The sequence below is a fragment of the Panicum virgatum genome, chromosome 1K, assembly GCF_016808335.1.
Source record: "Panicum virgatum strain AP13 chromosome 1K, P.virgatum_v5, whole genome shotgun sequence".
Lineage (NCBI taxonomy): Eukaryota > Viridiplantae > Streptophyta > Magnoliopsida > Poales > Poaceae > Panicum > Panicum virgatum.
The window spans coordinates 46,643,528-46,713,820 of NC_053136.1; the positions used below are offsets into that span (position 1 = coordinate 46,643,528).

At 44.5% G+C, this 70,293-nt stretch overlaps 5 protein-coding genes, 1 non-coding gene and 1 pseudogene across 16 annotated transcripts in view; 4 read left to right on the forward strand and 3 right to left on the reverse strand.

The window, feature by feature from the left end:
• Positions 1-25,331: 25,331 nt before the first annotated feature.
• Positions 25,332-33,464, forward strand: LOC120655938 (annotated as a pseudogene).
• A 524-nt stretch (positions 33,465-33,988) lies between these two features.
• LOC120712908 (probable dolichyl pyrophosphate Glc1Man9GlcNAc2 alpha-1,3-glucosyltransferase) lies at positions 33,989-37,382 on the forward strand. The gene is made up of 4 exons (XM_039998839.1): positions 33,989-35,003; positions 36,106-36,312; positions 36,410-36,647; positions 36,901-37,382. The coding sequence occupies exons 1-4, from the start codon at positions 34,008-34,010 to the stop codon at positions 37,269-37,271; spliced, it is 1,812 nt and encodes a 603-aa protein (XP_039854773.1). The 5' UTR covers positions 33,989-34,007; the 3' UTR covers positions 37,272-37,382.
• A 1,423-nt stretch (positions 37,383-38,805) lies between these two features.
• On the forward strand, positions 38,806-41,482 carry LOC120712934 (DNA-directed RNA polymerase III subunit RPC4-like). 10 transcript variants are annotated; one of them, XM_039998893.1, is made up of 10 exons: positions 38,807-38,972; positions 39,508-39,571; positions 39,676-39,734; positions 39,832-39,886; positions 40,005-40,044; positions 40,223-40,320; positions 40,449-40,494; positions 40,579-40,700; positions 40,775-40,999; positions 41,083-41,482. In XM_039998893.1, the coding sequence occupies exons 2-10, from the start codon at positions 39,518-39,520 to the stop codon at positions 41,224-41,226; spliced, it is 843 nt and encodes a 280-aa protein (XP_039854827.1). In that variant the 5' UTR covers positions 38,807-38,972; positions 39,508-39,517; the 3' UTR covers positions 41,227-41,482. The 10 variants fall into 10 exon arrangements, with proteins under 10 accessions (XP_039854835.1, XP_039854818.1, XP_039854827.1 ...); XM_039998925.1 differs by having other exon boundaries at positions 40,268-40,320; XM_039998931.1 differs by having other exon boundaries at positions 40,268-40,320; positions 40,778-40,999.
• LOC120712919 lies at positions 41,459-43,290 on the reverse strand. 2 transcript variants are annotated; one of them, XM_039998851.1, is made up of 4 exons: positions 43,119-43,290; positions 42,931-43,034; positions 42,160-42,546; positions 41,459-42,000 (listed from the first exon to the last, which is right to left on the reverse strand). In XM_039998851.1, the coding sequence occupies exons 1-4, from the start codon at positions 43,204-43,206 to the stop codon at positions 41,578-41,580; spliced, it is 1,002 nt and encodes a 333-aa protein (XP_039854785.1). In that variant the 5' UTR covers positions 43,207-43,290; the 3' UTR covers positions 41,459-41,577. The 2 variants fall into 2 exon arrangements, with proteins under 2 accessions (XP_039854785.1, XP_039854794.1); XM_039998860.1 differs by having other exon boundaries at positions 42,160-42,543; positions 43,119-43,289.
• Positions 43,291-47,075: 3,785 nt separating this feature from the next.
• LOC120712984 (signal recognition particle subunit SRP72-like) lies at positions 47,076-51,663 on the reverse strand. Its single transcript, XM_039998943.1, has 6 exons — positions 51,429-51,663; positions 51,209-51,345; positions 49,931-50,310; positions 49,505-49,601; positions 49,131-49,427; positions 47,076-48,264 (listed from the first exon to the last, which is right to left on the reverse strand). Exons 1-6 carry the CDS (start codon positions 51,553-51,555, stop codon positions 47,296-47,298), a joined length of 2,007 nt encoding a protein of 668 aa, XP_039854877.1. The 5' UTR covers positions 51,556-51,663; the 3' UTR covers positions 47,076-47,295.
• A 7,375-nt stretch (positions 51,664-59,038) lies between these two features.
• TRNAM-CAU lies at positions 59,039-59,110 on the reverse strand. The gene has a single exon. It is a non-coding gene; the product is annotated as a tRNA-Met (tRNA).
• Positions 59,111-69,724: 10,614 nt separating this feature from the next.
• LOC120712992 (E3 ubiquitin-protein ligase ATL4-like) overlaps positions 69,725-70,293 on the forward strand; it is a 1,700-nt gene continuing 1,131 nt past the window's right edge. The window contains exon 1 of the mRNA XM_039998948.1: positions 69,725-70,293. This exon is cut by the window's right edge and continues 1,131 nt beyond it. Coding sequence (XP_039854882.1) covers positions 70,026-70,293 — 268 coding nt within the window. The 5' untranslated portion in view covers positions 69,725-70,025.

A 70,293-nucleotide genomic window follows, 5' to 3' on the forward strand; every position in this document is an offset into this window, starting at 1 on the left:
AGCCCATTGTTGCATACGCCGGTCTCGGGCTTGCCTGAGGCTCTCCTGAGCAACTGCTTCACTGCTGACCGCTGCTGCGGCTCTTGCCTCGGCTTGGACTGCTCGGATCTGCTGCAATCTTAGCGCGAGCTCTGCTTGCTCGGCTCGATGGGTCTGTTCCCTCAGCAAGTTGGCTTGCTCGTCAAAGAGCTGATCCAAGGAGGCTAGGTAGGTAGCTGCTTGGTACAGGAGGACTTCTTCATGGCGGCGCCGTTCCAGGCTTCTCATTCGAGCTTCCCAAACTGGTGTCCTGATGGCTGGTGGAAAGAACCTCATTGGTGTGGGGGTGAGGTGTCCTTCGAAAATCTGGCACAGATAACGAAGTGCTTTCCTGACGGCTAGGGGATAGGTGTCCTGGTGCCTAAACCCTGTAGCAGTCACTCGCCATGACAGGATGTTGGGGTAACGGTCACTTCTGGCGACGACTAAGATCACCCTGCAGCGGAGAGTGCCATGATGCTCGTACTCTCTGCTGTAGTACCTTGGGCGTTCCGTGACGCCAAGGCTCTCCAGGGCGTTGATCAAGAGGCTGGGGAAGCCAGGCACAGCTTGGCAATCGCCCTGGGTCCATCCCTCCTCAGCCATCTGAAAACAAAGATAGGGTGAAAAACTTGCACGATTATTTGAGGTACACAAAAGGGGAGATTATTTTTATTTATGGCATCACGGTGGGGGTACAACTTCATGGGTACATGATTATTAGAGCAAAGGTTCAAGCTTAGAGACTACTCCTATCATGGGGACCCTTCCTCGATCCTAAGAGAGCGCTTCTTCAGTGGGAGATATTGATCCGTGGTGTCATCGGTCTGAGTACCCTTATCCCAATGGGTTTCCTCGGGCTCTTCTTCTTCGGTTTGAGTTCCAACATCCCAATGGGTTTCCATGGGCTCTTCCTCTTCGGCCTGAATGCCTACATCCCATTGAGCCTCTTCGGGTTCTTCTTCTGCGTCTTCTTCTATCCATCCGCCTATTCCCCAGCGAGCCTCGTACCTCCGCATACGAGCTTGGAGAGCGGCTAGCGAGTCCTCGGCGCGTGTGGCTCTTGCCCGCTGTTCTTCCAGTTCTTCCTCTTTTTCATCCATTTGGACTTGGAGGGCGGCTAGGGAATACTCGGCATGGAAAGTCCTCGACCGTTGTTCCTCCATCTCCTGGGTTGTTTTTTCTGCTCTGTGGACCTGCTGTTTCAGTTGTGCTTCTTGCTCGCGATAGAGCTCATCCAGGCCGGTGAGATAGATGGATAGGTGAGAGACCGTGTCTTCTAGGTCTTCTTCTTCTCTTCCAAGTCCTCTCATCCTGGCAATCCATGTGCGTCCTCTTCCTTCAGTCGGCGGGAAAAATCCCATAGGAGTCCGCTGGAGGTGATGCCTGTAGATCACACGCAGACGTCGTAGGGCTTTGCGGGCGGCTTTCCGATAGGTATCCGGGAAACGGAATCCAGTGGTGGAGATGAACCAAGGGTCCACATCAGGATAGCAGGTGCTCCTTGCTATGAAGATCATCAGGTCGCACCGAAGAGTGCCCTTGGAGTCATACTCCCGGTAAAGAAACTCTGGCGGATCCACGACTCCAATGCGTTCCAGGCTGAGTATCAACAACTTAGGAAGGCCGGGCTCTGCGAAACAGATTCCGTCGATCCATCCATTGTCAGCCATCTGGAACAGGGCAAGAACCAAGGGTAAGTATTTGTGTGAGGAAAAGATTAAGGATAGAAAAGTCCTAAGGTGAAAGGTCCTGAAAATGGGTTTCGCTCCTAGGGTCACGTCTTACGGCCAACCTACGGCTCTGATACCACCTGAAGCGTCCCCTCATAAGAGAAGACTTAAATGTGATACAAAGCACCAGTCCCAGGAGGCTGATGCCACATTTATTACATCAGATGGTTCAAAACCGTACAAACCTTGGAGGACACTCGATACAGATAATGATAATTATTAACCAAGCTACAACGTAACACCAGACCGCGAACCACATAGGGTCTATCACGGGCTCAGAGTACTGCGTCAGCGGAGGCATCTTGACAGGGCCGGTACCACAGGCAAGGTTGGGTGTAGAACGGTAACCCTACTCGGCGTCGTCTGGAACGAAGTCTGGGTCTTCTTCTGTAAAAAGTAAGAGTGGGGTGAGTACAAACGTACTCAGCAAGTTCAACCACACCCACGGAGGGGGTTATAACAGAATAATATGCATAGGTAAATCAAGGTTAAGGTTACGGTTTAATTTGCAGAAAAACGACATTTTAAGCAGGGGTTTATTTTACGGGAAACCTTTTAGAAATCAGTTTTTGCAGTAACACAGAATTCAGGTTTTAAAACTGCTACCGGACTCCCCGTCCGTCGTAGCACACGGCACAACTGCCGGATACAATTCCAAAACAACTCACACCAGCCCATCCCAATGAAACACTAGTTATGTGACCACACCGTAACTCGCCCAATACCGTGGGCACAGGACTATTCGAATAGATTCTTAACTCTGCAGAGGTGTGCAACTTTACCCACAAGTAGGATACCACAACTCGAACACCGTCGTGTCGGTGTAGATCCCAACATAGCCATTACCCACCATAGCTAAGCCTGACTAGCCATCACGGGATGCACCAAGGGGTCATTGACCGTTCACTTAGGTATAACCGGGCATAAGTCACTCGGGGCTTATCCCTTTTCCTTAGTCACCCGTTGCTCTCAGCTCTTCTGATGGCTATCACACCAACTAGTGGGATTTATGCTACGCCGTTGCCCATTCAACGGTCGAGTAGTTTGCACGATAAAGGAGTTAGGTGAGATGACACACCAACTCGGTCCTTAGACACGACAAGATGGATATCTCCCTTCTTTGCCCAGCCACACAGGCATAAGCACACCAATCGGCAAATCACACAGAAATGCCGTCCATCTCGCCCATACTCATCTTTCGAAAATCCACATTTTACCCCTTCCCACACGCACACATTTTCTTTATAAATCAAATAGTATTATGAGTAAAGTCCTAAGCATTCTAATATCGATTAACGTCCAAACAAAATCAGACATTAATCTAGGTGGTCAAGGAATGGTCATCACAAATCAAGGGATGGCTATCCAACCATGTTTTCATGCAAGTAAAACATATGCAATTTATAAAACAGGCCATTGGGTTGTGTTTATAAAAACTAGGACAGAAACATGCATCAAAGGATGGGATTGAACTTGCCGTCTTCGTAGCCTTCGGGGAGGTCCTGTCCTTCGGGCTCGGGGTCGCGGAACTGGTCTTCGTTCTCCTGCTCACAGTACGGCTCGTTGACGGGCTCTCCTTCGGTCACTCCGTGGTCTACAGCGCACACAAACAAGCACACAATCAAAACAAAGATTTGTCATCGAGCTCGAAATGGGAACACATAAAATATAGGGTATGGGGTGATATTTTTGGGTGTGCTTCTGATGGCATGGTCAAAACTATATTAAGAGAGACGTGGCACAGTTTTGGGTAGATCCGAGGTTGTTAGACGCATAAAATGATAGGTCAAAGGAGTGTTTAGGGCCTAAACAGGCGGTCCAGGGACCTAATTGTAATTAAGATTAAGTAGGCAGGGGCTTGGTTTATATTTTAGAAGTTTCTTGGGTTAATCTAGAAGAGTCAGGGGCTTATTTATAACTAAGTTTATATGGTGAGGGTTTATTTTGAGAATATAGCAGAAGAGGGGGTTCTAATTGCAAAAATATCAAGAGGTGGAAGGGTTCTTAAGGAAATAGGAGAAAGGGAGGGGGTTCTGGGTGAAATCGCCCTTCTTCTTCCCCCTTCTCGCGTCCCGAACAGGGGAGGGTGGAGGCGGCGCTCGGCGCCGGCGATTCGGCGGCTCTGAGCCTCGCCGGCGGCCCGGGGTAGAGGGGAAAGGAGGTGGGGGCCCTGCGGGGTCGATCCCCGGCCTCACCTTGTGCCGGGGTGGGGCGTGGCGGTCCGGCCACGGAGGCCAGCAGCGGCGGGGGTGAGTGAGCGGCGGCGGCGGTGCAGGGTTGCGGAGAGGGGGCTGGGGTGGCGGCGCGGTTCGAGGTGGCGGTGTGGTGCTCGGGGGCTCGGCGGCCTCTTTTATAGGCGGCCAAGGCGGTGGCGGGGGCTGGGCGGCGTTAATGGTGTGGGGGCGGCGAGGCGACGCGACGGCACGGCGCGGGAGCACTGGTGGGGCGTCAATGGCGTGCGAAAACCGAGCGGCGAGGCGACGTGACGGCACGGGCAGGCGGCGACCGCCGCAGGCGGCGCTGTGCCACGGTCGACGCCGCTGTGCAGCGTCAACGGCGGTCGGCCGTGGCGTGACGCGCGCGGGCCAGGGTGAAGCACGGGGCGCAGGTGAGCGGGGCTGGGCAGGGTGGTGCTGCGCGCGACGGGCTGCGCACGGGCCGGACGGCGGGGCGCTGCGCGCGCAGGTGCGGCCAGGCGGCCGTGGCGCGGCGGCGCGGCGCTCAGGCTGAGGCGCCGAGCAGCTGCTGCGGCCGAGCGCGTGTGCGCGCGCGAGGGGGGGGGGGAGGCAGCAGCAGCGCGCGCGCGGGGAGGAGGACCTGGGCCGGCCAGGCGCGCTGCGTGACCGGAATGGGGTCCAAGGGCGGCTCGTCCGGGGAGACGTGCTCGATTGGGCACGGTCGGGCGGAGCAGAGGGCGAGGGGAAGGGCGCGGGCCAGGCGCGCGCGGCAGAGAAGAAAGGAAGGAGAGAGAGGGAGAGGGAAGGAGAGAGAAAGAAAAGAAAAGAGAAAGAAAATGGGAAAAAGAAAAAGAAAAAGAAAAACAGGGGAGAGAGAAGGGAAAAAGGGGAGAGGGAGGGAGGGATCCGCGCCGGGATCACGGCGCTGATCGCGGAGCCGGTCGGCCACGCTCGGCGTCCGGGCGCGCGAGAGCGCGACGCGCAGGTCGAGGGGAAACAGGGTGCTGGATACGGGTGTCGGGTCTTTGGGGAATCGGGAGATCCGGCGGAACAGGGAGGATTCCGGACAACTGGGGTTAGGGTTTCAAGGAGGGATCTCGAGCTCAACGACGAAGCAAAATTTTAGCGCACGATTTATTTTAGGTAATTTTTGGGATGTTACAGTTGGAAACCGAGAGTGAGCTGCATCACCTTAGATACTGAGTCTGAGGACGTTGTTAATTTCGGTAGTAATCTTTTGCGCGAAGCGAGGACGAAAATGTAAGAGAGATAATTAGCAGAAAACGTGGGGTGTGAATCTTAGCTGTTCTTCTAGACTAGATTGTTACACTATTCCCACATTTTTAATCATGCGTTTCGAAGAGGACCTAAAATATGTTATTACATTTCTTTCAAATACCATATTTTATAGAAATTATCTTTCAAAGTTTCACTTTATAAACCATATCAATGTCTTAAATATGTTTTAGCTCCACATGCTATCTTTTAGTATACTTCCATGAACGTTTCATGTTGATTCACATACTGCTCTTAGTTTGTATTCCTTCCTTTATTTAGATTATTATCACAAATAGAAGGAATGCAGACATCAATATATTAATTGCACTTCTAAAACTACAATAAAAGATGATTAGATGTTTAACATGTTTCACTTGTATAATTTCTAATAAATTACTAATTTCGAAATTAGAACAAAAAATATGTATTCTGATTTCTATTGAGACTGTGACACAAATTACGTAGGTAAAGATCCCATATAGAATATAATTAGTTAATGACTAATTTATGAAATTAAGGCTGCACATTGCCATGTTAATCAAATGATACCCCGTCCCTGCGTGCGTGCGTCCGTCAGCGCGGTCCGGTCGGAAATCGAGCGCCCGGATCCCAGCCAACGCTCGCGCGTATGATTGGATTTGCGATACTGCCTTGGTTTCATTTCCTTTCTCCGCGTGAACCAAGGCACCAAATAAAAGCAGCAGCAGCCGGCGCAAGTGGTGCTCTCGTACTGACATTGGCAACCAGGCTGTGGATCCGAGCATCTCTTTTCTTTTCTTTTTATTAGATTTTTTGTTCCTTAATATATTTACTTCATAACATTTTGTAAATATTTTTACACAACTTATGAACATAAATTTTGTTTTCAAATAATGTGTGGATACAACTTATGCTTTTTTGCATAACTTATGAACAGGAGTCTATGTACATAATTTTTGCAGTACAATTTATGCACATAATTTTGGTGTCAAGCAATATATGCAAATATTTTTTATGCTTTTATGCATAACTTGTGAATATATTTTTTATGTGTAAATTTATGTTTTTACAATTTTTTAAAAATAGTTATTCATTTTTTCATTTTGTAGTTGTTTTGAATGATTCATCTTCACATATATTTTCGTATAATTTATGTTGACAAATTTTGGTTTTATATTTTTGTTCATTTATATTTTTGTTTGGAATGATAAAAGAGAACGGAGGGCGGAATGATAAAAGAGAACGGAGGGCCACGGCGTGCATGGACGTTCACCTAGGCGGATACTGTGCTTTTGGCCCTTTGGGACTCGGGCCTTGTTTAGTTGCGTAAAGATTTGGGTGTAAAACACTGTAGCACTTTCGTTTGTATTTGATAATTATTGTCCCGTCATGGGTTAACTAGGCTCAAAAGATTCGTCTCGCAAATTACAATCTAACTGTGTAATTAGTTATTTTATTTAGCTACATTTAATACTTCATGCATGCGTTAAAACATTCGATGTGATGGGGAATCTTGTAAAATTTTGGAATTTTGAAGGGAACTAAACAGGGCCTCGGACACTTGGACGGGGTCTGCAGTGCAATGGGCAGTGGCTAGTTATGTGTGCGGACTGGGCAGTGGGAAGCCGGTAATGATGGAACCTGTCGGATCGATCGCCAGGACCGCTCCCGGCGCGCGCGTGAATTAGAAATGCCCAGGCAGTATGCATCACATGTGTGGCTTGCAGGGTTCACCTTACCGTTTGCACTGTAGATTTTACCGTTTTTACTGTAGCGGTAACCGTTTTTTTTACTTTTGTATTTTTAAATTTTGAATCGGAAAACACCGGTTACCGCTACCGGTAAGTGTTGCCGCCAAGTAGCGGTAACGGTAAAAATCACCGGTAACCGGCGATTTACCGCCGGTAAGGTGAACACTGGTGGCTTGTGCGTGCGTCCGTCGGCGCGGTCCGGTCGGAAATCGAGCGCCCGGATCCCAGCCAGCGCTCGCGCGTATGATTGGATTTGCGCTTGTTCGGTTTGGAGTGGATTTGAGAGGGTTGGGAGGGATCAAATCCCTGAAGTCCCCAACAAGTCAAATCCCTCCGATCCCCTTATAGAGAGAATTAACCTAACAAGTCCTAACAGGAGACGCTCTCTTACTTTGTTATCATATTCAGATTTACTAAGTCTACACCAATTTTTTTTCGAAAGATTCTGAACCTTGCGGTTCGGCGTATATTAATAAGAAGAAGAGAATTGATCTTGTTTATAGGTAAATCGGGCCCAAAAACCGCACAAATGAATTACAAAACCTACAACTACAACACCTACAACTAGCAACACCGATCGGTTGGATTGGGACATCAATCGGGACTCACTCGACTTTGGCTCGTCGGATTGGGACATCGATATGAGCCACAACAAGGTCGGTTTGGGACATCGATCCGAGCTACCACAACCTACATTCTGCCCGGTCGGATTGAGACATCGACACGAGCCACCACAACCTACACTCCACCCAGTCGGATTGGGACATCAACCCGAGCCACCACAGCCCTAAAGAAAAGAGAAAGGAAGGAAAAAGAGAAGAAAGCCCTTTCAGAAGCCACCAACGCCGAGGCACCTCCATGTCGGAAAAACCTGACATCGCCTTCAAGAAGGTCAGGACAGCGAAGACGTCGTCGATGCCAGCCCAAGAAGGGTTGGGCTTTCACCCGCCACATTCGACATGGAAAACTGACGCCCATAACATTGACCACAGACGAGAGCAAGGTCCGAGCCAGAGATGCTCGACGTCGCCTTCAGGAAGGAAATGACGCTAATGGCGCCATCGACGCCGTCCCAAAAAGGGATGGGTTTTCACCCATATCGTCACCACGATGAAAAAGACGGTCGGCGTCACCAACCCACCACCATGGTGTTACTAGCGAGCCTCCGCACAGTTACAGCCAACATTGCCACCACGGCGACACTAGCAAACACCCGAGCAAAACCGTTGTCAGGCAGACCATACACCGCCGAGAGCGGGGCGCCGAGCGCAGCCGTCGCTCGCCCCGGGCCCCGGCAGCCAAGGCCGCAGACGTCGTCGTCCACACCCACGCCAGCAACGCAGCGCCGAGGGAGCGCCCCTGCCGCGCGCCAGCTGTTGGTGATATGCCCAAGAGCCCATCATCACAATACGGTTTAAAGGCCCAAGTGGATATTGATCTAAGAGGGATTAGGGTTACTAATGGGCCTATGAGATAGAAGCCCATTAGTACGCCCTATATATATGAGGGAGGGGCTAGGGGGGCGAAGACCTGAGCCGCGCCACCTCCCTAGCCGCCGCCCCTCCCTTTCTCTCGGCCGCCGCCCTTGCCGTGCGTGCGGTGCTAGCACACCGACGCCCGGCGTTTCATCCCCGTACGTGTGGACTCCGTGGAGGCGCTGCTACGACTGCTGCAGCTGATCGGCTGCTGGGATCAAGTACGAGGAGCTCGGTTCGTGGGACGTGATCGACTACTTCCTCTACATCGACGCGCGACTTCTTCCGCTGCGCTGCGCGTCTAGTGGTAACGATCTATGATCTTCTACTCGCAAGTATCTTGGGTTTATGCGGTAGTGATGATAGCGTAGCCTACCCGTTTACCTACAGTGGTATTAGAGCCATCTTGCGTAGTTTTTGGTCTGGATCTTTTGCATATAGGTGATATGTTGTTGTAGTAGATTGGATCTATTACTTTTGCACGGTTTGATTAGATCAATTGGTCATAAGGGGTTAAAACTGGAGCGAGTTGATTGCGCGGCATATGACAAAAGATTAGTTTGTGTTCTTTCTCTGTTATGCATACGACATGTCCCTACCGGCTGGAATCACCATCGGGACTAACTGTGTGCATAGTCAGCAGATTGAACCAACAGATCAAGGTCATGTGTAGATGCAGTCTTCTCAAGTGCAAAGTTTGCACGGTCAAGGTGATTGACCTAGTGAAAATTGAGGCATTATGAATGGCTCGGATTTGAGGTGATGCGATCACTCTGATGAGATTTTCATGCGGGACCGCCGTTGCTTTCTCGCTGTAGCGGCTTCTCAAGCGCTACTTTGGTAGAACACGTCATACGCCTAACTTGTTTTTGCAGGGTGTGATGTGAATGGTATGGCCTCAATGTCATGTGATGATGTATGTGATGATTTGTGCGGCCTGCGTGTCGCAAGTTAACACAACCGGGTTGAGGTTGCACCATTATTGTATAACGACCTGCGTGTCGACTTGTGATGTTTGAATCCTCATGTAATTATTTCACTAGCTATTAGATATAGTAGCTTAGTATCTTTTCATGGAGGCTTCAATCATGATGGCGATGATGATCACCACAAGACAGGACGGATGGCAATGGAGGTCACCTTGGAGCCATGGCGATGGTGCCCATTGTGATGCAAGAGGCCATACTATTCACAATATAATATGATTATATGCTTGTGATGTTTATTTTCCTGTCATACTATTCTTTCATGCTTTTACATATGGTGGATGCTTTAATCATGATAGAATAGCTTCCCTTAGAAAAGGTTGAGTTTTTTATGCCTTTTACCAATAGCTGCACCTATAAATTTTGATCGTTGTGTGGTAGGTTTACCAAAGTAGAGTACCCTCAGCTATCACTTTTGTATAGGGTGGATGTCGGACATTCACAAGCATAGTATTGGTTTACTCAGCAAAGCTATCAAAACAGTTTTGGGCTTTAAGGCATAGGGTTGGGGCCGGGGCATTGGATGCCACCCAACAAACAAGAGTCGCATAGAGATGTGATTAGTAATTTGTTACTTACCTGTATCACTACTTTTCTAGCCGTGATGCTAAAGCTCACTAGAATTTTAGAGATTATGGATCTTGAACCACTATATGTCATTAGAGGGAAGATGACTTTGATATAGTAGGTTGTCTTTTGTTAAATCAGTTAATGAAAGTCTTTACATAAACTTAGTGCTGAAATCTTGCTTTACTTTAATGTTGTAGATCATGTCTGCCAGTAACAATTCCGCTTTCAATTTGCGTTCTGTTCTTGAGAAAGAAAAGTTGAATGGAACAAACTTTATTGATTGGTACCGCAACCTGAGAATTGTTCTCAGGCAAGAGAAAAAGGAGTATGTTCTTGAGCAGCCATATCCTGATGATCTCCCTGACAATGCAACTGCTGCTGATCGCAGAGCTTATGAGAAGCACTGCAATGACTCACTTGATGTCAGCTGTCTGATGCTCGCCACCATGTCCCCTGATCTGCAGAAGCAGTATGAGCATGCGGATGCTCATACCATGATCGAGGGGCTGCGTGGGATGTTTCAGAACCAAGCCAGGACTGAGAGGTTCAATATCTCAAAATCCTTGTTTGCGTGCAAGCTGGCAGAAGGTAGCCCAGTCAGTCCTCATGTGATCAAAATGATTGGTTACATTGAGACTTTGGATAGACTTGGTTCTGAACTTCACCAAGACTTGGCTACTGATGTTATTCTCCAGTCGCTCCCGGCGAGCTATGAGCCTTTTATCATGAACTTTCAGATGAATGGCTTGGATAAAACATTGAGTGAGTTGCATGGGATGCTAAAAACAGCAGAGGAGAGCATTAAGAAGAATCCCAATCATGTGATGATGATTCAGAAGGGGAACAAAAAGAGGAAGCGTTGGACGCCTCCTAATCCCAAAGGTAAAGGCAAGGAAAAGAGTTCCGGTGGTGAGTCCTCAGGCTCTAAGCTAAAGCCAGCACCTAAGGCCAAATCTGGCCCTACTTCTGAAGATGAATGCTTCCACTGTCATGAAAAGGGACATTGGTCTAGGAACTGCAAGAAGTACTTGGAAGAAAAGAAGAAGAAGAAGGGAAGTGAGACTTCCACTTCAGGTATAAATGTTATAGAAATAAATGTTGCATTATCTTCTAGTGAATCATGGGTATTTGATACTGGATCGATGATTCACACTTGCAAATCGTTGCAGGGTCTAAGTGAGACTAGAAGATTTGCAAGAGGCGAGTTGGACGTTCGGGTCGGCAATGGCGCAAAGGTTGCGGTGTTGGCGGTCGGCACCTACCACTTGTCTCTACCCTCCGGATTAGTTTTGGAATTAAATAATTGTTATTGCATTTCTGCTTTGAGCAAGAACATTATTTTTTCTTCATGTTTGGAAGAAGTTGGTGATTTTAAGATTGTAATTGAGAACAAACGTTGTTCTATCTTTTGCAATGGTATTTTTTATGCTCATTGTCCATTGGTGAATGGATTATATGTTCTTGATCTTGAGGATAAATCTGTCTGTAACATTAATACTAAGAGGCTTAGACCAAATGATTTGAATCCCACTTGTAGCGAAAATGGCCTCTCATGCCATATTACAATATAATGTTTTGGTGATTGATGACACACACAACACTTGGACTAATGTGATTGTTAAGATTACTATTCTCAGACTTTTAGGTTCAAGTGATGACAAAGAGAAGAGAGGCGTACCTCTTCGGTCCAAAGGACAAGAATCGAAGAGACTGTGAAGAAATTCAATACACCGGTTGAACCGACGTTAAGGAAAAGACACACGCCGGTGTAATTGTCCAGAAGCTGGAAACTGAAGATACACTCACCGGATTAACCGACGTTGAAGAAAATGCATACGTCGGTGCATTGCCAAACGAAGACCGATGAAAATACATACACCGGTTGAACCGACGATGCATCGGTCAATTGCATCGGTTCAGTTGTCCAGAGAGGTGGTTTTTGGAGGAACGTGAAGAAGTTACAATCACCGGTTAAACCGACGCTAATTTTACATACACCGGTTGATTGCATCGGTTAAACCTGACGATACACCGGTTAATTGCTAACGGCTAGTTTTTCACGTAGCAGTTTACATACACCGGTTAAACCGATGATGGCTTTTGGGGTACGTCGGATTAACCGGCGTTACGCAGTTTTCTGGCAGCTTTTCTCCAACGGCTATATTTGCTTGTGCTGCCTATATATACCCCCAAGGCCGGGTCATTTGAGAGTGCTGGAGTTCAAGGAAGTATACAAGAGCTAAAGATCATCTCCAACCACCATAGAGCTTCATTGTACATCATATAGGCTTAAGCACACTTGTGAGAGTGCTTAGTGCTTGTTTAGGCTTAGTTCTTGAGAGAACTAGCTTGAGAGAAAGTCTTGCTTGCGGCAAGCAACTTGTGTACTCGTCGTGTGACCCTCCGACTTGGTGTGGAGTGGCAACGACACTTTGTGCGGGGAAGGAGGCCCCTACTTGGTGTTAAAGCTCCAAGATAGTGAAGACGGTGCCGTGGTGACGCTTCGAGATAGACGGTGGCGGTGACCTCGTCTTTGTGACTTGGCGTCACTTAGCCTTTGCTTGTCGGGAGCCTTGGAGGCGTGGCAAGACGGTGATCAAGCGAAGAGACTCGGCATCCCACTTGTTTTTTGTGAGCAAGTGGCCGTGGACGTAGGGAGGGACTTTGGTGTCCTAACCGAACCACGTTAAATCGTGTGTCTTGGTGTCTTCACGGGAGTTTGCATATCCTCTCCCTTACCGCTTTACTTACCGCATTACTTCCGCATTTACTCTTTCTTGCTTACCTTTACTTTCCTAGTTAGTTTGATTAGGTTTGGCTAGGTTGCAAGTCTTTTGGAGTAAGTAGAGGGTAGCATAGATAAACCTTAGTCATAACTAGCATGTGTAGGACGTGTTAGGTTTATCTTATGCAATTAGATTGAGCCCTAGGATAGAAAAGCGATTAGCGACCCTATTCACCCCCTCCCCCTCTAGGGTCGGACACCCCGGTGATCCTTACACCACTTTTATTTGGCATTGTCGCTTAGGTCATATAAATGAGAAGCGCATTGAACAACTCCATAAAGATGGATTGTTAAGCTCATTTGATTTTGAATCATTTGACACATGTGAGTCTTGTTTGCTTGAAAGATGACCAAAGCGCCTTTCACTGGTCAGAGTGAGAGGGCGAGTGACTTGTTGGGACTTGTACATACCGATGTATGTGGACCAATGAGCTCAATAGCCAGAGGTGGTTTTCAGTACTTCATTACTTTCACTGATGACTTTAGTAGATATGGCTATATCTACTTAATGAGGCACAAGTCTGAATCGTTTGAAAAGTTCAAAGAATTTCAGAATGAAGTACAAAATCAATTAGGCAAGACAATTAAATTTCTGCGATCTGATCGTGGAGGAGAATATTTGAGCCTTGAATTTGGTGATCATTTGAAGCAATGTGGAATTATTCCGCAGCTAACTCCGCCCGGAACGCCTCAATGGAATGGGGTATCCGAACGGAGGAACCGAACCTTGTTGGACATGGTTAGGTCCATGATGAGCCAAGCTGATCTTCCATTGTCATTTTGGGGTTATGCTCTTGAAACTGCTGCGTTCACACTGAATAGGGTTCCAAGTAAGTCTGTTGAGAAGACACCATATGAGATATGGACTGGGAAGCGTCCCGGATTATCTTTTCTCAAAGTTTGGGGATGTGAGGCTTATGTCAAACGTTTGATGTCAGATAAGCTCACTCCAAAGTCAGACAAATGTTTCTTTGTGGGGTATCCTAGGGAAACCAAAGGATATTATTTTTACAATAAGGCGGAAGGCAAAGTGTTTGTCGCTCGCAATGGTGTTTTCTTAGAAAAGGAGTTTCTCTCAAAAGGATTTAGTGGGAGCAAGGTGCAACTTGAAGAAATTCAGGAAACACCCGAAACTGTTTCAGCACCCACTGAAGATCCACGGGATGTGCAAGATGTTGCACAACCCGTAGTTGAGGCACCAGCCCCACGAAGGTCTATAAGGGCACGTCGCGCTACTGACAAGCTCAACCTCCTTATTACGGAGGAGCGTCCATGTATTATTGATGGAAAATGATGAGCCCTTGACCTACAAAGAAGCAATGCTGGGACCCGACTCCGACAAATGGCTTGAAGCCATGGAATCCGAGTTAAAATCCATGCATGATAATCAAGTTTGGAACTTGGTCGATCAGATTGACAGTGTAAGACCTGTCGACTGTAAGTGGATTTTTAAGAAAAAATTAGACATGGATGGAAATGTTCACATCTATAAGGCACGATTGGTGGCGAAAGGTTTCCGACAAATTCAAGGTGTTGACTATGAGGAAACCTTTTCGCCCGTCGCAATGCTAAAGTCTATTCGGATTCTCCTAGCAATTGCCGCATATTATGACTATGAGATATGGCAAATGGATGTCAAAACCGCTTTTCTTAATGGACATCTAAGTGAGGATGTGTATATGACACAGCCTGAAGGTTTTGTCGATCCTAAAAATGCTGGGAAAATATGTAAGCTTCAGAGGTCCATCTATGGATTGAAGCAAGCATCTCGGAGTTGGAATATTCGTTTTGATGAAGTAGTCAAAGGGTTTGGCTTCATCAAGAATGAAGATGAGCCTTGTGTTTACAAAAAGGCTAGTGGGAGCGCACTTGTGTTTCTGGTCCTATATGTGGATGACATATTACTGATCGGAAATGATATTCCAATGCTTGAAGCCGTTAAAACCTCATTGAAAAAGAGTTTTTCGATGAAGGATTTAGGAGAGGCGGCTTATATTCTGGGTATTAGGATCTATAGAGGTAGATCAAAAAGGCTAATTGGATTGAGCCAAGACACGTACATTGACAAGATATTGAATCGGTTCAATATGCAAGATTCCAAGAAAGGTTTCTTGCCAATATCACATGGCATTACTCTAAGCAAGAGTCAGTGTGCTACGACACCTAATGAGCAAAAGAGGATGAGTACGATTCCTTATGCTTCAGCCATAGGGTCGATCATGTATGCTATGCTTTGCACGCGCCCAGATGTTTCCTTTGCTCTAAGTGTTACGAGCAGGTATCAGTCAGATTTCGGTGAACCTCACTGGACAATTGTAAAGAGTATCCTTAAGTACTTGAGAAGAACTAAGGATATGTTCCTAATATTTGGAGGCGAAGATGAGCTCCTTGTAAAGGGTTACACCGATGCTAGTTTTCAAACAGACAAAGATGACTCCAAATCGCAATCCGGTTTTGTTTTCTGCCTCAATGGTGGGGCAGTGAGCTGGAAGAGTTCCAAGCAAGATACGGTGGCTGATTCGACGACAGAGGCCGAGTATATTGCAGCTTCCGAAGCTGCAAAAGAAGCTGTTTGGATCAGAAAGTTTGTTTCTGACTTGGGTGTTGTTCCTAGTGCGTCCAGTCCAGTGGACCTCTATTGTGATAATAGTGGTGCCGTTGCACTAGCAAAGGAGCCTAGAACAACTAAGAAGTCCAGACATATACTGCGAAAGTATCACCTCATCCGTAACTTTGTTGAGAGAGGTGATGTGAAGGTTTGCAAGGTGCACACGGATTCAAACGTTGCTGATCCGTTGACGAAGCCTCTCCCACAACCAAAGCATGAGGCGCACATGAGATCTATGGGTATTAGATACTTACATCAGTGATTCTAGTGTGCGTGGGAGATTTTGTGTCATGAGTATGTTTATGTAATGATAAATAATTGTTATTTGTTCCATGGATGATTATTTTACATTGATTATCAAGTATGTGACTTGTTCGTGAAACTCTTTGTTGAAAATGATATGATTCTAAATTATCCCTAGTTTATGTCGTTGTGTGGGACAACAACGACGTTGAGACTAACATCTCAAAAAACGACGTTGAGACTAGCACATGCATTAATTGATGATCATGTTTCACGGATCATGGATATGGAGATATCGGATTAATGATGTGGACACATGTTGGTGAACATGGTGTTGGATTGACCCACGCCAAGACAATGTTGGGATTGTTATTTTGTATGTGCCATCAGTTGTTCTTGAGTGTTATACCTACTGAATCCTTAGACCTGAGATCGCCATTGTTTCTCACTGTGTGTAGTGGTGCATCTTGGGGCTGCTAAACGCTACTCCGTGACTGGGTAGTTACAAAAGCAGCTTACAGGTATGTCATGAAATATGGAATGGGATGCGAGCGGATCAAGATGGAATTTGCCCCTCCTAGATAACGGGAGAGATATCTCTGGGCCCCTCGAGATAGTTGGATTTGAAAGTGCATGGCCATGCCAAAGTGATTAAAGAGTTAATCATGATGACTAAATGTTAGTTATGAATAGAATCCACTATTAGATCGAGAGAATGGTCGAGCTATCACAAAGTTGGCACGCATCTCGCTTTGAGCTTGACTGGTATCGTGTGGCAAAGGGATCGGTGTATGAGTATATCTATGGTTCGGCCGATATGATCTTTATGTGTATTTGTGAGTCACTATGCCCTGCTAGGTGCCGCTATTGACTTGTGATTCGGAAATGATTTCCGATCACGACCACCTACACATGAACCTAACGGGTCACACACTTAAGGGGTTTGGAATGTTGGAAAGCTTGCATGTATGATTGTCTCTAGTGCAAGTGGGAGATTGTTGGTGATATGCCCAAGAGCCCATCATCACAATACGGTTTAAAGGCCCAAGTGGATATTGATCTAAGATGGATTAGGGTTACTAATGGGCCTATGAGATAGAAGCCCATTAGTACGCCCTATATATATGAGGGAGGGGCTAGGGGGGCGAAGACCTGAGCCGCGCCACCTCCCTAGCCGCTGCCCCTCCCTCTCTCTCGGCCGCCGCCCTTGCCGTGCGTGCGGTGCTAGCACACCGACGCCCGGCGTTTCATCCCCGTACGTGTGGACTCCGTGGAGGCGCTGCTACGACTGCTGCGCTGATCGGCTGCTGGGATCAAGTACGAGGAGCTCGGTTCGTGGGACGTAATTGACTATTTCCTCTACATCGACGCGCGACTTTTTCCGCTGCGCTGCGCGTCTAGTGGTAACGATCTATGATCTTCTACTCGCAAGTATCTTGGGTTTATGCGGTAGTGATGATAGGTAGCCTACCCGTTTACCTACATCAGCTGCAGCAAGCGCCGCCGCGGCCGGCACCGCAGCGCTGTGCCCTGTCGCGCCGGGCCCTGAGCGCCTACACCATTTTCAAACTAAGATTGGACTACTTTACACAGTAACTCCCAGTGTTGTCCCCCTAAAAAAACTCAGTGTTGTCTGGCTGTATGCATAATGCACGTGGAGCTGTTTGTACTACTCCAAGTATGTGATTACTTCTGCATGTATAGGCGTCACGGTAACTCTTATCCATCAGCAACGCAATGAGCACTCAAACAGATTACTCATCCCTCTCTCTAATATCAAAAAATTATTATTTTGGTGATGGAGATGCTCCAACAGATTACCAATCCAATCTCCATTACCTAAAAGAACACACCTTTTTCTTACCTAAATGAAGGAGATTTTCCCTCTACCCTATTATTGGTGATTGGATTTTGGTAATCTACTGGAACAACCATTAACCAAAATATAAAATTAGTTATTGGTAATGGAGAAAGAGTATGTTTTGGGTATCGGGTATGAGTAAATCCATTGGAGATGCTCTAGTTAGTACTGAGGGTGATTTGGTCAGCAAAACTGCCGGATGAACACACCACAAGAATGAAAGCTTACATTCAATTCTTTTTTTTTTAGAATAAGGAAAAGTTTGGACCATGAACATTGGTAAGTGAATGTCTACAACCAAAGATTCAATTATTCAAGAGTCATTTTTTTCTCTTCAATACATTTCAAGCACGATAAAAAAAACATAAACTAGTTTCTTCTACCCGTCAGCAGATTTATAATGGAACTTGCTAGGCGAACCATGAGGTCGTTCTCCGCGTTCTCCTTGAAAACTGGATCCTTATGGGAGTTCCCCTCAAAGCGCAGTATATCACAGGCCTGTGGGTACCCAGTGGCATTGCCCGACATCTCGAACGACGCATTCTCGAATCGCCCAGCGCCAAAGTCTGCGGCGACGATGGCCAATGACTGTAGCATGCAAGTGTAGTACCCGCGGCAGATGCTGAGCTCGTCGACGAGGTAGGAGATGACGCGCAACGTGGACGCGGCCTTGCCGGCGGTGATGTTGATTGCGGCCGCCGCCAACCCGCGGACGTCCGTCGCAGCAGCGGCTGCCGGGTTGGCGGAGAGCACGCCCACGCAGTAGTTGTAGGGCTGCAGTTTGAGCTCCGCACACGTTGCGTTGATGACAGACGAGCCACCGACGGCGAGCCCAGGAGCGACGGCCACGGCGAGGAGTACTATGGCTATGGGCTGAACCATGGATGATGAGCTCATAGTGGCAGGTGTATATGCCAGGTTCTTTGCATACCGTGAGATTATTTATGGAGGAGAACGGGGTCTGAGAAGGAAAGTAGAGATAGATCGAGCGATAATCAATCAGCATTAAATTAGATATACTACATACTATATGAGCAATGCCCTTCCTGATGGGAGAATCGTTTAGGTGCTGATGATAAATGATTTCTATCCGATTCTCCCACATGAAAATCGTCAAATAATGTCACCACTCCCCAATTAGATCCTTTGGAGTCGTGGCAAATCAATTGCTTTTCAGGTACTGTATTTCCATTCTGATATTTTGACAGCAATTGGTAATTTACTTCCTCTAACAAAAGATACATGTCGTTTTTATATCCCTGCCGGTTATATTATTTTAACTTTGACAGCCGACGTATAGAAAAGTATATAGATAATGCAACACACATGTAACCAGATTCACCAAAAATTACTTCTAAAACTTGTTATTACCTTTCTTTCAAATACCATATCTATAGAAATTTCATTCGAAGTTTGACTCTATAAACCATATCAATGTCTTAAACAATGTGTATTTTGAACCGGAGTGGTCACACACTGATCCAGCCAATAAAATTTCCGATCAGATCTTGTTACTAAATTGTTAACAAGGTCTCCAAAGCACAAGACTAACTGATACTACACTCTATCATGAGAAAAACACAGGAAAGAGTATGCAGTTATGAAACTATTTTCTAGCACTAACCTACTTATATTATTTTCAAATATTCAAAGACAAACACACAAAAATACTTTATGACCAAAGTATGTGTCTGTATTCTATTTACAAACAAAAGACTGAGTGGTTGCTAGAGAGTATGTTACAATATATAGTAGTGGGTGGCAATAGATCATGACCCTTATGCGCCGTTGATAATCCAACTCGACTCTTAATGATTCTTAGCTTAAAATAATATAAAACATGAGCCTGATTTTTTTTAGCCCTATCCTTAAATTATTTAGACTAGATTTTTAGATCATGTACCACCCCTCTATACAGCGGACACCGTTTCAAATATAAGACCAACTAGTGTTGGCTACCTTTGTACAATAATTATTGTTCCAATAGAAAAACCTCGAATAACAATTTATTTTGTTGTTAAGACCTCAAAGTAATTTTTGTTCAAATAATATATTTCTATTCTATTTAAAAAATTAGAGTACTATTGGTGTTTGTACACCGGCTAGTGATTATGCGCCGCGCTTCTTCGTAGCTCAATGGCTAATGCTCAAATACTAAGGTTTATATTGGTTCGAGCAGTCTCTCTACGTCCAGTTGGGGGTTCCAGTTCGTGTTCCTTGTGTTTGAGCGCTTGGTGCTTACAACGAGGTGCTGGCAAGCGAGCGTGCAGGAGAGTTGTGTGTCCGTGAGAGTTGAGGGAGCAAAATAGAAAGCCCAGCTCCGATTATATAGGCTCAGGTGCTGGCTGCAGCGAGAAAGAAGGGGCGCTCTGCCCCGAGGTCAACAACCCTTATATGTGGTCAGGAAGACAGGAACTCTGGGCGTATCCTAGCTAAGGGGCTCGTAGGGACGACGTTGCGCTCCGTTGCGTCATCGTCATGTTGCATGTCGCATCATGACGCCTGGTGCCTTCCATTCAGCTAACCATGTCAGCAACCTTTTTGCCGGATCCGATGACCCCCGGTTGATTCGGCAGAAGCCGCGCCCAGTTGCTCCTCCCCTCCCCCTCCCTCTCCGGTGGTGCTGCCGGCGACAGGGCGGCTGCCGGCGAATTTGATATGCCTGTGCTTGGATCCGGCGACAGCCTGTGGGGCTTCTCCCGTGGTACGCTCGGGGGATCTCCGCATCGGCCTGCTGCTGTCCAAGGAGGGACAGCCCGTGGTCGCCCGATGGCAGAGGGCTCAGGCCTCGCCCACCCTCGCCTCCCGACGCTGCTTGCTCTATCTGGGCATGCACCCCGCCATGGGCGTGCCATGGGATTCTTACTGGTGCGCGCATGGAGAAATCCAAGTCCGGCCTCAAGCCGGCCGACATAGGTGACGCTCCTTGTGCCACTTTCCTCGTTGGAGGCTTTGCCGATACGCCACCTTTGCTGCAAGTCCGTGTTGGTGGTACAGCAAACTGTTTGAGGAATCTTATCCGGCATTATGCTGGTGTCGACATTGGTGACATCTCTTGATGCCACTATCTTGCTGGAGACGATGTTGATATCTCCTCACACCTATGAGCTTGGCGGGGATTTGGGGGAAGGATTCTACAAGCAACAGACAATCCGAACATCAAGTTTCTAAGCAGACGAAAGATGTGATGGATTGATCTTGCGTGAATTTATTGCAAGATTGAAGCGAGAATGAAGAAGAAGATTGGAGCTTAATCTTCTAGCTTTCTTTCTTTGTTTTATAGCTTTCTTGTATTTGTGAAATCCCTCATTCGAGGGTTTAGAGTCTAAGAACTCATGTAACTATTTTGGCTGTAGTCATTCACATGTGAATGATCAAGACCGAAACTTTTTCCATAATCTAAAAAAAATGTCATATACAACCCTCTCAAACAAACACCCATATATAGGCTGGCTGTAAGGTTGGCTTCTATCGCACAGTCAAGTATTTAATGCTTCCAAGTACCCAGGATCTACTATAAGATCTAACTCTGTGGCCACAAAAAAAAACTAGCAGATGCACTACAATCTTCAAGTACTTAGAAGGGAACACTGCAAATCAAAAGGTATTATTTTCTATATGGATCAAATAATCTATATATCCTATATAGATGGCATCCACTACTAATTCTCTCTTCATGCAAGGTGTCCACATCATTCCCCACTAAGTGTCCCACTAACTTGCAATCCTTTCATGCAATCTATTCATATTCCATTATTAATTACAAAGCATATCCATATCATCTCTAATATCTGCAATACTTTAATCTTTATTAATCTATTAACGTAAGACGCTATTTTTTCATCACCTATTCTTATATAATGTGGTCAAATATTCTATTTGTGCTTCTTCTGTTAGCTAATTGGCTTTTACTAGATCTGGTAAAAAAATAACATGCAAGTAAAATTTTATCATATATATATATCCTATATAGATGGCACCTACTAAAGTCATTAACTCTATTACTCTCAACATGCAAGCTATTTACATCATACAGGAATCCATTATATCAGACGCCATATCACCATCTACTAGGACCATCTATTTTTATATCTTCCACCAATTTTCTGTGAATGTTGCCATGCAATCACCTTAGTATTTCTACTTTCAAATTTCAGCTTAAAATTTTGTTTAAGAAATCCCGCAGCATCGCGCGGGGTATCACCTAGTTATAAATACAGTTCTGTTCACGTTGATGATGAAAGGAAAAACAGACAGAAAGCAAGTTATGTTACCAAGAAAGTAGCAGAAAAATTCAATGTTACAAGAAAAAATAGCAGAAATTGTATGCATACCTGTAGTAGCACCCACAAAAATCACCATATCATATCGGTAGCGGGACCTCTGGAGGCGCAGGCGTACACGTCCTTTTGAGCTGCCGCCGTGCTGCGCCTTGGGGACAAACTCAGTGCCTAGGGTTTCAAAAGAGTTTAATTTGGGGCCGAAATTGGAGGCTTAGGTCTGGATTTGAGGGTTTCGTAATGTGATTTGGCGCGAGAGGACTCAATTTTGGATGCGGGAGGGCTCGATTTGGCGGGAGGCAAAGGGAATTTGGCACATGGTGGAGGCCATCTGCGAAGGGTGCCGAGAGCGGAGCATGGGATCAAAAGGAGGGACGAACCAGCGGCTTCTCCACCTGCGTCGGGCTAGAAGCGGGTGACGTCCCCTCGTGAACTGTGATTCAGCCGGGCGACTTGTGGGCAGCCCTGTTCTCTCTCTTCTTTTCTCTCCCTCCATCTAGGATTTAGATGACGTGGATCACCTCCCAGTCTGCTGACTAGGCACTATTATACTTACTCTTGTTCCTACCACGGTGACACGCTCTCTCTGGCCCTCTGCGAGGAGGTTAGAGGAGCACCACGTGTCCTTTCCCGGCCCCGGGTCGGGAGCCAGGGTTCACGGTTGTGGCCCTTCGCACAGCCCCAGTTGTTAGCAATTCCTGGGTTTGCCGATGTTGGGCCTTGCCCTGTCAAGCCGCACGACCCGTTTGCGGTTACAGGGAAGGTCTTCGAGCCAATTCCCTCAGTGCCACAAAAATTTGTGTAGCTTCTCTCAGTGCCACAAAATTTTGCAAAATCCCTTCAGTGTCATGGAACCCAAACTTTATCCCTTGAATGCCAATTCCGTGACCTTGCTGTTATGTTGCTGTTACGTTGCTTGTGAAAAGACCCATTTGCCCTTGAGTAGGGTATTTCTGCTACATGCAGTTGTATATGGAATTTCGTGCTCAAGATAAATAGGTTACTGAATGATGATAATCAATATATATTTATGCATTTAGTGCTGATCTCATGCAGATATTCAATATGAGTACCATATAGACAATGCAATAAACAAAATAAAAGAAACAAGCTGATTAATTGGAGACCGGTTTTGCTACCAGAATATATGGAGCAAGCTGAATAACACATGATTTCTCCAGTACCATACATCACATATCCAAAATTTGGTTGCATGTTTGACAACCTTACTTCTTCTTGCACTGGTACATGTATGTGGACTTTTATTCTTCCTCACCTGACAAGTTATTTACTTATCACAATCTGTAGTAAAAAAAATAGAACAAGAACAAAACAAGCGCACGTTATTTACCTGTATTGACATTTTGTCATCCATAGTAGCTGCATATAACCTCCACCTACATCCATATTTCAATTTTCTTGAGCAGTGAAGAATCATTCTTTCTGGATCACTCTTTTCAGTGTCGTACTCAAATTCATGTTTAATTGCGTAGTAAGAAAGCGCCAACTTGAATTCAGCCATGTTGGTGTATGTGCTACCCACAGCCATTGGTGGATTTTCTTTATCATAAGACACAACAAGAGGTGGTACAGGATCATTTCCTACCAAGCCATCCTCTTCCTGAGGATCATATTCAGACTCATGAGGGTCAAGAAACTCATGTTTTGCCTTATTCCTCATGCATGTATTGGTTACATACAGGTTCTCCTCATGCACATCCACAAATTCATTATCTGGTTTAGGATTTACAACATTGATCTCATCATCATTAGCCTGAGGTGTGCTAGGTTGGCTTTCTGTGGACTGACTGGATGCAGGTTCATGAATTAAATGAGTAGGCTGAGGTACAGTAGGCCACTGAGGGATTTCTGTGGGCAGGGTGTATGCGAGGGCCATGCTCACAGCCTTGCTCTTAGTATACTTGGCAAACATTGCAAGTGAAAGGATCTAGGTGCCTGGAGGGGGGGGGGATAAATAGGCGAACCTGCAAATAAACCTAAAAAAATTCTTCACAGCGGATTAGTCTGTCGAAACTTCCGACCCTATGAAGGAACTTTCGATGGACGGAACTTCCGACACTGTGAAGGAACTTCCGACGAGGGTAAGAATTTGAACGAATTACAAGTTTAGAGGAGAACCTGGAAAATGTGTTTGAATCAAAAGTTTACCAATATGTCCTAGAGTAACCTGCAAGTGGTCTTGCACAACGAAACACTCCACAAGAGTAGATCGGGACAAAACGAGCTCAAAGTCAACAAGAACGAGATATGAACAATATGAACAAGAGACACTCGATTTGTTTCTCGAAGTTCACACCCAAAGGTGCTACGTCTCCGTTGAGAAAGGATTCAAGAGACGAAGCTCAAGAACCCCTATGCTCCTCACCCAAGGGCGAGATCACCTCTCAAGCCCAAGGTCACTTACTATGAGATGTTGTACAAACTTCCCAGGGCACACACACGCGAGAGGATGCTCCATGGGCAACGCCTAACCGTCTACAAGCAAGCTTCAAGAGTAACAAACGCGAATCGACAGTTAGAGATGCGCCAAGTGCTCTTGAGATGGGAATGGCTACTTTCACAAGTCAATGGCTCAAGGTCACACTCAAATCTTGCTCTCACCCAAGTCCTAGCTCGAATCCTCACAAAGTTTAGCTCTTGGAAGGATTGGGGAGAAGTTTTGGAAGCTCAAGACTGTGTTTAGTTCGCGGAGGCAGCAGGAAATGAGTGAGGGGGGTGAAGGGGTATTTATACCCGAGCTCCCCAAAACTAGCCATTACAGTGCTGTTATGTACTTGTCGGAACTTCCGACACCAGGTCGGAACTTCCGACGAAATTAAAACCCATTGGCCGAGGACCCTCGGTCGGACAGAACATGAAAATTCCGAGGGGGGTCGAAACTTCCGACCCCAGGTCGGAACTTCCGACGAAATTAAATCAGCAAACCGAGGACCCTCGGATGGAGATAACAGCGAATTTCCGGTGGGGTTCCGACCCCACGAAGGAACTTAATTTTCAGGGTTAAGTGCTCATGTGAGTGCTTTGTGTCTCTCATGGATATGTTAGCATCTCTAGAGCACTTTGGCATCTTCACCTCAACTTTTCGCATCCCTCTTAGTAGTACGGTGTTTCCTATACTCAAATTCAAAATAGAAATTTATAAAAGGTCTTCAACGAAGCTCAAACACTGTCTCAATAGCAAATATAGCGTCGTTCATTGCTCTTTTGCATTTCAATGATTTTTGAACCTGTTCATTGCTCGATAAACGCATTAGCTCCTTAATTGTGCGTGTCATTAACACCAAAATCCCCTTAGGGGGCCAAATGCACTTTCAGCAAGCAACTCTTGATCTGATTTTATCTCTAGGTAGCTTTGGCTTAGCATCATCAAGGTAGGCAACAGTCACAAGTTCATGATATCCGGGAGGATATTTATCCACAATTTCATCCACTAAGTCCTTAAATTTGCAGATGTCTGAGTCTACAACCTTTTCATAAATAAAGCAACTAATCTCCTTCCTACATCTAGGATTCCCGACAATTCTAATTTCCAAAAGGTAGCTTGATTTAGGATCCATCCTGTAAATATGCCATCAAAATGGATAAACTACCTCATGCCTAAGACTAGTATTGCTGTTGAAATATACGTCAAGGAGAAAGAGCAACAATTTGACATTTTGACTCACCCTGCAGGAAGCCATGAAGGATTTGGATTTATCGACTCCATTTATGCAGTGGACGCACGACGGGGACTGACCGGCGGGTGTGAGGATGGGGCGAGGCGAGATCTGCGAATCCACTTCATCGCGAGGCGAGGCACCACACGTGGCCCACAGCTGCTGACGCCGGGCAGTCACCGCGGCCCGAAGCGGGCGGGCGCCGCGCGTGCCCCGCGCCTCCCCGACGTGGGCAGGCGCTGCGCGTGGCCCGCAGCAACCGATGCTAGGCGGCCGCCGTGGCCCGACGAGAGCAGGCGCCGCCGTGCCCCGCGCCTCCCCGACACGGGCGGGCGCCGCGTGTGGCCCACAGCTACCAATGCCGGGCAGCCGCCGCGGCCCGACGCGAGCGGGCGCCGCCGTGCCCTGCGCCTCCCCGATGCGGGCGGGCGCCGCGTGAGCCCCGCGACTCCCCAACTCGGGCGGGCGCCGAGCGTGCCGCCGGCCTCTGCTTCCCGCAGTGGCTGCTGGCCTTGCGAGCGTGGTGCGCTAGGGTTTAGGAAGATGGGGAAAACAGGAGATGGGTTTGGGGAAGGAAGCATGGGTAGAGATAGGTGGAGAAATAGCAAGCTAAAGGGTATTTTGGTAACATCTACACTTGCATTTTGCCGCAACAGGTGACCTTCCGTTCAAAACCCTAACAGAAGCTCACGGAATTGGCATTCGAGGGATAAAGTTTGGGTTCCATGACACTGAAGGGATTTTCCAAAATTTTGTGGCACTGAGAGAACCTACACAAATTTTTGTGACACTGAGAGAATTGGCTCAAGATCTTCTCACGGTACCTATCAAGTAGGTTTCTTTTTTTTAGATTACACATTACAACTCAAACACTCACAATGCAAGTACACTCACGCCCCTATGAACACGCGTACGCAAACCCTACCTCTATGAGCATCTTCGAAGACTGAGCCGGCAAATCCTCGAGATTGACGAAGTCGCCACAGGCACCTCGCTGTCAACGGAAACGTCACCTACCACTTAGAACAACGCCGCTAAATCTCAGAATATTCGCTCCCATAGGGAGTCGAACCCAGGACCTCAGGTGCTACCGAGACTCTTGTAACCACTAGGCTAAATGCCCTTTCGCAAGTTTCATTTCAACAGGGTATGGAGATTAAATATTAACAAATACACATAATTGATTTTTATGTAATCTAACGTTGTACATTAATCTAAAATCTAACAAGTCCATCTCAAATACACTTATTAAATAATAATAATAATAATAATAAATCCATTTGAAAAATAAAGAAATCAACAATTTATTTTTATACGAATTTGGAAGAAAAACTGTTAAATAAAGAGTATTCATATTCATACCGGCCTTTGGAAGTTACTTTTTATTTAGATTAAAACCGTTCCAATCTTTAGAAGTTCAATAGGAAAAGTATACTAGCACTCACCAAATTCTTGCGGTCTTCATGCTGCTAAAAGATAGGCTGCTAAGCATGTGGCTGTTCCGGACTTTGGGCCGCGTCTTCTTGCTTCTCAAAGATTTGTTGCTCTTCTTGCGGTGCTTGAAGGTCCTAAGCCTCGGCAACAGATCATATACTTGCTGTCAATAACAGAGAGTTCTACATGAATATGAAAATGCAATGCAAGATGAGCATGACATAAAAAAAAATTAAATAAGTAACTGTGCAGTCATTCACTGAGTAAATCAACAAACTAACAACATAAAGAAATATGAGTGATGCATTAAGATGGTATTGTTCAGATTCAAACTTAATTTTAACCAGAAGTATCTCCTATATTAACTCCATAAATAAAGTTATCAAGTTTACAAAAGATGTGTTGTTCATCATCATAAAGAAAGAGCATATTAACTAATTAATTTAGTGAATAAAAATATGAAATATGTCAGCTAAATAAGTTCATTTTTTTCAATTGTGCTAACTGGACAAATCATAGTACTCGTTATGCACAGCAAAACTTCAGCGAAATAAATAACAGAAACATATGTATAAAATATATTACAAATTGGGTTACTAAAGCTAAAAGAAAATAAATTTACCAAGCAAAGTTATGAATAAATTCTGGTGACAAACAAAAACTAGCAGTATAGAGATACTAATGAAGTGTTCTACTTGTATTTACCAAGAGTATTCTCAAACAAAAACTATTTAATATCTTAGAAATACACTAAATTAGTTTACTTTAAATTTTACATGATTTTTTAGTGCACAAAAATGTTAAAAATACAATAACCCACATTATTCATGTATTGACTTTTATCAAGGGAAAAATAGGCATATCATCACATCTAGTGTAGATCTATTCTTACTAGAGCCAACAAAGTTGATTTAACATTTTTACCACTTTTTAAAGTTTTTCTATGCATTTTAACATTTGCAGCTGATTAAACAACACAAAAGAAAATCACTAAATACTAGCAGTACTTTTTCTACCGAACAAAAGCCATTTCAAGAACATGTTTAATCATTGACAAACCAGGCCGCGGTCAACGCAACCTGCACTGGTCAAGACCAGCCATGGTCGGACCTTGACCGGCCATTCTCGATGTTGCGAGGTCGACAGGCGACAGGGATCGGCACCTGTGGCGGAACTGTCTAATTTATCCCGGCTTAAGAGCATATGATCACCTTTTTTACAAAGATAATCTAATTAATGCTCCTAAGATGGAACAAATCCGGTAGTCCGTCGGATTTCACCCGAATCATCCACCGTATAACTATGCCTCAGATATGCGTACAAGATCGTTTTACATTGAAACATCAGATATTACAACATCAGATATTACATATAGATGTTGGATGTATATCAGAAAAACAAGATGAGATTTGTTACACAATAAGCACAAACCAGTTCTACAGAGTTTCAAACGCGTAGATCCTACAGTCATAGGGTTGGTTAACATGCAGGCCCTATCACACAAGAGTTTATAAAACATCCAGAGGTGTATGGACTTAGCATACACTTCGGATCTTGAGATCTCGATGTTTTGACTTCGAGGCTCCTCCGGATAAACTGCTAAACACACACATTACACAAACATTGAGTATGAAGGTATTCAGCAAGACTGACCCGAATACACAAATATAAATTTAGGAATCAAGGGCATGCAAAGCTTTTTAAAGTGGATTGGCTTTATTGATATAAAATATTTGGAATCACCGGATACTAATTTTTATTAAGAAAGATTAAGTTATTATCTAGAGAAAAGGATAATTAGTTGTCACACTCACCAAGATACCTCTAGGCTTAACAAGCCACAAATTTTATCAAGATTGCATCGTAATTACTTTACGATGTTTAAGCAAGATCAAACGGCATTCATAACCGAGAATTCAGCAATTCGAATCGAATTACATTTTGTAGGAGATAACTGGCCACACGTCACATACAGCTTCTGGTAAACCGCACGTGGCAACCTTTTACGAGAAGGATACTAAACCCTAGACCAAGATTATCATCATACGAGTTCGCATCCATGTGAAGGACCCCCCGTCGGGTCTGATCTCAACACGGGTTTCAGGCTAAGACCCCGCCTTCTATATCCACGTCGAGTGGGGTATAACTTGGTTTAAGAATTTGGGTCAACCAAATAGCTTTGATACCATTTGTAACACACCCTGCCCCCAACGCTGCACAACCCAGCCTTTCCGAGGGGCGAGCCCACTTACATATAGCACCCTGTTTACACTTTCATTCTCGTTTCGTGTACAAGGGTTAACCCGAAGGTGCTATGGCTGGAGGACAAAGGCTTATAAGTTGGCTCCACCCTTACTCAACTAGTAAGGTGGTACTAAATATGTGCACGCAACACTCATGGGTCACTACTGGGCCAGGTGTCACAATATGTCAGCATATGACCAGTTTGTTCAACGCTTCATCTACGATCAAACATACTATAGTTTCTTATTCTTTCTTTAGAGGTGATGACAGAGTCATAACTCCTCTTCTGCTCTGTACTCAACAACCACCATATTCATCAGCCATTGACTTATTTCATCAAGTGAACCTCCGAGCAATATCTAGACTTTTTGTTGCTTTTAGTGTAGGTTTTTTTAGACACTTTGGTTTGATCTAACTAGTTGAGAAGGTGGCAAAGATGTCCTTAAAGCAAGGAGGTTGAACATGCATCAAATGAGTTTCAAGCAACTCCTAGACTTAAGCATTCAATGCAGTATATAAGCTAATTGAAATTAGTAGGCGTAGATGCTTCGGTGCTTGCCTTGTTCCGATTTGAAGGGTGAAGCTTCAACTTGGAGTTCTTGTACAAGCTTGGTCTTGATCAACTTCTTTTCTCCTCTCCTAGATCCTCAGATGATGGCTTGATGACTTTGATAACATCCACTTCAGGCTCTAAGCGTATGATCCATATGATTTTAGTGAATGCAGAAACATTTTAGAAAATGGATCCCAACTTTCTTCTCAATAAAATTGCAATCCAACACCTAATTACTCTTCTATAAACCCTAACACATTTTTATCCTATTTGTTTATGCCTTAAACAAACTTTAAGCATTTAATTAAGACTATTTGAATTATTCTACTTAGAAAAAACCTTAGTTTACTATTTATTATTATTCCTAATTATGTCTAATAATTGGTTGAGAATATAAGAATATAAAGGAAATAAATAAATATTAAACCTTGCTATAAACCTAGGGTTATGATATTTTTCATGCATAAAGAAAAATAAAATACACCTAATAAAATTGGTTTGACTAATTTTGGACATTTCTACGATTTTATGCAAATAAAATAATTTTCAACATTTAAAAAATCTACACTAAATTATTTGCACAAAACTCCCTTAACTTCCTAACTCTCTCAACTCTGCCCTTCCCCCTCTTTTTTTCTCTATGACAGGTGGGGCCCGACTTCCTTCTTCCCTCACAGCGTTCGGCCAGGCCGTGGAACAGGGGCGGCGGCGTCCCTGGCCTCGCCGGCGGTGAGCTTTACCGGCAGCCAAGGCTTTCCTAGCAAGCATCTCCACCTCCCTACGCATTTTCTCCCCTTCCTGGCTTCCTGTTTCTCCAACAGAGGCAGCTGGCGGCGGTGGCCATGGCCGACGGCGACGGCACGCGTTCCTGCCGCCTCGGCCTCGGAACGGGCCAACAAAAGATAGCTACACCTCCCACGCACGCTTAAAACTCCTCTGGACTCACTAGAACTGACCCACGACACAGGAAAAACGCTGCTCACCTTCGCACCCCTGCCTGCACGGTTCAGAGACGCCTGAGGAAGAAGAAGATGATGGACAGGGTGCTTTGGTGGTCGTTTTTGCAGGGAAATGGTTCAAATAGAACTCAGGTGGTGTGGGAAGTCCGTGTGTGCGAGGAATTGGACGTTGGTGAGGCAACGACGGCAAATTTGACGATGGGAGCAGCTCTGCTATGGGGCAAAGAACTGACGGGTAGAAGAGGAGGGGCTGCTCTCCGTAGTATTTACTTGAATCGATTCGATATTATCCGAGCGCCACCTCCTGCTTGCTTGAGATGTGATGGCCATGCTGCACTTTGCCTCGTGGAGACATTGAATTTGGGCGCGAATTCACCTGGCTGCTCGAGGAAGAAGATAAGGATGATGTGTACTGTAGTTCTCTGAATTCTGTCTTGTCCAGTACAAAGCACGAATTTTGGACCCTTAGATCTCCCAAAAAATCCTCTTAATTTCAAAATATCCCGAAAGATAAATTGTATACCTATCATTCCTCTCCATTTTCTATTACAGGCATGTGCCTTGAATCTGCCCCTAACCCCCTCAAAAATCAACTCAAACAGGTCGGGTTCAGGCGAAATTTCAGTGTTTTCAGCACTTTATTCAAACTGACCATGTTTGGGTCCAAGGATCTCCAAATTTCATAACTGAACATTGCAATTGTCTAAAATAAAAGTTGTAGATATTTTATCTGTCTACCTTATTCATGTTATGCACTTTTCTTGAATCCAGCTCTAATCTATTCAAAACGAGCTCTGAACATTGCTGTTCGAACTGAGTTTAAACTAAATATTTCTGAACCTAAAACCTCCAGTGCATTTTTCTCCAAATTCTTCTACTGAACTTCAAAATATCCAAAACTAAAAGTTTCAGATTTGATATTGACCTACAACTTTCGTTTGAGTCAGATATTCAAATTCTGCCTCTGACTTGATAAGAAATCGCTCTGAACATATTGGGTGAACATATTTGATTTGATTCAAAGACCGGCCGGCGATGGCCGGCAGCGAGCAGCGGCCCGGCCAAGCGTTTCGGCCAAACGACCGGCGAACGTCGCAAAACAACCGAGGCACGAGCACCATAGGCTTATTACCAGCGAGGCAGCGACCCATTTTGGGGGTTTTACTACTCTAACAACCAACGGGGTGCTCGGTTGCTTGCAGTTTTGGTTATCATCGTTGTGCGGCCGTGTCAGCAGTGTCGTTGGAAGCCGCTGTGATGATGGTTGGGCCGATGGAGAGCTGCAGCTTCATCTTCGCTGTCGCCGCGTTGGGTTCTTGGGATGAACCAGTTGTGATGGTGGAGAGAGCACTGCGATGCAGTCTAGAAATGTAAATGGGCTTTGCAAATTGAATGCAGTTCGGTGAGCGCGTCGATCGAAATAGCGACTTAGCTTGGAAATGTCAAGTAGACATGTTACATGTAGTAGCCATTGTTGCTGCAGAGGTTTCTCAATGCTGATCCAGGTCGTAAGCTTGAACCTGACGACAACTAAAATTGGCTGCGATTCGCCGCGTTGCTTATCTGAACAATCAAATGCACTTTCAATTTTCTCAGTATAAAAGGGCCTGTTCAACGCTGCACATCATCAGTTCTTCAGTTCATCACTCAAATCTTAGAAATTTTCCTGGCAAGTTTCACAAGCACCTCAAGATGCTCCGTCTAGGCGTAGCTGCTGCAGTCGTGCTCATCTTCTGCCACTTCTCGCCATCAGGCAGCACCGCGTGTCTACCCAGCTTCCCGCTGCCCGAGAGGAGCTCCACGGCGGTCTTCTGCGTCGACGCCAACGGCTGCTGCAACTTCACCACAGTCCAGGCAGCTGTCGACGCAACTCCGCCCGACAGCGAGAAGAGGAACGTGGTGTGGATCAATTCTGGCATATACATGTAAGCATGTTTGATTCAACTTGTGAACAGGCGACTTGATGTACAGTAGCGATGTGAGCTCAGCTGTTGTGTGTCTGCATTTCAGTGAGAAGGTGACTGTGAAGAAGCCGAACGTCACGTTTCAGGGACAAGGCCTGAAGGCGACCACGATCGTGTGGAACGACACGGCAAATTCTGCACATGGAACACCCGAGAGCGCATCTGTCCAAATCGATGCACCTGGCTTTGTTGCAAAAAAACATTAGCTTCAAGGTATAACTGAATCCTTTATGCAATGATTTGATGTTTCTCTTCAGCAAACATTGCAGGCCTGATTGGCCTGATGTTCTTTCTCTCATTTCTTTCATCAGAATGCAGCACCAGCTCCGAAACCTGGAGCTGTAGGTGCACAAGCTGTTGCCATAAGGATCAGCGGTGACATGGCAGCGTTCTGGGGCTGTGGCTTCTTTGGCGCCCAAGACACTCTTCTAGACGATCAATTGAGGCATTATTTCAAGGAATGCTTCATCGAAGGAAGCATCGACTTCATTTTCGGGGATGGACGGGCGTGGCAAGCATACTCTCGCGTGGTCTTCGCGTACACCTACATGCCAGCCATCGTGGCATCAGCGGGATGGGACAACTGGGGCCAAGAGAGCAGAAACAGGTTCTTGTTGTCAATTCATTTCCGAGAACGTCTATGTTTTCAACTCAGTTGCAACTCTATCTCGATCGTGCTAACGTGTTTGTGCATGGATTCCCGGCCAGCACCGTCTTCTACGGCGAGCACGGATGTCGCGGAGACGGCGCGAACATGGCGGGAAGGGTCGCGTATGCCAGGAACCTCGACGACTCGCAAGCTCGCCCATTCCTCGACGCATCATACATTGACGGCCACGAATGGCTGAAGCCATTGGATGACGCACTCATTGCCCCTGTTTCTGCGTAAACAAAAGCAATACTCCTTGAATCGAGTGTAAATGTAAGGTCACTGAAAGAAAGTTCAGAATTCAGACTATCGTGAGAACAACTTTTGCATCGAGAGGGTTCGATTTTTTCTGAAATCGCCTAAGAAGTAAAAAACGAAATATGGTCTGAAACTCTCAATGTCTGAAAGGATAACACTGGCCACACCGTGAATGAGCACACGAAATTCAGCGTGTCTGAGAGGAAATCCACGCATTCAACACGGTTATGAGTCGATTGATGTCTAGTCCTCTCCGTTTTGGGGTCGCTTCTCCTCGGTTTGGGATTGGCAGGACTTTGGGGGAGAATCGCCTGAAAGCGGGAAGCAGGCGAGGAAACGCAGGAGCAGAGTTCAATTGAACCATTTGCCTGGCTGGGCTACCCAAATGACCACCGCCCAAGCCCAACTCCCCTCGTTAACGGGCTACAGCCCAACACTACCGTGCACCACACACCCTCCCCCACGGGTGCCGTGCTCCGCGTTGCCACCACGTGTCCTTCCAATCTTCCCCTCGCCGGACCTCACATGCCGCCAGCGCAGCGCCATCGGAGCCAGGGCAACGCCCGTCCGGCGAATGGCCCCGCACTCCTCGGCGCCGCGTCGTCTCCGTCTCCGTGCCCGGTTCAGAACTCCTGCGCCGCCGACCAAAAATCCGCCGACGGCGGCAGCCACGACACGGCACGAAAACTCGGCCCGTTCTGTAGTGGCCCAACAAACCCCAAGACCCGCCCCTCCCGTCCCCACCAGTCCCGAGATCTCCAACCCGAACCACCCACCCGCGCCGCTCAGATGGCCGCCAGCACCTCGCCGGCGACGGCGGCGAGGGCGGCCTGGGCCTTCGCCGTCGCAACCTGCGTCAAGCTCCTCCTCGTCCCCACCTACCGCTCCACCGACTTCGACGTGCACCGCTACTGGCTCGCCCTCACGCGCGCGCTCCCCGCCCGGCAGTGGTACACCGACGCCTCCTCCCAGTGGACGCTCGACTACCCGCCCTTCTTCGCCCACTTCTCCCGCCTCCTCTCCCTCCCCGCGCCGCTCGTCGACGCCGCACTCGTCACGGTCCCCGTGCCCGACTCCCCGCCCTTCGCGCATCTCCTCTACCTCCGCCTCACCGTCGCTTTCTCCGATCTCCTCCTCCTCGGGTCCGCCCTCTTACTGGCGAGGGACGCGCGGCGGAGGCAGCGGCCGTTCCTCGCTCTCGCGCTCGTCCTGTGGTCGCCAGCGCTGCTCGCTGTCGACCACGTCCACTTCCAGTATAATGGATTCCTCATGGGGCTTCTGCTGCTCTCGCTCTACTTTCTCGAGCAGGGATGGGATCTTGCCGGGGGACTCGTGTTCGCTTCGTTGCTGTGCTCGAAGCACCTGTTCCTCGTGGCTGCGCCGGTGTACTTTTCGTATTTGTTCCGGCATTATTGCTGTGGCCGAGGTGTCGTGAAGGGGCTAGGAAGGCTGGTGCTGATGGGTGCTGGAGTAGCTGCTGTTTTTGCCGCAGCATTTACGCCCTTCGTGTACTATGGACAGGTGAGCTTGCTTGCTTGCTTGCTTGATTCAGTTTTGATGAAACAACTTGCTGTGTTGTCTCCATACTGTAATTAGTGAGTAATGCAATACTTCAGTTATTTTGACCTTGAATCTGGTAGCAAAGGCTTAAAATTTAGTAGTGCACCATGTACCTGTTATTATCGAATTTCTTATGATAGGAGCCCTCCTAACAACTAACGTTGGTTTCAGTTGTGAAAATTCCTGTGGAGTTTGACTTGATAGGTTGTTGGTTCTTTGTTATGTCTGCAAGCTCTGAATTTAAATGTTGTTTCCATACAGCTACCCATCATGCAAGTTCTGCATTTTTGTGCTATTAATCATTTTGCCAAATGAGTTTTTGAATTTTTGTTCTAGGATATTTGAATGTTTAGAATCTGCACTCTTAAACACTACTTTGTATTGGTAAACCTCAAACTCATGGGGATTTTGTGGTTCCACTTTAACAATATGTATATCCATGTACCAGCCTTATTCTCAGTTTGACTTCATTCCCTATAATACAACATTGTCTGTAACATCTGCAATTTTCCTGGAGTTAATTGAAATGATTTGATGTTGAATCTGGTAAAGAATGCATATAATTTAGTATTAGTAATGCACTGTGCAACAGTTTTATACTTTTATCTTTCTTATGATATGTGTTTAAGCTTGCATCAAATCCCTAGCATATCTATGAAATTTTCTTAGTAATACCATGTTGTTCACCTTGGTCTATCTGCAACCTCTGAGCCAAATGGCCTTTCCATACACAATTTACTATTGTGCTGTCCTGTTAATCCCATTTGCCAAATGAAGCCCTGCAGTCTTGTAGATATATGAATTTCCAGGGCTATTGTCTCTTGAACTTAAGGGGTTTGATAAATTGAACTTTGTAGAAAGTTCAGTGCTGACCTTTATCAATATATGCCCATATGTCACACGTTTTATACTTTGTTTGGGTTAGCAAGGGCATTCATAAAACAAACATTGTCTGTAATATATGCCTTTTCTGTTCTGGACAATCCTCTCAACAAGGGCATTCATATATGGGGTATTTCTTTTTGAGATGACTACAATTCTTACGGCACTAATAATTCTGCAGATCCAACAACTATTTAACCGATTGTTTCCCTTTGGTCGAGGCTTATGCCATGCTTACTGGGCTCCAAACTTTTGGGTATTCTATATAATACTTGACAAGGTCCTTGCATTTCTTCTTAGAAGAGTAGGCTTCAACATTGCCATACCTGAAGCTTCATTTACCGGGGGCCTTGTTGGTGATTCATCTCCTTTTGCTGTTCTTCCCAAGGTTCTCTCATCTGCCATCAGTTCTTTGTTCCTTTTGTTTATTCCAATGGAACAAGATGGATGTATGATTTCATATCTGTGAACATAATGGATTGCAGGTCACCCCAATTACTACGTTCTTATTGGTCATACTTGCCATGACTCCTTGTCTTGTCAGAGCATTCTCTAATCCCCAACCCAAGCATATTATTAGATGGGTCTCATATGCTTGCACATGTGGATTTATATTTGGATGGCATGTACATGAGAAGGCATCACTTCATTTCACTATCCCGCTTGCCCTAATTACCATGGATAGCTTGAACGACGCCAGGCATTACTTTTTGCTGTCCATAGGTATGTTTTGCTCTTGGTTATACTTCAATATTTACTCAGTTCCACTTGCAACATTTCCTGAAAAAAAAATTTTGGTGCCTTTTCTGTCCATGAAAAAAAAATTCTTTTGCAATATAGCCCGCCTCAATATCTGCAATACTACCCATATTACCGAGTATGCTTTTTAGTAATACTATGATTGTGATGTCAGAATGTGATATGCCTAGCTACAATTTAAATACTGATCATTTTGTTAAACAAATTATGTCTGCAGTTTCATGCTACTCTCTATTCCCGCTGCTGTTTGAGAAACAAGAGTACCTGATAAAGGTGATGCTGCTGTTGACCTACGCTGCCCTCATGTGGGTAGGTTTTACATCCCATTTTGCTGCAAACTCTGACCAGGAAGGAAAGAAAGTAAATCGGTCAGGCAGCACAGTGAAGAAGAATGGCTTCATTGGATGGATTGGTTTAAGCTATCTTTTGGGAATTGCAGCTATAGAGTTATGGTCTCGAGTATTTCACCATCATGTATTTGGTGATAGACTCCCCTTCCTACCTCTCATTATGGTGTCATTCTATTGTGGAGTCGGAATGATGTACTCCTGGATGTGGCAGCTCATATATATAGTCAGACATACATGATATAACTGGTGATTTATAGAAACATCCACTTGCCTTTCTTTGGTTGAGACTAACTGCGATGACATGCTGCCCGAACTATTGGCCTTGTTATAGTTTGTTTGAAAGAAATTTTGGAGATGTGGTGATCGTGTCATGATGTAATGTCTTTTTGGAGAGGGAAATTGGTGTTTTTACCCTTGCCGAGGAAGCCAATTATGTTTTTACTCTTCTTTTTCTAACTTTGTGATTTTACCCTCACGTTTCAAAAATGAAGCTTCTATTTGCCCCTACTTTGAGTGTTTTTTAAGTGTACCTCTGTTAAATGAATTTAAAAGGTAATAAATTTTTTAAAAAAAATCATAAAAATATGTAAGTACCCCTTATTCAACCATCCCAACCCTAGATAACTATCTAAAACTCTCCTGCTCCTTTGCACCACCTCCACCTCCCTTCTAACCCTAGCAGCTTCTGCGGCCAATGGCAGCAAACTAGCATTCGCAGCGGCCGGTGAGCGCACATAGGGCGGTCGAGTATACTTATGCAGACAGATTTGCTGAATGTGGTTGGACATAAAGTTTTTTTTTTGCAGTTAAATTGATGCCATTAGTTTTTCTAATAAAATAGGGGTAAACTAAATCTTCAGTTTAAAAAAGCAAGGGCAAAATCACCAAGTTAAAAAAAATAGGGGCAAAATCACCATTATCACTTAAAATAGGGGTATAAAAGCAAAAGCCCCTTTTGGAGATGTGTGATAGTGTCATGATAGTTTGGACATGTCCAACGGAGACCGCCAGAGGCACCAGTGTATAGTGGTATCCTAAAGCACGACGGTAATATGAGGAGAGGCAGGGGCCGGCCGAAGTTGACATGGGAAGAAACAATTAGAAGAGACTTGAAAGACTGGAGTATACCTAAAGATTTGTCCTTGGATAGGAGTGCTTGAAAAGCCGCAATTCTCGTGCCAGAACCATGAATAATGGTCTTTGTTGGGTTTCAATTCTAGCTTACATCAACTTGCTTGGGATTAAAAGGCTTTGTTGATGTTGATGTTGCTGTGATAGTGTCATGATGTGTACTTTCTGTAACAGAGCTGTATGTATCGGCCTACTTCATAGGTTGGTTCCTTTTGTTCCCCTCATTTTTATGATTTTCATAACTTCGTGATTGCTGTGTCGAGCAATTGTGTGTATGATGTATCAATGATTCAATTTCATAGGAAGAAAAGAAAATAAACAGAATGTATGATCTATTTGTCATGGTGCTGCTTGCATGCCTCATTGATTCGTGACATGGACATGTATAACCTGCCTATGCTTAAGAATGCTTCCTCAGTGCATCCTGATTGAGTTTGCAAAACACCCTTCTGGGACGATGATGGACGCCCTTCTGCCGAACGCGCAAGTGATTTTTGCAAGCGAGTCGGCGATTGCTCCACTGGCGTGCTCGTAGTCGATTTCTGTTTGTCCGCATCGCTGGTTGAACCGGTTCCTCGAGACACCGCTCACTGAAGCGTGGGCCCGGACCTGCCAGTCTAATTGAGAGTCGTTCCACCTGTCGAGACAGCAGCAGCCGCGGCCGGTAGGCCTGCTGCTCCTGCAGCTCGGGGTGCCCAGCACAGCGGCAACCATTTTGGGGAGGGTACTGGTGGGAGACTAGGCTGGGAGGAGCCCGAGCTCCTCTAGCTCTTGCAGTTGCAGGCTTGCAGCCGTACAAGCGCAGCAGGTACGTGTGCTTCAGAGCTGGGGGTCTCCTTCTCTTGGAGCTACGAGCTGCGAATTCTCCGCTCGCCTCATCCTGCTGCCTCTTCGTTTCCTCGCTAGCTGGGCAGCCCCAAAGCCAAAGCGGAATTCATGGGTTCGGGGCGGTGTGAGAGATTAGCTTCCGCTCCCTACAGGAGCACTTGTGTGTGTCTCTGTTGCGACTCAGCTTCTTGCCTTCTTGCATAGTTTCATGACCGGACCAAAATGGCTAGGTTAAATTTGGAACAGGAATGGTTTGGGGGGGAGGGATAGATCAGATGTAGCGCATAGATGCTTCGAACACCTGCAGGAACTGTACGGCGGTGCGACTATAAAAGGACCCTTGACGCTGCTAATGCAAAGGTTGAAGGAATCTATCTGACAGATCTGAGAGGTTTCCCCATACTGCTAGTGAGACAACCACACATGGTCGGGTAGAAAAAAGATGAAATACTAGTTAATTACTCATCACTAAGCAGGTGCTCCCGCTCTATGCTCTTGTTTATTCGTTGTTGCAGAGTAACAGAAATGGATGCAGATGGTAGCTCCAAGAGAAGTCGCCCAGTTCGTCGCGCTGTGAAGGTAGTTCACCAATTTTATTTTCTTCTCTCAATGTTTCAGCGAATTGTCAAGAAGAAGGTTGATGCTTTAACACCCTTACCATTTCTTTCTCTGTATCCCTACAGAAACTCAAGTTCAAACCGAAAGTGCCACCGCAGAAGCCAAAGAAATTGACCACTGAAATGTAAATTTTTCTTTGTCTTTAGGTGTTAGTGGTGTCTTAGGTGTTTTCTCCAGCTGTGTTACAGTGACCGTTAGCGCAACACATTCTTCTGTTTCAGGCCACAACAGGAAGAACCAAAACCAATCGATGAACGGTTGATGAAGATACTGAGGGTAACTGATTATCCAATTACCGTGTCTTGATGCCAGATGTATTGTGATTTGCTTAGGAAGAAAAGAAAAGGAGTTGCGCGCTCTTTCGATGGCTGAACTTGTATCTGTTCTTTTTCAGACTTGTCAGGTGCCTGCAAACAGTGCGCCAAATACAAAAGGTAATTTACTGCCACACCTGCACTGATATCGTACCGTCAGGCTGTTTTTAAGATTTAGGAGCAACAGGCCTTTCAATCAGATCAGGCAAAAAAAAATGCACATACGAGACCAAGGGTTGTACTGTTATTGATTTAGTCGATAATCTCAAAAGAATCAAACTCAGCATATTATTTGTAGACGAGCGCTTGACACAGAAACCCCCCTCAACACCACCTTCTGCAGATGTTGTCAGCTTGTTTCCAGCTCAATCAGGAGTGCACAAGCAAAATCAATCAGTAAGTGTCCCAAGAAGGCAAGAATTTCTTGGTTTCAACCTTGCTGTATTAGAAACCATCCTCAGTTTCTTGACAGACTTATTGACTTGTCTTATGTACCTTTTGTTGTATCGTTTCTATGTCAAAAGAAGCCACTCCAAGTCCCCAGATCCTTTCCTGTTACTGTTAATTCAGGTGAATGTAACGATTAATGACTTCCATTCTTTTGAACAATACTTTCTGCTAAGATTTTTCATGGGAATATTCAACCGTTCACAGGAAAGTTTGACAGCGAAGAGAGCGACGACGACGATAATGAAGATGTTGAGTTTCAGGATACTCAGCCAAGTTCAATTGAATGCGAAGCTTCAACACGTCCAGCAGAGGAGCTTCATTTGCTTGTATGAACCTCTGAGCTCTGCTAAATTGTATTCTTAGTTTCTGAACACTGATATGCTTCACTTGCAACTTGTAGCAGCAAGAACAAGATAGCAAAGAAAGAATGTTCCTCTTCCAGCTCCCAAAATCTCTTCCTTTGCCCAGAAGGTCCTCCAATATAGTTGAAAGGAAAGGAAGGGCCACTGGCGAGGAGGTGAAGGAAGGATCCAACCTTCAGCAGCTGCCTCAGGGTTATTTGGGCAAAATGCTGGTATACAAAAGTGGCAAGGTCAAAATGAAGTTAGGAGATGTCATGTTTGATGTTAGTCCACAACTTTCTCGCCTTTTTCTTCAGAGCTTATCAAGATATCCCATGTATGTCATGCTTACTTTCTTCCTCTGCAGGTGAATCGAGGAGCAGAGAGTAGGATGCCACAACATATAGTGGCTCTGAACACTCAAGAGAAACATTGTTGCTTACTTGGGGAGATTGAGAAGCGGCATGTCATTGTGACTCCGGATGTTGATTCTTTGTTGAATGACAAGTAGAGATTAGGTTGACAGGTTGTGATATGTAGCAACTTGGTTACATATGAGTTGTAGGATTGTAGTTGAGCAGGGTTAGGTTATGATCTGTAGCAATTGTATCAACCTTGTCAAGTGGTGTGTAGGCTTTCATCTGTGCATGATTGTGTGCAGTTTACTGTGATTGTACTAGATTAGTCCTAGAACCGCTTCTCGCATTTGAACGTTTGTATTGACTTTGTAGAATAGGAAGAGATAAAAATCAGATCATCTTCTCTCATGTTATTACCATTGTTCTTCTGTGCTAAGGTTTCCATTCATACAGAATTACAGATACAGAACTAAACTGCTGGATAGAAAAAAAATCAAGAATGGTCACAGAAGACTAGAGAAGAACTTAGCTAACCATTCCTTGCGAAGATCTGGGCTACGCACCAGGAAAATCTTCCCTTCAACCTCGTTCTTCAGAAAATACTCAAACGCAGTGATAGACATCCTGTCGTTGTAACCGCAGGCTGTAACCGCTTTCCACAAGTCGTCAGCAAAGTCTCTGGGCTTTAAGCTTTTTATGGCATCTATTAACTCCCCAATCTTAAGAACTAAGTAGCGGATGTCCTCACCAGCTATACTCTGCTCCACGGGATCTTCAGATATCCTACTATCGTCAGAATGGGAATTCTGGACCTTTTTCAACTGAATTCCATCTGTTGATGGATCATATTCATCACTGAAGATGAAAGAAAGTTCATCATAATCCTCAATAGGCCTATTCAGCATCCCTGAATCCTTCGGGTGATCCTTCATTGCAAAGAAAACAAACAGGCTCAGGCGCTCAGCCATGGCAGTTAATGGTGGCATAGCACTGCAAGGGCTATAAAAAGTTATTTGAACGTAAATAGGGTCTAAGGTAACTTAGAACGTTCAATTATCAAACTAAAAGGGACACCTTCCCATTACCATGGAATACTGCTGGTAATCCTCTTCTCGCATGCTTATCGTCCTAGTGGCATGATCCCATGACGCAGAACCAAGGGACTTCATCTTCTCTATCCTTTGCCATCTCTCCCCCAGAGCTGTCAACTTCCTCTGTACATCAGCAACGCTGCACTCTCGCTTGAACCGCTGAGAAACAACCTCTGAAGCTTTTCGCAGAGTGTCCTCCCTGAACAATGCATCTTTTCCCTTGGCATCTGAAGCTTGTTGCGTCAAGTAATTGGTGAGGAACTTGGTCCTGTCTTTGCTCCACGTGAATCGCCTCGAAGAAGTCTGCTGACTGCTGATAATGCATCCTGCCTCATTTATAATCACTTCCGAATCCACTGACCCTGTTCTCTTGCTGCCCTGCTGAAGGATGTTCGGTGAGGCTGATGAGAGTTGCACTTACTATGAATTATAAAGCTTATCAAGATTCCTACTCTCCCTAACTGAAGTTTCATTGGGAATTACGATGGCTACACTAAACTCCCCATCTTGTTACAAGAGTTTAACCTGACAACTGACATTATACTGACGTACATAAGCACATGTGTCTGCTTCTGCCAATTGAACCAGCGGTTTTTTCATAAACTGACATTAGCATATCAAGTTATCGACAAACCATTTTTGGATAGATTGCAAAGAGGATCTAACATTCACATTCTACTCGGAAGAAGCACAGCACCCAGCAAGCAAGCGAAGACGACAGAGCAATGCCAGAAATAATAATAAAAAATTACTACTAGTTAATACCCTTCTAAAGAGCGATGGAGATGAAGAGGCGATTGAGATGCGCCGGGCCGAGAACGGGGGCTGTGCATTGCCGGCGAGCCCAGGAGCGCCGCCGCCGCGAGAGGCTGTTGGCGCAAACCGCCCGGGTCAGAAATCAGAAACTCTTCTCTGCAGCCGCAAGCAACGGGGAGGAAGGGGGAGGAGCGCACCGATGAGTCGCCGGTGGAAGGGGAAGCCGGCGGCGGAGGGCGAGGAGGGGTGATTGAGGATGGAATCCATTCCAGATTTCCAGTGCATCGGCTCGCTGGCTCTGCGCTCCGTTGAGGGAAATGTTCAGCCTGGCGGCTTGTTGAAGTCTCAGACTTCAAAGTCCTTTTTTCAAAAGACGCAAAGCATGGATGTCTGCAAATGCCTCTACAGTTTCCGTTTCAAAAATAGTAAAATACTCTCCTTCCAATATTGGCGGCTTGTTCATTTTTTGCTGGATTGAAACTAGAATAGGTGTTCGTTTTCTAAACCAGTACACTAAGCCTTCCAGTATACAAAATGTTTTAAATTTGTATAAGTACATCAACTCCGCCTGTGCTGACTGAAAGACTCTCTCCTGAGTCGTCTCAGCATAGCCGGTCCCAAGCCCGGGTAAAGGAGGAGGGTTGCGTTAGGTTTTGGCAAACCAGCATAAAAATAACCACTCTAATGGATTTAAAACCCACAAGAAACTCGTTGGGGCGTAACCCTCTTAGCGACGCGCTACATCGGAACCCGGGTGTGGTGATAAATGGGCAAGGGCCGGGTCGCCATCCCCCCAAGGGCGCGTCATATCGTGACCTGGGTACGATGATAAGTGAGCAAGGGTCGGGTCGTCACCTGAATGGCGCGCTACATCTGCGCCCGGGTGTAGTGAAAAATGAGCAAGGGTCTTCGCACTTCTCTCGACGGGTGCGAAGGGTAAGGAAGCTAGCCGAGCCAACTAGGATTCGTATAGGTAGCTGGAACGCAGGGTCCCTAACGGGTAAGTTGCGAGAGCTAGTTGATGCAGCAATTAGGAGGCGTGTAAATATTCTATGTGTTCAGGAGACTAAATGGAAGGGCCAGAAGGCGAAGGAGGTTGAGGATACTGGCTTCAAGCTTTGGTACACGGGAGCAACTCCGGGTAGGAATGGTGTAGGCATCTTGATTGATATGAGTCTTAAGGATGGAGTCGTAGAGGTTAGAAGGAAAGGCGACCGGATTATCCTAATCCGGTTGGTAGTTGGAGATTTGGTTTTGAATGTGATCAGTGCCTATGCCCCTCAGGTAGGCCTTAGTGAGAGCACCAAAATGCAGTTCTGGGAAGATCTAGATAGCATGGTTAGTATCGTGCCTACCAGCGAGAAACTCTTCATAGGAGGAGATCTCAACGGCCATGTGGGTGCGACTAATGTAGGGTTCGAGCGAGTGCACGGGGGTTTTGGGTATGGTAGCAGGAGTCAAGAGGGGGAGGATGTGTTGAACTTCGCGTTAGCCTACGACTTGTTGCTAGCGAATACCGTGTTTAAGAAGAGGGAATCCCATCTTGTGACGTTTCGTAGTGGACAACACTCGAGCCAGATCGATTTTATCCTTGCTACGAGGGAGGATAGACGTGATTGCTTAGATTGTAAGGTGATACCTGGGGAGTGTGTTGTCCCTCAACACAAGCTTGTGGTGGCGGACTTTCGTCTTCGGGTACGTGTCCACCGGGACAAACGTGCCAAGATTGCGAGAACAAAGTGGTGGAAGCTTAGAGGGGAAGCGGCACAAGCGTTTAAGGAAAGGATGCTAGGTGAGGGGCCTTGGGATGAAGGAGAAGACGCAGATGACATGTGGCTAAAGATGTCAACATGTGTTCGGAAGGTGGCCTCAGAGGTGTTTGGCGTGAGTAGGGGAGGCAAACAGGAGGGGAAAGACACCTGGTGGTGGAACGACGAGGTGCAAAGGGCTATTAAGGAGAAGAAGGAGTGTTTCAAGCGCCTCCACCTTGACAAGAGTGCAGCCAACATCGAGGGCTATAAATTAGCGAAGAGGGTTACAAAGCGAGCTGTGAGCGTAGCAAAGGGTAAGACGTATGATGATCTGTACCAGCGGCTAGGCACGAAAGAAGGGGAGAAGGACATTTATAGGATGGCTAGGATCCGCGAGCGGAAGACAAGGGACATCAACCAAATCAAATGCATTAAGGATGGGACAGATCGACTGTTAGTGAAGGATGAGGAGATCATGGATAGATGGAGAGAGTACTTCGACAAGTTGTTTAATGGGGAGAGTGAGGGCCCTACCCTTGAGTTAGATGACTCTTTTGACGATACCAACAGACATTTTGTAAGGAGAATTCAGGAGGTAGAGATCGGGGAGACTTTGAAGAGGATGAAGGGAGGTAAAGCGATGGGCCCTGATGGTATCCCCATTGAGGTGTGGAGATGCCTAGGAGATAGAGCAATAGTATGGTTAACTAAGCTTTTTAATCTCATTTTTCGGTCAAACAAGATGTCGGCAGAATGGAGGAGAAGTATATTAGTACCTATCTTCAAAAACAAGGGCGTTGTTCAAAGTTGTACTAACTACCGTGGGATTAAACTGATGAGCCATACGATGAAGCTTTGGGAGAGGGTTATCGAGCATCGCCTAAGAAGAGTGATAAGTGTGACCCAAAATCAATTTGGGTTCATGCCTGGAAGATCAACCATGGAGGCGATTTTCTTAATACGACAATTGATGGAGAGATATAGGGAGCAGAAGAAGGACTTGCACATGGTCTTCATTAATCTTGAGAAGGCATATGACAAAGTACCGAGAAATGTCATGTGGTGGGTCTTGGAGAAGCACAAAGTCCCAACTAAGTACATTACCCTCATTAAGGATATGTACAATGATGCGACGACGTTTGTCCGGACATATGATGGCAACACCACTGACTTTCCTATTAACATAGGCCTACACCAGGGGTCAGCATTGAGCCCTTATTTATTTGCTTTAGTGATGGATGAGGTCACAAGGGATATACAAGGTGAGATCCCTTGGTGTATGCTCTTTGCTGATGATGTGGTGCTAGTTGACGAGAGTAGGGTAGGGGTTAATAGGAAGTTAGAGCTGTGGAGACGCACGTTAGAGTCGAAAGGGTTCAGACTTAGTAGGACCAAGACCGAGTACATGATGTGCGATTTCAGCGTGACTAGGCATGAGGGGGAGACGTTAGTCTAGATGGGCAAGTGGTGGTCTAGAAGGATACTTTTCGGTATTTAGGATCGGTGCTACAAAAGGATGGCGACATTGATGAAGATGTTAGGCATAGAATTTCAGCTGACTGGTTGAAATGGCGGCAAGCTTCTGGCATCCTTTGTGACAAGAGGGTGCCACAAAAACTAAAAGGCAAATTCTATAGGACATCAATTCGTCCGGCGATGTTATACGGTGCTGAATGTTGGCCTACAAAAAGTCGACATGTCCAGCAACTGAGTGTAGTAGAGATGCGGATGTTGCGGTGGTTTTGCGGGCACACAAGGAGGGATAGAGTCCGGAACGAAGTTATTCGGGATAGGGTCGGGGTGGCACCAATTGAGGAGAAACTTACCCAGCATCGGCTGAGATGGTTTGGACATGTCCAACGAAGGCCTCCTGAGGCGCCGGTGCGAAATGGGGTTCTTGAGCGGGTCGATAATGTAAAGAGTGGTAGAGGTAGACCTAAACTGACGTGGGATGAGTCAGTTAAGAGAGACCTTAAGGATTGGAATATTTCTAAAGAGATAGCTTTGGATAGAAGCGCTTGGAGACTAGCTATCAATGTGCCTGAACCTTGAACTTATTTCTTTCGGGTTAAGGATTGGAATATTTCTAAAGAGATAGCTTTGGATAGGAGCGCTTGGAGACTAGCTATCAATGTGTCTGAACCTTAAACTTATTTCTTTCGGGTTTCATCTCTAGCCTACCCCAACTTGCTTGGGAAAAAAGGCTATGTTGTTGTTGTATAAGTACATCTTGGCCGATTGATTTGAATATCGCACGTCTGGATCGGATTAAGGGCCCGTTTCAAAGTAGTCATAGTAGATGTCCCGGTATGCATCGTCGCACTGAAACATCTGAAGGCGGTTTCTGGCCTAGCTGCTACGAACCGTTTAATGTAATAATGTTAGAGCACATGCACGCTTGAATTGAGTTAAAAGTACAACAAAAAGTACTGTATACACTTATAAAGAAAACATAAATCTAGTGGAGCGTTCCATCGCGATTCAGCTCAACAAAATTTTCAAGTCACTTTAAACAAACTAGAAAGAAAATACGCAAGCAATCCAACCCAAAAATTTCAAGTCAACAAGGTAAATTGGCATGTCCTTTTGCACTGTCAATTTGTTTAACTTTAAAAAAATTCATCTAAGATCTCGACTTCTTCTTCCTGGATTTGTTGCTAGCCTTTGGCTGATCGGTGTTTGCCGCTGGAGTCTTTGATGAACTGGTGTTTTGGCTTCCTTTTGAAGAAACACTGGCAGCCGCTGTCTCTCTAGTTACAGCTCCTTGAGCACCTCTGACCTGAGCCCTCTTATCCTTCCTCTTTGGACGGTAACTGGATCGCTCTCTCCTGGGCAGCCATCTCTCAGGATCCGGTGGCGGCCCCGGGTTTGCTGGATCAAAGCCCTTCGGGTATCTAGGCTTCCGCTTCCTCTTCTTTGCCTTTTGCTTCTTCACCTCCTCAGGAACGTCTACCTTCATATCTTGAGGCCCTTCAACATGCCTTGCACCAGATGTCTTCTCCAAGCTCTCAACATTAACTCCTTTGAGGCCTGGCAATGGCTTCAGCTTCTTCTCGTATTGTTCAGCCTTCTCCACGTTAGTGCGTGCTGAAGTCACTACAAGCCCAGCCAAAGCTTCAATGCTTCCATGGCTCTTAACAAGTTCCTCATACAACAGACAAGCCTCTTCATCACGTCCATGACTGAGCTTAAACTCAGCAGCCACCCTCATGAACAAATCTAATTTGTTATCCTCGGTCATGGAATTCTTCCACCACTGGATAGCAGAATCAAGTACAGAGGCTGCAGCATTCGAGTCACCTAGTCGCTCTTTAAGAGCCACTAGTGTAGCAACTGTTGCAGGCATGTGCTGAATGTCAAGTATTTTGGACAGCGAGTCAGCAGCAAGCTGAAAATGATTGGCATTAGCAGCAATCTGAGCAAGGGAAAGGAGGGCCCCTTTAGAATTCTCAGGATGCTTCTCGGCGTACTGGCTAAGAACTTCTTCAGCTTTCTGAACCTTTTTTTCTTTCACATGAACAGCAGCTTGAAGTAAAACTGGGAATACACTATCTCGAAACATACCAAGCAGTCCACTGACCAACTCATGTGCCTACAAAAAGGTTAAGAACAGAAATGAGCAATCACTAAAAGACTCACCATAAAAGTGACCACCAAACAAATGAAAGGGATACTGATGATGATAATTTTCCAGTTAGGTGATTATATAGACGCATTAATATTTTTGCACGCAAGTCATTTAAAAATCAAACAAAATTATATTGGTCAGTCATTTTACTTATAAACTGAATTGACAACACTGTAGTTCAATTATAACAATGAAAGCAAAAAAAAAAAAAAAAGCTGTTGCCTGCGGAACTGAACAACTGTAGGGATATCCCTGCTAAGGTGTCAGGAAAGAGGTTCAGAATGTGCATTGAACAGATCTAGTTTAGTAACAGACCTTCCACACTAACTTGCAACCCAATAATATTTCTCAAGTGAAAAAGAAAAACTACTTAATCATCAGTCATGTCAGTGCTAGCTTTAATATTACGGCGCTGCTAGCGCCCAGAAGTCCAACGGAAATTTACTCAGTGCAACATCAGCGGTCACTGTTTGCAAGATGAAAAATGATGTGTAAAAAAATGACTATATGGTTCGACTCTGGGATAGAAAATTTCTGCAGCAACATGAACACTATGTTTCATGTAACATTTACTGTGAACTATGCAGGAAACATTAGTTCCAACATTGACGCTTAACTATTGCAACTATTTCACGCGTCAGTTCTATAGCATTACCGTTAATATTATAACCTGCCAGAAATTCCAGCTGAAATAAGATTAGAAATTTCACACATATGAGAAAAGAAATGCAGAGAACCGAATGATCTCACTACAGCCCTAAGTAAAGAAATCAAATAGGTATTTCTTCACAGAAGGAAGCAGGAGATAAATTGACTTTGCAAAAACAAACCTGATCAGTTTTATTTGTATGGAGGAGTAAGAGAACACGGGCAGAATACAGAGCTTCTTTTTGCCTTTGGGACAACTTGAGGTCAACAAGTTGCAAATGGTTTGGAGCAGTAGATTTTTCAAAAAGCCGATCAAGCTTCTTCAAGCTGTCTGCAGCATCTTTTGTACCTTTTAGTGAAATAAGGTTTGTTGTTGCCACAGCAAGTGATGATGGATCAGCAACTGGTGATAAATCAGCTGCCTTTTTGTTTATCATATTAACATAGGTTTGCATGGCGTCTTGAGATTGTCCTTGTAGCTGAAAATGTGATGATGAAGACGAGTTAATAGGATAATGGTTGGACTTTCTGTAAGAAAACTTCTCCAGATAGTTACCTGTTGCACATAAGCAAGCTGAGCAGATACAGGAGCTAGTTCATATTCAATATCATCTTCACCATAGTCTTCCACCATAAGCTCTTCTTTCCCAATTCTGCATTATAAAGAAAAAGGATATTTGAATACAGCTAATTGTTTATGCTTAAAGACTGCCCCAATCACGATATAGATCTTCCATAATTTCATGAGTGTAGAGCAGCATATCCATAATCATGAAGGAACATTTTAGACTCTCCTTGAAAGACATGGGAACCTAATTTCACTATGCAAACAAATGGAAAAATTAAACTAGTTAACCATTGAAAAAAAATCAGAGTTTTATTATTATCAATCTGACAATACTAAATGTTGTAGTAATGGATGCATTAGTCCAGTAAATCTAAGTAGCACGGTCATTAGCAATCGCTGCAGCAGGAAATTCACCTTTTAGCCAAGTCCAACTGCTCCTTAGCTTCTGAATACTTCTTGTCTTCTATCAAGGAGCAAGCAGAATTGTATGCGAGCTCAAAGCTACGAGTATCCCTAAGTGCTCTTGTGGTAAGATCAACCTTTTGTGCCTTCATAGCTGTCTGCACCTCAGAAGCCCTTCCAGCAGCAACCAGAGCAGCAATGATATTTATCTTCAGATCCATTGAGTCAATCTTAAATTTTTGAAGCTTCTCATAGCTATTCATGCAGTCATTCATTCTTCCTAGCCGGTACAAAATCTGGGATTCCAGCTGGAGAACAGGTGCAGTTTCTTCCTGACCTCTTAAAAGATCCAGAGCTTCTTGCAGTTTGTTTTGCCTGTAGTAACAGTATGCCTGAATAATAATAATACTTAGTTTGATCAAACAAATTGTTCTTAGTAACAAAAAAAATGATACCCTAGCATCAACTTGGCCAAAAACTAGTACACGATTCTCCAACACGACATTTTAATCCACAACTGATTACAAAAAACAAACAGTGCAAAATAAATCTCAACAAAAAGGCAAAGGTCAGCACTCAATAGAGAATTAAGTCTAGCCTTACTTTAACTTCAGCGTATAATTTATTACTAAAATGCAACAGGATCCAGATGTAAGAATTCAACAGGTATTATCGACCATAGAGTTTGTGGAATTAAAAGAGTTGATACTGTCAATTTGTTTAAGCTAGAATGGATAGATATGAACAATAGCTAACCTGGGGAATATTGGAACAGCAGAATTAGTACCAAGCATAATCACTTGTGTCCGACTGGAAGGACTGCTGAATTTGTTCATATTTTAAGCCAAAGCATTACAAGTTTAAAACATAAAATGGAAGTTTCTTCTCCATCAGTAGTTCTTGCCAAAATATGTCAGATAACTGCACATAAGATTTTGCCTTCCTTACCACCCCTAACATATGAATCATAAGTTTCGGCAGAGTGCGGAATACTAGGATGCAATGCAACAATTGCGGTGAATCGCATGACCTCCAACAAAATTCACGATGCAAAGTGGTTAGCATCAGCAGTTTGCAATCAGAACTAAACTGCATTGGGAGAAGCTCATCAAGTGAAGACTTTCGTTTCGATCACACAGATCGACAGATTTATTTTATCCTAGGACATGAACACACACAGATCTGACCACTCATGTATCGTAACCACAGCCTAGTGAGCCAATCAGGGATGGCAAGTCAACATACAGATCAAACGGGTGAAGAGAGTTAAAGGGGAGCAACTCGCATCACCTTGTTGGAGCTGAAGTCGATGGGGAGGCGCTCGGCGGCACGCATCGCGGCGAGCGCCTTGTCGATCTCGTCGGCCTTGATGTGCGCCACCACCTTGCATCGCACCGCGTCCTCGTCCCCCGGCGCCGCCTTGAGAACTGCGGAACCGGTCGGGGTCAGATCCGAACGGGGGTTAGGGTACAGACAGGCTCCGATACGCGCTGGGGGAGGGGTGCTTGACCTTGGTCGGCGACCTTGGCGGCCTGTTTGAACTCGCTGGCCTGGATGTGGCGGTGGAGCGAGGTGAAGAGGTCCTCGACGGAGACCGGCTCTGCGGCGGCGGCCGCCGCCTTCGACTTGGGCGGCATCGGGGGATGCGGGCGACGGGCGGTGGCAGGTCGTGCGGCAGTCGGGGACCTCGGGGTCGGGAGACGAGGGCAGTCCACACGAGGCCGAGGTGTCGGGCGTCAGGGGCTCGGCCGCTCGGGGCAGTTGGGGCCTTGGGCCTTGGGCCTTTGTGGACCAGACTAGCGAGTGTAAGGTTACTGGGTTTAAACCGGGCTGAACTGCAAACGGGATCAAAACAGGATTATTTTCGCTGAAAACGGGGCGCGACTTTCCATACTTGAGGTGATATTTCGCGAAACCATCGCCCCAAGAAAATTATTATAGTTTGGGCCGGTCCATTTATGTTAGATTGCTGTGCTTGTTGATAGGTAATCTGTACATATATATTATATATAGAAGTGGACAAACATAATAACATCGCCACATGCATGCAAATCTAAAACTAAAAAAACTATAACTATTAAACCAAACACTTGGATTAAATTTGGAATGCACCATTATCTTTCTTACGACAAGATTTTCAAAACAAAACTACACTTGCCTATGTTTGCACGATGTTTTTTTAAAATATTTTTAATACTAAATAGTGAATTTCGGATTATGGGAACAAATATGTTAAGAACACGAACAAATAATTATTTTCTACGAACAATAAATTAAACATAATAAACAAATAATAATGTACAATGAACAAAATATTACGCACCACGAATATTTGATTGTATAGAATAAATAATAAAAAAATAAACATCGTGAACAAATGGGTCAACATCACGGAACAATTTAATCTACATAGCGAACAAATAATTTAGCATTGGGAATAAATTAGTTACACACAGACAAATAATTTTACGTGAAGACAAATTAGCATATAAAAAGAAACTAATTATTTTTTTACATACTAATGTATGAATCTACAATATAGATAAATTAGTCTACATTGAGTATGAATCGCTTTTAAATATGAATAAAAGAATATGCATGCTTATTTATATATTAAAATAAATCTGTATATGCAGGCTTAGAGTAAGAAAGGAAAAAGGAAAAAAGAATGAAGGAAAAAAGAATGAAAGAAACAATCAGAGCAGTATAGTGAAAAAATAATAAACTAAAAAGAAGATAATGTACTGCCATGCGCATGCTGCATGCAACTGGCCAACCCAATTGCATGCGGATGCATGTGAAAAGTAAAGTCTGAGCACAGTATCTGCATGTGATGCTATTGGGCCATATGGAATTAAAAACGGCACAATCTATACTTCAGGCGATGGATCTGACATACGTAGACTAGGTGATATATAGCCTTTCCGCTGAAAACAGGATACTTATTTCTGGCCATGTTTGGATGAATGCATCAAAATTTTTTCACAAAAAGACGAATGCATGCATGAAGTACTAAACGAAGTTTATTTGCAAAACTTTTTTAGAAATGGGTGTAATTTTTCGAGACGAATCTAATGAGCCCAGTTTCATCATGATTGGCTACAGTGATGCTACAGTAACCGCACTCAATCATCTTCCAATCGTGCGGTCAAAGGCCTCATTAGCTAGAGCAACTGCTACAGTACCATAGTTGTGGAGGTAATTTTGTAATTAGACTTTATTTAATATCCCTAATTAATGGTCAAAGTATCATTTCTCTTTCATCAAAACTTTTACACACCTAAACCAAACATGGCCTCTTTTCAGTTTTTCGGTTCCGTTACTGGGGACAGTTGGGGCCTTGGGCCTTGGGCCTTTGTGGACCAGACTAGCGAGTGTAAGGTTACTGGGTTTACACCGGACTGAACTACAAACGGGATCAAAACAGTATTATTCTCACAATCTCACTGAAAACGGGATACCTATCTTTTAAAGCCCTAAAAGGGGGAGATTTTTGGCCCCCCATTGAGCCACGTCACCCGAAATATTCCGGCCGTCGGATCGTGCTTGGATGGTTCGAATTATCTAGAAAGCTCGGCAATTTTACAAAAAAACCCCTCAAACTTTATCAAAATTAATATATAGTCCAGCTTACACTCAGTTAATTTTATAGAAACCCCTTGAACTTTACAGAAATAACATTTGCTCAAGCCACCTAGCAAATAGTTTCACAACAACCCCCTCGATCTTTATGAAAATATAATTTGAGCCACATCATCCGGAATTTCTCGGCCGTCGGATCGCGCATGGATGGCTCGGATTATCCATTAGGCTCGGCAATTTTATAAAACCCCCTTAAGCTTTATTAAAATTAATATGTAGTTCAGCCCACACTTAGTTAATTTTATAGAAACCCCCTTGAGCTCTGCTGAAATATTATTTGCTCAAGCCACCTCTCAAACAGTTTTACGCAACCCCCTCGAGCTTCATATAAATACAATTTTAATCAAGCCAACTCTCAGGCAGTTTTATGCCACCACTACTAACTTTGAACGAATGCCAATAGGGCTGCCAATTTTACAAAACTCTCCCAAAATTTATCGAAATTAAACTGTAGTCCAACCACTCCTTCGACAATTTACTGAACCCCCCAGCTTTTTATAAATACCATTTATTCAAGCCACCTCTCCAGCAATTTTACGACAATTCTCTTGATCCGGCCACCTCTCAAATAATTTTATGACAACCAACCCGCGATCCATACATTTTTTACAAACCCAAACTCTACAGCAATTAACCCACGCTCCACAGACGTTTACGAGAAAGGTCCTAAACTTCCTAAAAATATACCCACAGCCCGAAACTTTGCAGAAAAGGCCCCCCAAATTCATGACGATCAACCCACGACCCCTCAATTCTAACTAAATAATAATACCCAAAAAAATTATAATTAATTCATAACCTAAAATTTTGTAAAAAACATTCCCATCTGTCGTAACAATCACTGGGCTACAGGTGATAGCGCGTGTAACACCCCGGGTGTCTGCACAGTAATTAAATAGGTGTCTGCACAGTAATTGTGTATGTTTGTTATGCATCATGTGCTAGAATTACTTAAAAAGGATCTTTTTGTAATTATGAAAGGTTATATGTTTAATTATGTTTTTATGCAAGGTCCTTTATATAGTTGTTTATGAATATAGCTTTTGTGGAGGGTGTTTTTGTAAAATTTTAGTGCATTTAATGCATGGTAGTCAATTTTGCTTGTAAGTCTACATTTGAAGTGAAATTGCTTTGAAAAAGACAAATTTCCTAGAATTCAAATTCCTTTCTATGTTTTTAATTTTAGCTCTTGAATCTTTGGTCAAATAAATTTTTGCACAACATCAAAGTTATAGATCTTGAAAAGTTGAACAACTTTCATGTTGGGAACTTTTTCATTTGAGCCCTATTTTAAAAGTTATCGCTGGTTTACAGTTTAGTCCCTGGAAATTTTGAAAATTTCAAAATCGCCCTTGTCTTCCACCTCCACCCCCCTGCTCTGTTCCGCGTCGCCGCCCACCGACGGCACCGACGCCGGCGTCGTGGAGAGGCTTCCCGGCCTTCCCGGCCATTAATTCGCCGTGCGCTGTCGCCCACGCGTCGCCCAGAGCCTCCTCCACCGCTCCTTGGCTTCGCGCTGGCCCTCTCCCTCCCGTGCCCCGCGCCCAGAGACCACCGCCGGCTGCCACCTCGCCGCCGCCGTGGAGAGCCCAAACCAGAGGCCCAGCTCTCGATCTTTCGCGCGCCTGAGCACTACAAGAAGCCCCGCGTGCTATTCCTCTCTTCTTTTCGCCAATTCCCTAACCCTACGCCCCAGAACGCCGCAGCCGCTCACCCCGAACCCCGGCGAGCTCCACCCCGCCGCGGAGCCGCCACTGCAGGCCCGCTCCACCCCTACAGCCCCCACCATTAACCGCGCCTCATCCTAGCGCAGCTCCCATGCCATTTTCCCCTCGCCCAAACCTACCGGAGCTACCTCGCCGCCGTGCTCCGAGCCCGCAAGCCGCCGCTCGCCGTCGACCCGCTATCTCCGGCCCTCCTCTCGAGCTCCAAAGCCACCCAGAGGTGCGCCTTGGCCTTCTTAACCTCCCACGACCCTCCACCCTCGCCGCCGGCGCTCACCGTCGCCGGATTTGGCCGGCCATCCTCCCTCTGTTCTTTTCCCCACGGCTAGGGACCCCGAGTTTGAATTTGAAAAACCCTAGGGGCTATCTGCGTTGTCAGTGACTCAGGGGAATAGTGCTATAGGGGCTTGTTTGTAATAGTTTGCTGTGATATTTGAAATTCAATATCAATTCGTAGAAAATTCGTAAAATAGCAAATCTTGATGTTTTGGAATCCTCTTGAAGAGCTCTATGCATTAGAACCATAATATGTTAGGTTTTAGTTGCAAGTTTTTGCTGTAGAATTTAATTTGTGTTACTAGTGCTTAAATATTAGTTGTTTTCATCTTTTTCTTAACTACTGTATAAAGCCATGTCTTCAAGTGAAACTTTTATGGTAGTTCACTCTTGTAACACTTGTTTTGCTATAAAAATTTCATGATCAGTTATCTGGTGTAACTATTTCTTTGATTTAATCCTTGTTTAGTAGATTTTAATTATGGTAAATAGTTTCTGTTCATAATAAATCATGAAAATATTTCTACATGTTCTTATGAAGTATCTTAGCTTTTCCAGGAAGTTTGAGCTTCAGTTCATGTCTAGATCAGGGGCAAAAAAAATAAATCTTGCTAATCTGTTGTCTGTTTTGTTTATTTTCTAGTATTTATTTATCTATAGATAAAATCATGAAAAATTCACAGTTGCTAGTTTATTTCTGTATCAACCTCCTGTTAAATTTTGAGGTTCTGCTTTGTTCTAATTTGACCTGTATAATTCAAGTTTGTTCTATGTGTTGCCTGCATGAATGATTTGTTGTGATTAAATGGCTACATGTCTTGGCATGATTTTTACAGGGTAGATTGCTTTGTTCATGTTCTGTTTAGTGTAATTTTTGGCAGAATTTAGTACTGTTTGTACTTTGAGTAGTTGTTTTATTAGCAAGCTATGTTTTGTTTGTTATAAGAAAACCACCCCCACTTGTTTAAGAAGTTAGTTAAACTCTTTTGTGCTGTTGATTATGATGCCTTGTGTAGTTAGATTTGTTATTTAACTACTCTATAAACGATTGCCCATGTGTGTATTTATAATGTTGTTCTTGCATTACATATAGACACGACTGCCTTATCGGACGGGACGTACGAGCTGATCCCAGAGTCTGACGGAGGTGATCTCGAAGCTCAAGTAAACACTGCTGAACTAACTGAAGCCCCGGACCAAAGTTCGGAAGAGCCTAGAGCTGAAATAGTTAGCAATTACCGAGAAGGCAAGCCCCGGACATAATCTATATTTCAAATTATTATCATTTACTGTTATTACTTACTTGTGCATTTACAGTTCTTAGGTTTTGAATTGAAACCCTAGATGCATGATCCTAGGAACCTATGTACTGAACACTAGACTTGAGTTCGACTACTTGCTAAGCTTATAGGACCGGTAAAAGTCGAGTGATTGCCTGTCACTCGCGAGCTTTATAGGAATTGCCTGTTTACTTTCTGTTATCAATATAAGGACGACGGACGGGGTTGTGATCGATATCATGACTTTATGTGAGACCTCGTCTGTGTTGATGAACTTGCTAAGGTCGCGGTGTGTGGTAGTGCTGGTTAAGTTTTTGAAAGTACTAGTCACATGCCGTAAATATGGTACGCGGCAAGCCTAGTAGCCGATTGGACCGGAGAGTGGATATACCTTTCACTCTCTCAGTAGGGATAGGTTTTATTTTTATGTTGCGCAACACTACGACTTCAAGGGACAAGGTTCGGCCTTGGAGCCCTGTAGTCGGGGAGAGTGACTCTATCCACAAGCCGGAAAGAAAGGTCAACGGTTGTTTGGGAATGACCCGACGGTGTTCCGGACGTGTGTACTAGGTTATCCTTGCAAGGTTGAATTTCGATTCAGAATCGTCCGCCTCTCACGATGAAATGAGACTGCTTGATCTCTTTGCCACACAGAGTAAGAAGAGCAACGATACTTTAATCAATCTTGATGTTTGCTTAGATTTCTACCATGATTGGATAGTAGTTGCTTACATAGAATGGTTAAACAACTAGAATCTTGAAAGCTAAAACTTGAAAGTAAGGACATACTCTTTATTGCTTTTCAGCAAAAGAAAACCAGAGCCTCACAAAGCCTTGCATAGTCTAGCTAAGGTGGGCTACTTATACCCGTTGGCGGTTAAGTCTTGCTGAGTATTAGAATACTCAGCCTTACTGTTGAAACTCTTTTTCAGGTATGAGTTTTGAGGATCGGATCGCTAGCTTGACCTATCCTTGCGCGTTGCCTCCTGGCTGGTCCGTAGAGTGGGATACGTCTGCGACCGGCAATGACTATGGCGAGTGATATCATGCTTGGGCTAGCCTGGTATCCTTTTTGCGACGTGTTGTAGCCGTCATGAGTTATCTTCCGTTATTTTAAACTCTGAACTTAAGTTATGATTTGTATAACTGTTTTACTTAAGTTGGATTTGTAATAATGGTTTTAACTGGTTTGTAATCACTACTATGCCTGTGTTGTAAAATTGTGGTTGTAATATCTCTGAACTCGCCTTCGTGCGAGGTATGCTTGTTCGATCCGAGAATCGGTGGTTGTATCGGGACGTTACCCGACAGACCAAAAATTGTTCCGTTTGAAGTGCGTTTAAGCTAATGTTGCCTTTATGGTGATGGCCTGCGCACTTGAGCCGAGATAATTTAGGCGGTTCTGCCACAGCGCGGCAATGCCGCGCCAGTCTTTCTAGTATTTCTTCTGTTTTTCGGTTCTGGATTTCTCTATAAATATAAAGACGGTAGGTATGAAAACGGTATACAATACGGGATGGTATGAGATTTATCCTGTCCGTTTTCAACCATATCTGTTTTCTTGATGACATCATGCTGCTGACGTGTTCTCTGCTACTAGTAGTTTGCCAACGCCATATTTGCAGAGTGCTACTAGTTGCGGAGTTGCCAGAGCTTCGCAGGGCATGTTTGGTTTCCACTAGCAATTTAGCACGCATGTTTTTCTAAAAAAGAATTTCATATGCATGGAGTACTAAATAAAGTCTATTTGTGAAACTTCTTTAGAGATATGTGTAATTTTTCGCGACGAATTTAATGACGGTAATTAATCAATGATTGACTACAGTGGTGTTACAGTAACATCATCTAATCACGCGGTCAAATGTCTCATTAGATTTTTCAGGATTCCTAGCGCAAAGATTCTAAAGTTGGTTTTATAAATTGATTTTATTTGACACTCGTAATTAACGGTCAATATATTACTATTTCTAACACAAGAACCACCAAAGAGGGCCTCAGCTTTCGGCCGCCGTCTAAGGTGAAGAACGAAAAAAACGGAAAGGTAACGGTCAATATATTACTATTTCTAACACAAGAACCACCAAAGAGGGCCTCAGCTTTCGGCCGCCGTCTAAGGTGAAGAACGAAAAAAACGGAAAGGTAACAAAGGAGACGAGGAGGAAAAAAAGGGACGGAAGCCCACTGAAACTACCAGAGATTATCAGAGCCAGGTTTCGATCCTGGGACCTGTGGGTTATGGGCCCACCACGCTTCCGCTGCGCCACTCTGATATTTGAGGGACATACCAAAAGATTATATGTCTTGGATATGTGTTGGGTTGATAACAATAATCATTTTTTTTTAAGACAACATGGATTTTATTTGAACTTTCTAAACTTTCATGGATCAGGTTGCATTATTAAATCGTACTTGCTAGCTTCACCACGTATGTCACAGGTCACCCTGCAAATGGGTTGAAATCCAAACTATACCCACACCATCCCATTTTTATGAGAGAAATTATATGAACCCACTCAATCCCAAATCACCACCACACACACCAATCCAATCCAAACATTTGAGTTCATAATGTAATAACTATTAGCCAAACTATGGTTACAACCCAATAAAAACATGTTTCTCAAAAAAAATTATAATATAGATTTTGTCACACTGTTTTGCACAGAGTAGCTGCCAATTATACTGAGTCATCTCAAAAAAATTCGGTCCATTTCGATTAAATTTTATAATGTGAACGCGATATTTTAATTCCAGGGTCCGGCTCTTGACATGGGGTCCACGTGTAGGTCTAGCCACACTGTTTTGCACAAAGTAGCTGCCAGTCATACTGAGTCATCTCCAATAAATTTCGGTCAATTTCGATAAAATTTTATAGTGTGAACGTGAGATTTTAATTTCAGGGTCCGGCTCTTGACGTGGGGCCCACATGTAGATCTAGCCACACTGCTTTGCACAGAGTAGCTGCCAGTCGTACTGAATCATTTCCAACAAATTTCGATCAATTTTAATAAAATTTTATAGTGTATACGCGAGGTTTTAATTTTTTAGGTCCGGCTATGCATAAAAAATCCATTTCAACCCAACCCAGCCCAATCCAACCCGCATTTACATAGAACCTGCTCCACCCCACCCCATTAACTAATATAATCCATTTCAATCCAACCCAGCCCAATCCAACTCGTATTCACATAGAACCTGCTCCACCCCACTCCATTAACTAATATATTTTATTTTAACCCACCTAAATACACTTCACATCAAAACCCAACTAATTAAATCCATTTGAACCCACACCGTATGCAGGTAACCGTCTTCAACTAGAACTTCAGCTAGAACGCGATGCTGATTGGCCTACGCATCCAACAGCATTCTCACATAAGCCTCTCTTAAACTTGGCATCTACGGCGCAAAAATGAAAAAAAAAAGAGCTCGACAAACAAAAGCCAAAGTGAAACGCTGACTCCTTTTTTCCCTGATCCCAAGCCTACGTAAATCGCCGATCACCTATGGACTTTTCTCCAGTTGTCCAGAAACCCAAAAAGGCGCCCCGACACCTGCTTTCCTCTTTCCACCGTCCCGGATTAGGATGTTCACGTTCTTGGTGAACAACAAGTTGCAGTCTTGCAGTCATGTTTGACTCGTTTACCTTCACAAAAGCCCTCTCAGACACACATAAAACTTGCATGGACCGGCTACTTGTGAAGCAGAATCATCGAGCCAAGCTGCAGTCACCAGTCAGCCACGGGTTCCTGGATTTTCCGTATGGGTCCAAACGCCTGAAAGCTCATGGGCTCTGTGGCAGCATCTGGTGTTCGGCGACGGGTGATGTCATGGGGAATTAGGTCACATGAGAACGCGCGTCACTTCGCCTGGATTTGCATCCGCCCTTCCAAGCAACCGGTAGTGACAATATTATTGTAGCTGGTAAAACCCCGTGTTCAGAGTTGAGATTACGACTGTAATTTTGTTTAATCTTCAGGAAAGTTAACATCACATGTTGTTTTATGCACACCAGGTGTTACTCCGGACACGGATCAAGCAATTGACTAGCCAAGAGTCGTTGGCCGGCTGCATTGCCTTGCACGTCAGCAGATCACCTTCCATGAAGCTGTTACCACGTCGGTATTAGGATAAGATTTACATTGCTAGTCAAGAATTCGATTTGATGACGACCAGGTGGCGAGTAAACACGCGGTTGTCAAAGTTTCAGCTTCAATTCACGGCAGGTAAACTGGACACGCGCCTGGAGCAAAATTCAGCAGAATGAAGGGCAGCAGGGTACAGTTTGTAACGACCCAGCGCAGGATAACGGCTAAGATCTACTCTACACGTTGAGTAGATCACACCTGCTAAATAACTCTCTTGCGCTTTTGTCATCGCTTCGCGCAAAAAGTTCGAACCGGAGTTATTAGCTTCCCAGGGACTGGCTATTTAAGCCAGTCTGGCACTAAAGGAATACTGTGCCGTGCACTACAGTAGCCGTGCGCTACAGTAACCGCACGGCCCAGTCGGCCTGTGAGCCTTGACACAGTTTCAGACCCTTTTCTGCTCCATTGGATGGAATGGAAGGGGTGCAAGTAAAAAAGGAAAAGGCAAACATGCAAAGAGATAGCAGCCGTAGTCTCGAGTATCATATGGACTGTTGGGTTGTTCTCGACAACTTCCATCATGACATCACAGCCCTGGGAGATTGTTCAAAGACCAAAAGATCACGTTGCTGGCAAGTGCAACTTGCTGCTGATGTCCATCATGCCATGGCATCAGGGATGAGCGAATGAGCTGTGAGAGACAGAGGGAACGGAAAGACAGGAGGATCTTGTGAATCATGAGGCATGGAAGAAGGAACAAGAACTCAAATTGAGCACCCAACAGCAGCCTGCTTCCCAGGATCCTCAATTCTCATGTCTCGAATGGCATGACTGCCTGAGGTATCCAAGATGCAAGGCCTGCCTTGAAGCTGCAGCCTTAGCATTGGACACCAATTTTTTTTTATAAGAATTGGCATGTCATCTAGTGCATGGCAGCGCTTTCTTCTGGTTCATAATAACAGAAAAGAACAGGGAATCATCTTTTGCACTTTTTTGGCTACTTATAAAAGTGTAAGTGTGATCATAGTTCAGAAAAGTGCAAATGTGTAGTAGAACCAGAGGACACTAGTTCAGCAAGTCCAAGTGCGATTTTACTGTAAAAAAAAGGACTCACTTTTACTATATGGTACAAGTACTGCTAGCCAGTACCAGTAGCAGCTAACGGCATTTCACATCTCAAGAACAGATTCCAAATGGAACCACGCACTCGATCCAGAGCCAGTACGAACCATCGGTAATGGCAACAAATTTGACCGTTAATGACATCATATAAACAACAACAAAATTTGCCAATCTCGATCGTGTCAAAGAAAAAAAATGACGGTGCCTCACACACCTCGGTCCCGGATCCCTAGGCCCCCTGCACTGCCCTGCCGGCAACATGAGAAGAAGAAGCTGTAGAAACATCAAGCAGGGCTTGTGTTGCATTGAACTGTTTGCCCATACTTTAATCCTCTCGAAGAACCTAGAATAGTAGCATGCTCGCAAATACTACAATATTCCTAAACTCCTCCGGTTCCAATGCCCCATGGATTATGGCATTAAACAAGGCCAAGTCGCCCTAGGCCCTGTTTATTGCCTTCCGTAAAGTTTTTGATAGAGCATTTTTTTATATTTAAAGTACTAAATATATATTAATCACAAAATTAATTACATAACTCGTCTGTAAATCGCGAGACGAATCTAATGAGCCTAATTAATCTATCATTAGAGATTGTTTACTATAGCATTACTGTATCATTTTTGCGTCTAATTACGACCTAATTAGGTTCATTAGATTCGTCTCGCGATTTACATACAAACTGTGTAATGCATTTTTTATTTCGTCTAGATTTATGTCTCTATGCAGGTGCCGGAAAAAAATTTTAAAACTTTGAATTTGGGAACTAAGCACGGCGCAATCTAGCTTTGTTTGTTTGTTTGTTCTCATGCTCCAGGCCACGGCGAATCGGCGATGTGATGGGTGCGTTGCGGCTCGCTGCTTTGGAAGGTCTCCAGGGGCTCGGATGGGAGGACAAAGAATAAAGATTTTTTTTAGAATTATACAGTACAACGAAGACGCTCACAACACGTACGCACACTCACACCTTATGAATACACATACACAAATCCTACCCCTATGAGCACCTCCGAAGGACTGAGCACCAGCAAGTCTGAAGATTCACGAAGTCACCACTAGCGCCTCGTCGTCGACGGGAACGTCGCTTACCACTTAACGTGTAACACCGGTAAATTCTAGAAAAATCTCAAAAAAAGATATGAGTACCAGGATTTGAACACTGATGTGTAGCGTCGCGGGAGGACAAAGAACAAGGTTGTAGTGTGTCTCAAGGCATCTCTAGCTCCGTAACTTATGCAGCTAGCTTATCCAGCCTCTCGGTCCCAACCCCAGGTTATTTTTGCGTCAAAGGGTTTGAAGGTTTCTGCACAAGGGACAAGGCACAAGATTACAAATCCTGGGGCACCTCGAGTTTGTGCGCATGTTTTCCCATATGGACCTATGCTGACTCTAAACACAAGCCTAGTGACATAGAGTGCCTATAATTGTGTGGTAATTATCATCAGAATTACGGGCCGGTTGACACATGGTCGGCAAATATACAGCTTCTCAGGAGGAGGAAAAAAAATTGGCCATTCTACTTCTAGAAGTCAGCATTGTTCACCAGATCCAGGCAAGCAGTTACAGCATATGCTTGGTTAAAAAAAAACTGTGCGTGTAAAACTTGCTTCGATGAAATACTGTTATTACCTCGATGCTAATGGCTGTCGTGTACGATGGAATTACGGTTGATCCGTGCAAGGACGCTGAGAGGTTGGGCGGTTAAATCCTCTTGCCCCCTGCCGGGTACAGGTCCACCAGCTCCTACTGTTAGGCTTTACGATACGAGAGGCAGCTTGGACAAACAAGGGTTAATTCTTGGGGGTCATGCGCCATTGCAGCCTCGCCGTAGCCGCCGCCGTGCATTCAGATCTGCACCAACTCCAATCTGTGTGCGCCGTGCACGCGCCGGCCATGGCAGCTGTGTGGCACATCACACCTCGCCTGCGCATCTACGGCTGTTCCCCTGGAAAAGATACCACATGAACTCCAACAATTGTTGGAACAGCATGAGGTTTATCCATGTGTTGGGACCCTTGTAAAGTTAGCATGATGTTCCAGACGCGTGACGACTCTGGGCGATGCTGGCTGTATCCATCAGATGCTAAGTGGTCGATCGAATCCCACCAATAGTGGGAAAAGTACTGGTGGATCTGGCGAGACAACTCGACCCAGTTCAAAAAGGGAAAAAAAGTATATTTCACAATAAGTCCACTCATAAGAAGGTTTCAAGCATTTTTATTTTCTAAAAAATATAAAAATTGCTACTCGACAGCTTGTGGTGACAATAAACATAATCTCAAAAGGATTTCAAATTTATTGTGCGACCCTCTAATTGTACGGTGAATGAGATAGCATAGAGGTCAGTATATTATAAATTGTTTGACTTTTTTTACCTCAATTTTGACTACTCATCCTATTAAAAAATTTGTCGTTGTGGTTTGCTTTATTAATAAAAGTTTTTCAAAAATAACTTAAATTTTACTATTTTTGCATAATTTTTTTAATAAAATAAGTAGTCAAAATTAAAGTTAAAAAAGTCAAACGAATTATGATTTGGAACAAATGTAGTAGTATAGCTATGAGTGTGTACCTTCTGACTCACTGTGCTAGCTTTAGGCAGGTGCTCATCTTATAATCTGTTTTTTTTCACCAGTGTACTATATCTCCTGCTCATTAATTCTTCGCAAAAAGAAGAATTCCTGTTCATTCTGTGGGGGAAAATAACCCTCCAAACAGATACGCTGCGATTGATTAATTAATGAGAATGGAACATGGCACGTTCAACAACTTCCACTCAAGTATTGGTATTACACAGCACCAATGAATCCTGCCGACGCGCTTTGCAGATACTATACGAACAGTATTAATTTATGCAATCTATCCGATACAAATATTTGCGTCACACACATTGGCATGCATTTACATGCGCTCGTCGAAGTGCATGCATGTGAGGCAATTAAGTGATGAGGACATGAGGAGACAGCATATCTCGCTGTGCTTGCTGGATGCTAAAAATAATTCCACACCCTATTCCTGATTAATCGGTCGTGGAGTTATCCGTACGTGATACAGTATTGCAGAGATGATTTCCTGTGCTCGCTGCTCAGTAGTAGCCAGTAGTAGTACCTTACAGGTTTTACCGGCGCATTATTATTTCTAGCTGCACGACACTCCTACCCCCAACAACCGCTCTATGCATGTGCAGGAGAATTAGGAAAAATGGCTAAACAATTCCAAGTCAAATTCCAACATGTCTCCAAATCATTCTTAACGATTGCGAGTGGATTGTTTAGTCAATGCAAAATTATCGAGGTAGCTAGCTGGTATCATATCTGACAGATTGGTTGTCAACATAGGGATGCCACCTCGACACGATATAACTTATCGACCGAGCTAAATAATTGAGAATTTTTTTAAAATTAATTATGTGGGCTCTTACATTTACAACACCAAGTCACCAAGGATATTTCTTCAACAACAAAAAAAAGACAGGCAGAGGTACTCCAGCATACTTTTTTTACAGTACCCCATCACATCAAATATTCGGACACATGCATGAACCATTGAATGCAGTTAAAAAATAATTAATTATACACTCTAATTGATTAGCACGAGATGAATTTTTTAAATCTAATTAGTCTATAATTAAACATTATTTATCAAATAATAACGAAATGTGCTACAGTATCAAAATCAATAACTTTTCACAAACTAAACGGGCCCTAGTTTACTTGTAAATCCTCATAGTATAGGCCATGAGTGCAGTCAAACCAAGGGGCCCACGAGGTTGATACGTGTCTGATGGAGTTCATAAATTCTCATGGACGAGATGTACCAGCATGGCACGTACCGAGAGCGTACCAGCAGGGGCATTACATTGCTCAGAGTACTTCTGCTCGATCGATCTGACGGCATTGCTCCCTATAGTAACCCTGTTTAATCTCGCAAACCCGACACACACACACAAGTTACCGAAACGTATTTGCAAGTACGCTATCTATTATTTTAATATAATAGTGTTAAAAAAAGCCACCACGTTCATCGAGAAAATCTAAAAATTCTCACGTTAATCTAAAAAAAAGAAGGATTTGCACCATTGAATTTATGAAGATCTAACAGTCTAAAAAACTCAAGAATCCATATCAAATATAATTATTAAATAGCTAATTTCGAAATTTAAAAATAAAGAAATTAGAACATGACAGAAGAGTCCATGTCCAATGCAATTACTAAATAGTTAAATTCGAAATTAAAAAGCTAAGAAAATTAATAGTCGGTCAAAGAGTCCATATCAGATATAATTAATAAATAGCTAATTTTGGAATATAAAAATAAAGAAATTATAACATGACCCAAGAGTCCATGCTCAATACAATTACTAAATAGTTAAATTCGGAATTAAAAAATAAGGTAATTAATAGTTGGCCAAAAAATCCATATCAAATATAATTAATAAATAGCTAATTTCAAATTTTAAAAATAAGAAAATTATAATGGGATAAGATGCGAGGAGAGGGAGCGAGATTGTCAGATTGAGCTGGTGGAGTTCAACGCATCCGAGCTGATTATATGCGTCGGTCAATGTTCTGTGATAAATGTACTATGCCAATACCAAACTGACATACTAGAACAAGAGATGCACACGACTGCTGCAGCATGTATGGTGCTTGATTGGTGGTGATAGCACTTACACTCAGATATTGGTGACATACCTTTTGTTTTGATCATCGTCAAGCTTGCAACCGCAAACTAGGATGGTTACTTGCTCGGTGCTTTGGAAAGCTCAGACGACATCTCTTCGGTCGTCGTCATACTGGTAGCTTTAATTTTGGCATTCCTAGACATAGGAATGTCCACAAGTAGTTCGAGGATCTGTTTTGTGGCCAGGGCGAGAGCAAGCAACACGAATGATTCATTTGGCATTCTGAGTAGATAAAAGCAGACTTTGGAAGGTCAAGAGCAGAGAGATTAATCAGCGCGGTTGTCGTGGCAAACTTTTGGTCAAAGGAGTAAGGACAAGAATAGATTTGTGATGAACTAAATAGAACTCTTAAATCTCATCTGACCAGAAAAAAGTTTCTCTGTAACTTTAATTTGTTTTCATCCCATGTTTATAAAGATCTCACAGCAGACCGTGGCTTGGTGGGTTCATATCAAGTGACAAGGCTCACATACATGCTGTCTAGACACCTATTGGAACATCAGCCGACCAGTAACAACAACAAAAAAAATAGTGTGTGGGCAACCGTGGTAGTTGCCATGGAAACGAAGTTTTCGTAGACGCCATATCAATTCATGCCACCAGCCACCTAGGGGAATATATGGTGCAAAAATATGCATGAAGGCGTGGCAACAGGGGCACAATTGTTGTCCTTCATACTGCAAAAAGAAACTGCGCATTGGAGGAGAGAGAACACCCTGCTGATCATTATATATGGAGATTGGATATAGTTTCCTGTTGCAGCCATACGATAAATTAAAAAGGTCGTAAGTATAGGATTCGAAAGAAGCAAGATTTTAGACATGGGGTGGTCATTACAATAGAAGCCAATGACTTATGAACTTGAAATTTTGATGGCCATGTCCATCTTTCCACAATAAGACTATAAAATTTTAGTTAGTAATTCAAACTGCAACCATTGTATGAATAATTTAATTATTTTCACTAAATGCTTTGATATGCCAACCCCTCTTAGCAATAAAACATGTAATATAAAAATTGTTAACTCGGCCATATCTTCTTCTTAAGATCTAAGCATAATCTAATACCACAGCTAAGACTCTCTGATTACCTTTTCAAAAAAAGACTCTTTGATTAAAATTAAAATATATTTCTTTATTTTCTCTTTTAGTGTGAACTCATAATGCACAACACATAATGTGGTGACAAGAAAAAAAGATCACACCTCAATCTGGACAATTTAGACAAAACAACAGTAATAATATTATTTTTTTGAAAAATAATAAAATTAGCTGCTGCGCTATTTGCGCGGGTCACCGTGCTAGTTTTCTCTGACCAACCAGGTTAATCTCATGGATTAATCAATTCAACCGCGAGCAAACACACCTCGTTGATCCGTAGAGGTCTCGATCGCTGGCTAGGGTTTTACCACACAGTACAGTAGCTAGCTTGTATTAGGCACTGCTGCCGCTAGTGATCTGATGCGAATTCATGGCTGATTTGATGGAATTAATTCCGCCTCAACCGATCTCTTGTCGGTGCTGTTATTCTAGATCGCGACCGCGGCCTGTTGGGCATAGCACAGTGCTGCGCATGATCGGAAAGGCCATGAGCAGCTTCTTCCTGAAGCACCCCCTGGCTGAGCCTGGCTCGGGCCCTTTTGAGGTGCATGCAGCTTCCCAAGTAAGCCCCATAGATTGTGTCATCCAAAAGCTGATTGGTTGTAGACCCCAAAAACTTGTGTCTGATCCAAAAGCTGATTGGTTGTAGACCCCAAAAACTACATAATAAGGTTCTTTTCTCTGCCCACACGGCTCAGTTGCTGATAGTCAACAACTGAACATTATCAGAAGGGATTCTTTAGAGAACATTATCAGAATTAAGAAGGTGCGCTGGAATCTAATGCTATACCAGAGAGCTGCTTAGCAAAAAGGAAAAACAGGATGCATGACGAGGAAGACGTCGTCCCCCGGGTATTTGGACTGAGAATAGTAGCTAGACTAGATGTTGAGTCGAATAGAAACCAGGTACTAGTTGCAACCTGTGCTACCTACCAGTAGGCATGCTCCATTCTTACCTCCACGCTCCACGAGACATCAAGGCATTCATCCAAAGGAATTAAAGCTGAGTTGAAGCATGTTCTTTTTTTTGCTGGTGTCCTATTGCTGTTCTGTTATCTTCATCTTTCCGAGCCATTCACATTTTTTCGGTGTTGTGAACTGTGACACTTTGCTTGCCATGGATGATGATAGATACTAGATAGTGATTGATCCGTTACTTTGCAGGACAAGCTGCCAATTCATTGTCAAGTGTGCGCTGTGTAGGGATGGCTACTTTGGCAAATGATCAAAGTTCTTGCATTAACTTATCTCGAGACTTCATTTCAAGGGCTATGGAGCCCTAATATACTGGCGGTAAATACTATCCTTTACGTTGATGGAAAATCATAGGGGTCGCTCTTCTTTTTCAAGGTTACTTTAGTGAAGATGATGTTGTAGACTTGGCAACTGTGTCATGTTGCCTAATTGGATGTGGTGTATATATACAAATCTTTTACCGAGTCATAAGAACCATTTTCTCGAAATTGCATGGGGATGGTCTGACCACACGAAAAAACTTATTCAAAATCTATAAGCATACTGTTATACAATGATATTATTTCGCAAAGACGGTGCAATTTCGCACGATCGGTCTCGGTATGATGGGTATTCGGAAAACCGTGGCCGCGCACATCGTAGAAAAACACTTCCGTGACCAGATCGGCCAAGTAAGTTTGAAAGAAAAACGTAGAGCAGGCCACAATCCCCTGGAAATTACAACAACCGGCACCAAGAAAGTTCGTTTGACTTGATGAATTGCGAATTAACAAGAGCCATTGGTTGAGTTGAGTCATCGACTAAACTACAGCCGGTTGACCTTACTTGAGCAATTTTGCTACACCTCACACTCACACCCCAAAAGAGAGAAGAGATTATTAATTAACCAAGGCAAGTCACCAGCACAAACCCCAGATCAGCAACGAAATCTTGTAGAGGAGAAACTGAAAGAGAAAAACGTGTCACATCCTCTGATTCCTGTGAGCCACAGCCACCCCAGGCTGCGATCTACTACCGATTCCATTACTACTAGTAGTAGAGCTTCGTGTCCCGTTTCCACCTATGGCTGCTGCAGCGGCTGCTGGCCCCCGTCCACAACGCCACCACGCACTCCAAAACCCATAAATAAAAGGCGCGAGGCCACACACGCAGCAGGCCGCCATAAACACCCCACCCCCCGCTCGAGTCTCGTGGGCTGCGGCTGCTCCCCCGGCCCTCATGGTCATGGACGCCCTCTCGCCGCCCGCCGCCGGCGACCCGTTCGCGGCCACCCTCCCGCCGTCATTGCCGTCGCCGCCCCCGCCGTCCTCGTCGTCGCCGTCGCTCAACCTCTCCCCCTCGCTGCTCATCATCGCCGCGCTGCTGGCGTTCGTCTTCTGCGCCTCCGTGTCGATCCACTTCCTCCTCCGCTGCCTCGCCCGCGCGTCGTCGCACCCGTCCCCGAGCCCGTTCCCGGCCAGGGCGCGCCGCGCGTCCGGGGCGGAGG

Bases quoted from the DNA above. Each gene is read 5' to 3' on its own strand.
- LOC120712908 (XM_039998839.1), top strand. From the start codon at position 34,008: ATGCCGCCAGCGCAGCGCCATCGGAGCCAGGGCAACGCCCGTCCGGCG. The intron at 35,004-36,105 runs GTGAGCTTGCTT...ATAATTCTGCAG, and splicing joins CCTTCGTGTACTATGGACAG to ATCCAACAACTATTTAACCG. The intron at 36,313-36,409 runs GTTCTCTCATCT...AATGGATTGCAG, and splicing joins CTTTTGCTGTTCTTCCCAAG to GTCACCCCAATTACTACGTT.
- LOC120712934 (XM_039998869.1), top strand. From the start codon at position 39,482: ATGCTCTTGTTTATTCGTTGTTGCAGAGTAACAGAAATGGATGCAGAT. The intron at 40,045-40,222 runs GTAATTTACTGC...TATTATTTGTAG, and splicing joins CAGTGCGCCAAATACAAAAG to ACGAGCGCTTGACACAGAAA. The intron at 40,321-40,448 runs GTAAGTGTCCCA...CTATGTCAAAAG, and splicing joins TGCACAAGCAAAATCAATCA to AAGCCACTCCAAGTCCCCAG.
- LOC120712919 (XM_039998851.1), bottom strand. From the start codon at position 43,206: ATGCACTGGAAATCTGGAATGGATTCCATCCTCAATCACCCCTCCTCG. The intron at 43,035-43,118 runs GTGCGCTCCTCC...TTGCGCCAACAG, and splicing joins CTTCCACCGGCGACTCATCG to CCTCTCGCGGCGGCGGCGCT. The intron at 42,547-42,930 runs GTATTAACTAGT...AACATCCTTCAG, and splicing joins CTCCATCGCTCTTTAGAAGG to CAGGGCAGCAAGAGAACAGG.
- LOC120712984 (XM_039998943.1), bottom strand. From the start codon at position 51,555: ATGCCGCCCAAGTCGAAGGCGGCGGCCGCCGCCGCAGAGCCGGTCTCC. The intron at 50,311-51,208 runs GTGATGCGAGTT...ATTATTATTCAG, and splicing joins TCGACTTCAGCTCCAACAAG to GCATACTGTTACTACAGGCA. The intron at 49,428-49,504 runs GTAACTATCTGG...TCACATTTTCAG, and splicing joins AGCTTGCTTATGTGCAACAG to CTACAAGGACAATCTCAAGA.